This window comes from Salmo salar, chromosome ssa29, assembly GCF_905237065.1.
Source record: "Salmo salar chromosome ssa29, Ssal_v3.1, whole genome shotgun sequence".
Classification (NCBI taxonomy): domain Eukaryota; kingdom Metazoa; phylum Chordata; class Actinopteri; order Salmoniformes; family Salmonidae; genus Salmo; species Salmo salar.
In genome coordinates, this window is record NC_059470.1 from 13,956,214 (window position 1) to 14,018,297 (window position 62,084).

Genomic DNA, 62,084 nt, shown 5'->3' on the forward strand with positions numbered 1-62,084 from the left:
TAGTAAAGGGAATAAGTTGCCATTTCCCACAGTGCAGTAGTGGTAGTCTCCCAGTTAGTACCTGAGGGGCTCGAACACCAGACACAGGTGCTGCTTGTGGTAGAAGTGTCTGAAGAGGCGCAAGCAGTGGAACTTGTCATCTGGGTCGGCGTCGTTGAGCCTCTTGAGGAACTCCAGCTCCTTCAGGCCAGTCTTCTGCCTGGAGACCCAAAACACAAAATCAGCAAGGTCAGCATCTATTGGTTTATTTATCCAGGTAGGTTCTATTGAGGAAAATATATATTTTCCAAAAAAAGCCCTGGACGATCCACATAGACATAGCTAGAATACTTCTAATGAAAGGGCACATTCAAATGTATGGGTGGCGAAGGCAATATGTTCCCCTAACCATCAGTGAACCAGGATGCGTCCCAAATGGCTCCATTAGTCCTTTAACAGACACTCTTCTCCGCAGCGACTAATTAGCACGTTCACCTTACATACCTTCATAGTGCACTACTTTTGACCAGAGTCCTGGTCAAAAGTAGTGCACTATACAGGGAACGGGGTGCCATTTGAGTCCTGAGACTGCCTGCCCGAGGACCTACATGAGCTCGTTGTTGCGGATGATCTTGACGGCCACATCCTGTCCGGCGCGGGCCGTGTCCCTGCCCCTGATCACGTTGCTGAACATTCCCTGGCCTGTGTAGCCGTACACGTCGTAGCGCTTGTCCAGCGTCTCCCCGATGTTCACGCCTAACACACAGTAGGATAGACACGAGGGCATGTTTAGAAAGTCTGTTTAGAAAGGCTATTTCCTCAATGAGATTTCCAGTTACTAGGCCTCAAATAACACTATTAACCAATAGTTAAATCAAAAGGACTGCACTCATACACAGCGGAATACTAAGACTACATGGACTGTTTGTAAACATGGATAGTTGAGAGAGCGAAAAGCTCAGCAGCCTTTCTTTGATGAATTCGTGAATGGCAGTAACATTTGTAACAGTGTGTCCAGTCAAGGGCACTTACGGTAGTAACCCTCTGCGTCGGTCCAGTTGTCCCGGAGGTTGGGGTTCTCTTTGAAGTCCTTCCCCCCAACACCTGCTGCTCTCATCCTGGCACTCTGTGTAGACCAACATGACCAAACATTCAACCACACTCGCATAATGAACTACTGCCACAGACAGATCACTCAGAAGATGGGCTTGCATGTTTACTCCAGAGTAGCACTCTAAAGATCAGAGATATAAACATGGCTGGAGATCAGTGGAGGGGAGTGAGGCTCCTGTAAGACTTACATCAATGGCTGCTTCAAACATGACGTCCGACTCCGTAAACATATCAGGGGCCGAGGGCTTTTTGGGTCCTGACAGACAGAGGGAGGAAACGAGAGATTTAGTACACTTAAAGGAAACATGCTTCAACTGGCACATGTTATGGCCCAAAAATATGACATGAAATGAATGACCACTGGGGAACCAAAGACTAATTTACAACTCTGCATTTGGTCAATGTATGTCATATGTGTAACGTCACCACATTGCAACTTTCTCCCACACGAGACAAAGGTGTCAAACGAGAGAGCCATTGCGCTGTATCCCCTGTCAATGCCAGCACACCTTATAAGAGAGGGGCCCTGGAGTAAGGGAAGGGAAGAATCATGAGATTACACAGCCCAGTCTACCACAAAGGCGGTGTCTACGCTTGACACTTACCCCTTTTCGTTACAACCTTATTCTAAAATGGATTTGAAAAAATCCTCAATCTACACACAATACCCCATAATGGCAAAAAACAGGTTTGCCATTTTTGCTAATGATTACAAAATAAAAAAGGAGAAATAGCTTATTTACATATGTATTCAGACCCTTTGCTATGAGACTCAAAATTGAGATCAGGTGCATCCTGTTTCCATTGACCATCCTTGAGATGTTTCTACAACTTGAGTGGAGTCCACCTGTGGTAAATTCAAATGATTGGACATGATTTGGAAAGGCACACGTCTATGTAAGGTCCCACAGTTGACAGTGCATGTCAGAGCAAAAATCAAGCCACGAGATCAAAGGAATTGTCCGTAGAGCTCCGAAAACAGGATTATGTTGAGGCACAAAACATTTCTGCAACATTGATGGTCCCCAAGAACACAGTGGCCTCCATTCTTAAATGGATGAAGTTTGGAACCAACACTCTTCCTAGAGCTGGCCGCCCGGCCAAACGGAGCAATCGGGGCAGAAGAGCATGGTCAGGGAGGTGATCAAGAAACCGATGGTCACTCTGACAGAGCTCAAGAGTTCCTCTGAGGAGATGGGAGAACATCCAGGACACAAATCTCTGCAACACTCCACCAATCAGGCGTTTATGGTTGAGTAGCCAGACAGAAGCAACTCCTCAGTAAAAGGCACGACAGCCCGCTTGGAGTTTTCCAAAAGGCACCTAAAGGACTCAGACCATGAGAAACAAGATTCTCTGGTCTGAAGATACAAAGATTTAATTATTCAGCCTGAATGCCAAGCCTCACGTTTGGAGGAAACCTGGCATCATCCCTACGATGAAGCATGGTGGTGGTATCATGCTGTGGGGATGTTTTTCAGCGGCAGGGAGACTAGTCAGGATTGAGGGAAAGATGAACGGAGCAAAGTACAGAGATCCTTGATGAAAATCTGCTCCAGAGCGCTCAGGACCTCAGACTGGGGCAAAGGTTCACCTTCCAACAGGACAATGAACCTAAGCACACAGCCAAGACAACACAGGAGTGGCTTCAGGACAAGTCTCTGAATGTCCTTGAGTGGCCAAGCCAGAGCCTGGACTTGAACCTGATCGAACATCTCTGGAGAGACCTGAAAATAGCTGTGCAGCGACACTCATCTAACCTGACAGCTTGAGAGGATCTGCAGAGAATGGGAGAAAGTCCCAAAATACAGGTGTGCCAAGCTTGTACCGTATACCCAAGAAGACTCGAGGCTGTAATTGCTGCCAAAGATGCTTCGACAAAGTACTGAGTAAAGGGTCTGAATAGTTACACTACCATTAAAACGTTTGGGGTCACTTAGAAATGTCCTTGTTTTTGAAAAGCACATTTTTTGTCCATTAAAATAACATAAAATTGTTTAGAAATACAGTGTAGACATTGTTAAAGTTGTAAATTACTATTGTAGCTGGAAACGGCTCATTTTTTATGGAATATCTACATAGGCGTACAGAGGCCCATTATCAGCAACCATCACTCCTGTGTTCCAATGGCACGTTCTGTTAGCTAATCCAAGTTCATAATTTTAAAAGGCTAATTGATTATTAGAAAACCCTTTAGCAATTATGTTTGCACAGTTGAAAACTGTTGTTCTGATTAAAGAAGCAATAAAACTGGCCTTTAGACTAGTTGAGTATCTGGATCATCAGCATTTGTGGGTTCGATTACAGGGTCAAAATGACTAGAAACAAAGACCTTTCTTCTAAAACTCGTCAGTCTATTCTTGTTCTGAGAAATTAAGGCTATTCCATGCGAGAAATTACCAAGAAACTGAAGATCTCGTACAACGCTGTGTACTACTCCCTTCACAGAGCAGCACAAACTGGCTCTAACCAGAATAGAAAGTGGAGTGGGAGGCCCCGGTGCACAAATGAGCAAGAGGACAAGTACATTAGAGTGTCTAGTTTGAGAAACAGACGCCTCACAAGTCCTCAACTGGCAGCTTCATTAAATAGTACCAGCAAAACTGCAGTCTCAACGTCAACAGTGAAGAGGCGACTCCGGGATGCAGGCCTTCTAGGCAGAATTGCAAAGAAAAAGACATATCTCAGACTGGCCAATAAAAATAAAAGATTAAGATGGGCAAAAGAACACAGACACTGGGCAAAAGAACACAGACACTGGGCAAAAGAACACAGACACTGGGCAAAAGAACACAGACACTGGGCAAAAGAACACAGACACTGGGCAAAAGAACACAGACACTGGACATCATTGGCCAGTTTGAGATATGGCTTTTTCTTTGCAACTCTGCCTAGAAGGCCAGCCTCCCGGAGTCGCCTCTTCACTGTTGATGTTGAGACTGGTGTTTTGCGGGTCCGATTTTGTTCAGATCTGGCTGACCAGATGGTCAGGGAGGTGGTCTGGGATACATTGTGTGTGGATTTCTCCTCAGTCTATATGCAATCAGGCTATCGAAAGAGCATACAGTGGGCAACGTCATCAACAATCCTTCCACAAGTCTCCAGAAAACACAAGTTTTGGGACCGAGGCACCTTTTCATTACAAAGTTGGAGGAAATACGTTCCTAGTGTGAGAGGAATGCGTTAGCTACCTCATAAAGGCTAGCCAATAAATAAATACAAAAAGTTGGCTAAAGTTAAATCAACCCATTTGTAATCCCTTTAGCGTTGATTGCTAGCTAGCGAGAGGTTAGCTGGCTAGTTAGCTACTGTCATCAGTTTTTGTTGTGTTGTTATCGTATTTAGACTATTCCACCGTTCGTAGAATGCATACAGGAATTTGAATATACTGCGGGAAAAGGGAATCCAGATACACTGTGGACACGGTACGCACATTTAAAATATAGTTGAAGATGCATTCCATGATCAGAACTCTATGATCAGAATACTAAAGCTGTATGAACTGTCAAGTCTAGACACGGCCACAGTTACAGCTAATGCGGGCACATTCAGCAAACAACCTGTATTAATAAAGAACACCTGTAACCTTCAAAATAAACTAAAAACAAAGAGTTATCACCAAGATGACCCACCCAGATTGTACATTGCATATCAGCTATGGAATATCTTGAGACGACAATATAGAGCAGACCAAATGGCACCCTATTCCCTATATAGTGCACTACTTTCTTTTCTCCCAGCCTGAATCCCTTTACTCACCGTCCTTCTCCTGCGTGATGAGGCCTTGCTTGGCCTTGATGTTCTCCTCAAACGTGTCCAGGTTCTCCAGCTCGTACTCCTTGACGTCGGCCGCCACACGCTCCAGGATGTCGTCTGGCGAGGGCGAGCGGCTCCGCGTGCTGCTCTGCGGGCTGCTGGGCTCCGACGCCATGGACGCCATGCTGTCCTCGTTGCCACCACGGTACTTCTGCACAGGGAGAGAGAGAGAGGTAGTGCCAGGTATAGAGTGGTCACAACAATGGAATTAAGGAAAAAGAAGATATATTTCGACGTGGGTCAATTTCAATAATGAAAAGGCAACAGCAGATGTGATGATCAGGGCTCAAGACTTAACCATTTAGTCTCATTTTGCGACTTGTATTTGGCCGCATCTGTGCGAGCTGCCCATTCTACATGGTCACCTCACTCCAAAAGCAATTTTATTTTTAAGGCTCTAAAACCACGATTTCGTCAAACAATCAAACATTATCCTCATTCCTGTAAAGATTAGATTAATCAGGGTATCTGCAGGTTACATGAAGTCAAATATACAGCACTGTTACTGTATAAAACTCATCCTGTTGAGCAGTTGATTTGTAGAATCTGGTGTGTTAGAGTAGGGCTGGAACAGAAGCATATACACCCAGTAGCTCTCTTCGAGGTGCTATGCTATTACATTAGAACATTAGCCTACAACCAAAAAGTCTCAAAATATTTCCCTCATTCAGTAAATCAGGTATCAAATGACTATACTTTGACGCAAGTCAGCTAAACGGGAGGGCTCTAGACTGACTCTTTTCACTGCCAAGGCAGACATGAATGAAGTTAGCTATTTCATCCAACATGTTCAGAGAATGCATGATGGAAATTTTGATGTGTCATAATACGATCCAGAGTAATCAGATACATTTTTGGCTCTTTAGAGATTAATTTGCCTGCATGATTTTGTGAGTGCATATTGGCCTCGGCCCTTCAAACTCAACTCTGGACCTCGGAGCCAATTACATTGCGTTTTTTCAATGTTCCCTCTAATCAGGGACTGACTAAGACCTGGGACATCAGGTCGGTGCAATTAGTTGTCATGTAGAACAGAAAACCAGCAGGTTCCGGACTAGAGCTGGCTAGAGCTGCCGCTTTCAAGGAGCGGGATACAAATCCTGACACTTATAAAAAAAATTCTGCTACGCCATCCAACGAACCATCAATAGTGGACTAAGATCAAACCCTACTACACCGGTCTTGCAAACTATCATGGATTACAAAGGAGAACCCAGCCACGAGCAGCCCCGTGACGCAAGCCTACCAGATGAGCTAAATGCCTTCTATGCTCGCTTCGAGGCAAGCAACACTGAACCATGTATGAGAGCACCAGCTGTTCTGGACGACTGTGTAATCCCGCTGTCCATAGACCTTTAAACAGGTGAACATTCACAAGGCCGCAGGGCCAGGCGGCTTACCAGGATGTGTACTCATAGAATGCGCTGACCAGCTGGCAAGTGTCTTCACCAACATTTTCAACCTCTTCCTGACCCAGTCTGTAAAGCCTACATGTTTCAAGCAGACTACCATAGTCCCTGTGCCCAAGAACGCCAAGGTAAACTTTCTAAATGACTATCGCCCTGGACCCACTCCAATTCACATACTGCCCCAACAGACGACAATCTATTGCATTCCATACTGCCCTTTCCCACCTGGACAAAAAGGTACACCTACGTGAGAATGCTGTTCACTGATTACAGCTCAGTGTTAAACACCATTGTGCCCTCCAAGATCACTAAGCTAAGGACCCTGGAACTAAACACTTCCCTCTGCAACTGGATCCTGGCCTTCCTGACGGGCCGACCCCAGGTGGTGAGGGTAGGCAGCAACACATTCGCAACGCTGACCCTCAACATGGGGGACCTTCAGGGGTGTGTGCTAAGTCCCCTCCTGTACTCCGTTCACCCACAACTGCCTGGCCGCACACGACTACAACACCATCATTAAGTTTGCAGACCACATGACGGTGGTAGGCCTGATCACCAACGATGATGAGACAGTCTATAGGGAGGTCAGAGACCTCTCTCTCTCTCTCTCTCTCTCTCTCAACGTCAGCATGATAAAGGAGCTGATCGTGGACTACAGGAAACAGAGCCGAGCATGCCCCCATTCACATCAACTGGGCTGTAGTGGAGCAGGTCGAGAGCTTCAAGTTCCTCGATGTCCACATCACTAAGGAGCCATCATGGTCCAATCACACCAACACAGTCATGAAGAGGGCACGACAACACCTCTTCCCCTCAGGAGGCTGAAAATATTTGGAATTGGCCCTGAGATCCTCAAATAGCTCAACAGCTTCACCATTGAGAGCATCTTGACTGGCTGCATCACCGCTTGGTATGGCAACTGCTTAGCATCCGACCGTAAAACGCTAGAGGGTAGTGCGTACGGCCCAGTACCGTAATTTCCAGGACTATAAGCCGCAACTTTTTTCCCACGCTTTGAACCTCGCGGCTTAAACAATGACGCGGCTAATATATGGATTTTTCCCACTTTCAATTCCCCCCCCCCAAAAAAAACACATTCTGTTACGTGCTCAGTTTTTTGGCGGCATGAAGCTTTCATTAGACCAATGAAATTGCCGAACGGGTTTAAGGTCAAACAACTTTTCTGTTTACTGTTTAGATTAAATCGAGCGCTCTCAAACTTCCCATCATTCTGATTACGGTAGTCATTTTGTCACCCTCATCATGGCAAAGACACGGAGAAATGCATATGATGGAGCTTTCAAGTTGAAGGCGATTGATCTGGCTGTTGGAAAAGGAAATAGAGCTGCTGCACGGGAGCTTGGTCTTAATGAGTCGATGATAAGACGTTGGAAACAGCAGCGTGAGGAATTGACAACTAAAGCTTACTGCTAAATTTTTTCTTTTTTATTACAAGCCGTGCTTCGTTAAAGCCTATTTATTTTTGTTACAAGCCGTGTTTCGTTAAAGCCTATTTATTTTTGTTACAAGCCGTGTTTCGTTAAAGCCTGTGTAAAGTTCATTTGTTTCAATGTACCGGTAGGCACCTGCGGCTTATAGACATGTGCGGCTTATTTATGTTCAAAATAAATAAAACATTTAAATTCAGTGGGTGCGGCTTATATTCAGGTGCGCTCAATAGTCCGGAAATTACAGTACATCACTGGGGACAAGCTTCCTGTAATCCAGGACCTATATAATAGGCAGTGTCAGATGAAAGCCCATAAATTTCTCAGAGACTCGAGTCACCCAAGTCATAAGACTTTTCTCTGCTACTGCACGGCAAGCGGTACCAGAAGGCCAAGTCTAGGACCAAAAAGGCTCCTTAACAGCTTCTACCCCCAAGCCATAAGACTGCTGAACAATTACTCAAATGGCAACTGGACTATTACATTGACGACCCCCCCCATTTGTTTTGTACACTGCTGCTACTCGCTGTTTATTATCTATGTATAGTCACTTCACCCCTACTCTGTACTGGTACCCTGTACATAGCCACGTTATTGTGTTACTTTAGTTTATTTGGTAAATATTTTCTTAACTCTTCTTGAACTGCACTGTTGGATAAGGGCTTGTAAGTAAGCATTTCACAGTAAGGTCTACACTTGTTATGTTCGGCGCATGTGATAAATAAAGTTTGATTTGATTGAAAAATTAATCGGTACACCAACAGCCTAATCGACCAAACAGTCAACTAAATGGGGTCAGCCCTAATGTGCACATGGCTGGATAGCGCTCGAAAACCTAGAAAGTGGGTCTCAAGTATTATTTGATGTTTTTTCTGCCGTGGTGGAACAAATAAGCAGCACCGGCACAATATAACGGAAACACTGAAGTCATCTCCGTCACATTTTTTAAGACCTCTGCAAACTGAATTTAAGACATTTTAAAATTGAAGGCCTGTAAATGAGAAATTAGTTGACTACAAATTTTTATGGGCCCGTGGACACCAATTATGTTTAGAGTTAGCAATCTAGCTAATGCGTTTGAGTTTCCATTTATTAGGTGGTCATTTAGCACCAAATAAATGAGTCTACGTAGTCAAATACATCTCTGTTGAACAAAATCCAATTCTGGAGTTCTGTTTTAACAGTAAAATATAACTCATGAAAATCACTGGATTAGGTTGCACATCAAAATATCTCGATTCATGCATTCCTGCATGAATGCGTTAGATGAAACAACTTATTTCTCTAATACCATCTAAGTAGTCTATTAGACCTCTTAATAAAGCACTGTGAATTACTTTATAAGTTATTACTCTTATTTCAATTGCGTGACGCCACACCAAATCATGGGCTGGTGCCACAAACTGAAAAAGTTTCTGGCACCAGTGCCACCAGGGGGAAATGTTAGTCTGGAGCCCTGGATGAGGGACAGGGAACTGACCTGGACGATAGCCAGGCGCTGCTGCCGGCGCTGCTCTATGATCGCCTCTTCGTCCACCTCCTCACCGTCAAAGTCCTCAAGCCTGGTAACAAAATAAACCCACTTACAAAAACACACAATCAGCCAGAGAATTACCATATTGCAGAGTGTAGCATTTGTCTGTGTGTGTGGGTGTTCACCCTCTACTCACACTTCCTCCTCGGAGGACTCCTTGTCGGCCTTCATGCCCTCAGAGAGGCTGCCCTTGAACTTGTCCTCGTCCCGGCCATGTCTCCTCCTCCTGTCCCGGTCCCGGGAGTTAGAGCGCCGGCCGTACTGTCTGAGACGGCCGTATCTGTCTCTCTCCGGCGACCTGCAGCACACAACATAGGAAATATTTAAACAACCTTGGCCTATGAGCCTCATACTCTGTCATCACCAAAGCTTCATCACTAGAACCAGACAAACTGTAAGGAAACCATCTTACCACTACCATGACAGTGTTAACTCGAAATGACACAACGACAATGTTCTAGTTCAACAACGTTTACTAAACCGTATTAGCACACTACATGTTTGCCATTGCACTCAGGCCAGGTTCATCTACCCCGAGACTCCTGCGCAGGCGCACTAATAACAGAGTGATAGCCCCGTAATAACAAAAATATAGGGATACTTAAAAACATGAACTTCACAATCTCACACTTTTTTTTTTAAGACAAAACATCAACAACATAATTAAAATGTCCAAGTATTATTCAAGTCCCCCATTACAATTTGGTTGTGAGACAAAGTTTTTATTTGTATTACTCAAGCTGCCACTTTCCATTACTGTGAGCCTGTATGAGCACAAGACTGGATGCTCCCTTTTTAGTCAGACAGTCAGCAAGCTGTTCCTTTGTCGACCACAGAATCCGCTGGATTCTCTGTGTTTGAATAAGTTCCTTGATGCTGCTAATCTCAAGACGAAGTCTTTTCTCTGTGACAGACTTGGTTGACTTCACAGCATCAACTAAGAAGTAGTTGTCAGTGACACAAACTACAGGTAGAATGTGCCGTTTTGTCTCACCAGTGGTAAGCTCTGAGAACAGAGTTGCAAGAAAGATGGCATTGTCAATTCCATCCGCAAGAGCAAGTATTTCTCCAGCAAGTGTGCGTCGGACAACCCTTCTGATCCTTTTTGACTGCCAACAGATGAGAATCTTCCTCCTTCACCCCTTAACATGATTAGATGTCCACCTTGTGTGCCTCCATCTATTTGTAAGGTTCCCTAGGGAAGCATCACTGAAGACAACTAGTTTCAGAGAGTCATCTTTTCCAACATGCTGAAACTTTAGTCACTTGTTGCGATTTCAGTTTACGAACAACTTTGTTTGCCTCATGAATGGTTTGTACAGTGGCGTATTTTGTGTTGGATGCCAAGTTGCAGCCATCAAACATTAGATCAGGTCTACTCTGTCTAGCAACCCATAGAATTTGACCCATCTTTGACCTCAATTGATCAGCTTCAATTCCACAGAGGGGAATTCCTTTGTATGGCTCTTGAAGAATCCATGTGGATAGGTTGAAGATTCTTGATATAGGTCTCCTGTTGCATCAGTATTGTTCCATCAACTGTAATAAACTCTATGCCAACAAAAATGATCATGCTCCTCACGGCCGACCTGGAAAACAGCTTTGAGGTGTGGAATCACAGTTGTAGCAAAGGTCTGTGAGCCACCCCAGATGAAGTCATCAACATGACAGGCAAGTACTCCAGTCACATTGCAGTCTTGATCAAGCCAATAGAAGACTGCAGGATCCACTTGTGACATGTTTCCACCTATACTCAGCATTGTTGCCTTGACTTTGTTGTACCAGTAGAGTGATGCATCTGCCAGGCCATACACACACTTTTTTAGTTTCCACAGTGTTCCTTCGCTCTTAGCTTCAGGCGGAGGTCAGATGGAAATGTCCCTTGACAGCTCTGTTCCCTGCAAAAATGCAGATTTGATGTCTATGGAATGAAGGTTCCATTTTTTTCTGGCAGATCACTGTCATCCGCAATCTGAGTGACTCTGAGGCACATGTCGGCGAGTCTTTTGGGAGTTCTTTAGCAGCCAGCGCCCCAAAACCTCTAGCCACTAGACGTGCTTTTGGCACTATTCCAGTTGAGGATTCTTGGGTACACACCCACCTTGTTGAGACACATTTTGGCCAATGTCGTTGACTTCCTCAAACACTCCATTTTCCCTCCAATTACTGATCTCATCTAGCTTAGCTGAGTCAAATGACACGTCCTTTGTTTCAAGTACATCATCATTTTGAATGTCATTGTTTTTCTTGGTTTTCCATTGGTTCAATTCTGAGATTATCTACAAGTGACAGATCAGCTGACCCTGTTGTACCAGAAAGGGTAGCTGGTTCAGAGTACTGCAAGTTGTACCAGTTCTGGTGTTTTCCTTTGGCTTTTCCTGCTCGTCCAATGACGTTTGCTGTACGTGGAATACCACTCTCTCTGTCCATGTATTTAACAATACTTAGTTTTTCCTTTGTGTTCATGTTCTTCCTTTGTGTTCATGCTCTCTGTGACTGTCAGAATCTCATTTTTACATGGACTCTGTGTGATGTCTGTCTAAAATGTTTACACAATAGTGGCCTGAGGTAGTAAGTTCAAGGGTCACTGGTTGTTTAAACATCACTGCCTTGTCATTTTTTATGTCTAGTACAGCCCCTGCCTTCTTGAGGGAAGCTTTGCTTAATAGTAAGGGGATATCTGTAGGGACCACCTCTGTTTCAAGGTGACACTTAGTCTGACCGATTTTTGCTGGTATCTTAACTTTTGGTAGGTTGGACGATACTCCCATCTCCAAATTTGAAAGCTCTGTTGCTTGGTGTGTCAATCATATTTTGTACTTCTTTCATATTTAGTTCACTGACATAGGTATCAAGCCATTTTGCACCACACACTACGTGTACATGCAGTATCAATCACAATCCTAAGGATTTAACTATAAAGATCTCAGTATCAGAAGCAGATTCGTTTGAAAACAGTGTAATGTTACACTTCTCTCTGTTTACATTTCCCTCTGTTAGTTTAACTTGTTCATTTTTATAAGGACAGTCTTTAAGCCAATGGTAAGTGCTTTGACAAATAGCACATTTTGATGTCCTTCCATATTTGACTAGTGGATTTGTGCCGGGCAATGGCGTCCTCTTCTGGTTGTCTTGAGTATGTGACTTGTTGGCACCTTTTCTCTGCTGCTCAGTGTAATATGCTGCATCACTCACTTGCATTCCATCTGTTATTGGCGCGACAGACGTCTTTTCACCCCAAAACTTTTTTGTGCCGACCTCATTGATGCAAAAGTCAGCCTAGTACAAGCAGTCAAAGCCAACTGTTTCTCCCTACCATCCAGACAGTATCTAGAAACTTGAAAGCTAACACTGCATCTGGGAGAATCATGTCGTACTTGCGCATCCAATTGTACCTCTGTTCGAAATCAATTATGAAGTCCTTCATTGCAACCGAAATATCTTTCGTAACACCGTCAAAGTTTGAATATGCCTCGTAGGCACGGTCTTTCTCTTCTTTAACCTGTTGGGTCTAGGGGGCAGCATTTGCACGTCTGGATAAAAAAAATGTACCCGATTTAATCTGGTTACTAATCCTACCCAGTAACTAGAATATGCATATACTTATTATATATGGATAGAAAACACTCTAAAGTTTCCAAAACTGTTTGAATGGTGTCTGTGAGTATAACAGAACTCATTTGGCAGGCAAAACCCTGAGACATTTTCTGACAGGAAGTGGATACCTGATGTGTTGTATTGACTTTAAAGCTATCCCATTGAAAAACACAGGGGTTTAGGAATATTTTGGCACTTCCTATTGCTTCCACTAGATGTCACCAGCCTTTACAAAGTGTTTTGAGTCTTCTGGAGGGAGATCTGACCGAACAAGAGCCATGGAACGGTGATGTCCCATTAGACACCTGGCGCTACTTCATGTTGGGTACCCTCGTTCCAATACGTTATAAAAGGCTATGCATTCGTCCACCTTGAATATTATTCATGTTCTGGTTAAAAAAGGCCCTAATGATTTATGCTATACAACGTTTGACATGTTTGAACGAACGGAAATATATTTTTTCCCCTCGTTCATGACGAGAAGTCCGGCTGGCTTACATCATGTGCTAACGAGACGGAGATTTTTGGACATAAATGATGAGCTTTTTTGAACAAAACTACATTCGTTATGGACCTGTGATACCTGGAAGTGACATCTGATGAAGAGAATCAAAGGTAATGGATTATTTACATAGTATTTTCGATTTTAGATCTCCCCAACATGACGTCTAGTCTGTATCGCAACGCGTATTTTTCTGGGCACAGTGCTCAGATTATTGCAAAGTGTGATTTCCCAGTAAGGTTATTTTTAAATCTGGCAAGTTGATTGCGTTCAAAAGATGTAAATCTATAATTCTTTAAATGACAATATAATATTTTAACAATGTTTTCTAATTTTAATTATTTAATTTCTGACGCTGACTTGACTGCCGGTTATTGGAGGGAAACGATTTCCTCAACATCAATGCCATAGTAAAACGCTGTTTTTGTATATAAATATGAACTTGATAGAACTAAAAATGCATGCATTGTCTAACATAATGTCCTAGGAGTGTCATCTGATGGAGATTGTAAAAGGTTAGTGTATCATTTTAGCTGGTTTTATGGTTTTGGTGACCCTGTCTTTGACTTGACAAAACATTACACACAACTCTTGTAAATGTACTGTCCTAACATACTCTAAATTTATGCTTTCGCCGTAAAACCTTTTTGAAATCGTAAAACGTGGTTAGATTAAGGAGATGTTTATCTTTCAAATGGTGTAACATAGTTGTATTTTTGAAAAATTTGAATTTTGACATTTATTTGGATTCAAATTTGCCGCTCTTGAAATGCACCTGCTGTTGATGGAGTGCACCACAGGTGGCACGCTAGCGTCCCACCTAGCCCCAAGAGGTTAAGAAACAGTGCTCTAATCAAAGTTCCCATACTGTCATCCTTGTTCAAATCCTCAACGGATATTTCCAGTGTTGTATCTCTCGCTCTTCCCTCAAGCGATAATACCACCGCAAGTGCTTGCTTTTTCTCGTCCAGATTAGTAACCCGTGTCCAGATTCCAAGTTAATTTTTCCATCTTTCATACGACCTCTTCTCGTCGAACCGAGGTGGCACATTGTAGTTATTAGCCATCCTCTACTACCAATGTTAACTGGAAATGACACAAGGACATGGTCCCAGTTCAACAACGTTTACTAAACCGTAATAGCACACTACACAGTTGCCACTGCACTCAGGCAGGGTTCTCTATCCCGAGACACTTGCGCAGACTCCCTAATAACAGAGTCATAGCCCCGTAATAACAGAAAAATAGGGATATTCAAAACATTAACTTAACAGACAGCATTGCCTGCCTATTTGACGACAATAATTGTAACTAGCTACACAGATCCAGTATCTGTAAATGTAATGCAATATTAAACTATTAGTATTTTATTAGGATCCCCATTTGGCTACACCGTAGCCAAAACGAACGTGCGCAAATTGATTTTGTCCCCCCACACCAAACACAATCACGACACGCAGGTTGAAATATCAAGACAAACTCTGAACCAATTATATTAATTTGGGGACAGGTCGAAAAGCATTAAACATTTATGGCAATTTAGCTAGCTAGCTTGCAGTTACAAGCTAATTTGTCCTATTTCGCTAGCTTGCTGTTGCTAGCTAATTTGTCCTTGGATATAAACGTTGAATTATTTTACCTGAAATGCACAAGGTCCTCTACTCCAACAATTAATCCACACATACAGTTGACGTTTACATACACCTTAGCCAAATACATTTAAACTCAGTTTTTCACAATTCCTGACATTTAATTAGAGTAAAAAAATCCCTGTTTTAGGTCAGATAGGATCACCACTATTTTAAGAATGTGAAATGTCAGAATAATAGAAGAGAGAATGATTTATTTCAGCTTTTATTTCTTTCATCACATTCCCAGTGGGTCAGAAGTTTACATACACTCAATTAGTATTTGGTAGCATTGCCTTTCAATTGTTCAACTTGGGTCAAACGTTTTGGGTAGCCTTCCTCAAGCTTCCCACAATAACTAACTTTGGTGAATTTTGGCCCATTCCTCCTGACAGAGCTGGTGTAACTGAGTCAGGTTTATAGGCCTCCTTGCTCGCACACTTTTTCAGTTCTGCCCACATATTTTCTATAGGATGAGGTCAGGGTTTTGATGGCCACTCCAATACCTTGACTATGTTGTCCTTAAGCCATTTTACCACAACTTTGGAAGTATGCTTGGGGTCATTGTCCATTTGGAAGACCCATTTGCGACCAAGCTTTAACTTCCTGACTGATGTCTTGAGATGTTGCTTCAATATATCCACATAGTTTTCCCCACCTCATGATGCCATACTATTTTGTGAAGTGCACCACTCCCTCCCGCAGCAAAGCACCTCAACAACATGATGCTGCCACCCCCGTGCTTCACAGTTGGGATGGTGTTCTACGGCTTGCAAGCCTTCCCCTTTTTCCTCTAAACATAACGATGGTCATTATGACCAAACAGTTCCATTTTTGTTTCATCAGACCAGAGGACATTTCTCCAAAAAGTACGATCTTTGTCCCCATGTGCAGTTTCAAAGCGTAGTCTGGCTTTTTATGGCGGTTTTGGAGCAGTGGCTTCTTCCTTACTGAGCGGTCTTTCAGGTTGTCGATACAGGACTTGTTTTACTGTGGCTATAGATACTTTTGTACCTGTTTCCTCCAGCATCTTCACAAGGTCCTTTGCTGTTGTTCTGGGATTGATTTGCACTTTTCGCACCAAAGTACGTTCATCTCTAGGAGACAGAACGCGTCTCCTTCCTGAGCGGTATGGCGGCTGCGTGGTCCCATGGTGTTTATACTTGATTGTACAGAAAAACGTGGTACCTTCAGGCATTTGGAAATTGCCCCAAGGATGAACCAGACTTGTGGAAGTCTACAATATTTTTTCTGAGGTCTCGGTTGATTTCTTTTGATCTTCCCATGATGTCAAGCAAAGAGACACTGAGTTAAGGTAGGCCTTGAAATACATCCACAGGTACACCTCCAATTGACTCAAATGATGTCAATTAGCCTATCAGAAGCTTCTAAAGCCATGACAATTTTCAGGAATTTTCCAAGCTGTTTAAAGGCACAGTCAACTTAGTGTATGTAAACTTCTGACCCATTGGAATTGTGATACAGTGAATTAATTATAAGTGAAATAATGTCTGTAAACAATTGTTGGAAGAATTACTTGAGTCATGCACAAGGTAGATGTCCTAACCGACTTGCAAAATTAACAAGAAATTTGTGGAGTGGTTGAAAAATTTGTTTAGTGTATGTAAACTTCCGACTTCAACTGTAAAACAGTTAACCAAATCGTTTCTAGTCATCTCTCCTCCTTCCAGGCTTTTTCTTCTTTGGACTTTATATGGCGATTGGCATCTAACTTTCATAGGTGTATTACCACGACATACTGACCGAAGTTCATCTTGAAATCACCCATGCGTGTATAACCAATGACAAGATGACACGTAGGTATCTGCTTCTACAAACTAATGAGGAGATGGGAGAGGCAGGACTTGCACCGCGTTCAGCATCACAAATAGAACTGACTTCTATTTTAGCGCTCTGCAACGCAGACGCTCGTTGGCGCGCGCAAGCAGTGTGGGTGCAATGATTGAATAACATGTAAGTGTACATTTATTTTGCAGTGCATGCGACGCGAGCGGTGTGGTCAGCATGTTAGCTTTTGCAAAAGCAATTATTTACAGGCATCATCTTAATTTCTGGAGGCTTGAAGAAGCCCCTGCAGATTTCATTTGGCCCAGCACATCCACAAGTTTCAGCTTGTCCCATCTCACCTGCGTCTCATTGGAGACCTGCTCCGTCTCCGGAAGGGCGAGGGGGACCTTCTTCTGAAGGGTGAGCGGCTCATCCTGCGACGTTGGGGAGCACCTCTGGGGCTGGTCTCCCGTGACCTCGCTCTACCCCCTGGCCCTGCTTCTGGGCGTATTCGCTTTCTGTGGGAGAGAATATAAAGTTTAGAAGATCAGCGGTGGATAGCAGCACATTCTTAATGCCCCTTCATAAAACAGTATGTGCCCTCAAATAGTTGCCCATGCCATGTACAGACCACTACTGTTGTTTGGTATAGGACAATAAGGGGGTGGACTGCAGGTTAATCCATAGTAAACACACCGGAGTGGTGAGGAGCCCTGTCTGTCAGCATCCCTCCTCCTGGCATCTGGGGAGCGACTGCGGCCTCTCCTTGCTGGGGACCTGGCTGATCTAGAAGGAGAGCCCTGTTTGGAGGTGGAGGCTGAAGCGGATGCCTGCTGGGAGTCTCTGGTGGGGCGTGGGGAGGTGCTGCGTCTCCTCGAGGGGCTAATGGGCACTCCTCCTCCTCGCCTGTGGGGAGAGCGGTTCTCTTTCCCTGACGAAGCATCCTTGGAAGGTGACTTGGTCGGCCTCTTGTCTCGCTCTCTTTCTGACTCCGACCGCCCTGGACGCTCCCGTGATCTGGACCTCCGGCTGCCACGCTCCGTGTTTGGTCTGTCGTCAGGCTGGGGCGAAGAGCGTTTGTCTGAGCGGCCGCTTCTCTGCTCTGCTCTCCTGCTGGAGGGGGAAGGAGACTTCTTGTTTCTCTCTTTGGACCTGCCCCCGCTCTGGGAACGCTTCCTCTCTTTTGATTTGCTGCGGCCACGGCCTTTGGCGGCCACATCTTTGCTGCCTTTGGTTGTTTTGTCCGACTTGGATTCCTTGCCTGTCCTCTCCTTGGACTTGCTCCGACTGTGGCGCTTAGAGCTGGACTTGCTGGCTTCTGTGGAGTCCCGTCTGGCTTTACCACTCCTACCCCTGGGGGAGGGGGGTTTCCCCATGCTGCCCTTCTGACGCTGCTCCCCGTTCCGGACCCTGCCCTCTCCGTCTCCCTCCTCAGAGCCAGAGTTATAACCCTGTAGGATGAGGCCCATGCCTGACTGCACCTTACCCCCCTCCATCACCTGGCTGTCCAGCTCAGCTTTAATCATGGCCCTCTGTTTCTCCAACTCCTCCAATAAGGCCTTGTCGTCAGATGAAGGGGAGATGTGAGTCTTTCTCTGGCTGGAGGCGCTGTTGATGCCAGGGGCGGATGAAGAGGAGCCATCTTTACGTTTGTGTTTCTTGTGTTTGTGTCGATGTTTGCGCTTTCGGTCCTTGTCCTCTTCGGACGTGTGCTTGTGTTTTTTGTGCTTGCTGCGGTGTTTGTGTTTCTTCTTCTTGTGTTTGCTGCCACTGCTGTGATGTTTGGACAGCTTCGCTGTCTTTTCTCCGTTAGTTTCAGCTTCCCCCTCTCCGACCTCTTTCTCCTCCCGCTCTTCTTCTTCTGAATTCTCACCACTCTCCTCCTCACTCCCACTCTTGTCATGGCTCTCCAAATCTTCTTTCCTAAGGTACAAAGATTGGTCAAATTTATCATTTAAACCAAACAATTTTTTTTGTAACTTGGCTAGCTACAACATGAATTGTCCAAAACATGACTTAACACAGCAAACAAAATCTGTAACTGCTAGCTATCCTTGCTTCCCGACTTGACCGCCAAGTCAGCTAGCTAGCTGACCGCTAGCTAACGCGCTAGCAAGCTACTGTAGCAAACAATGGCTAGCTTGCTACGTTAGCTTCTTAGCTACGTATGCAATAAGCAATGCTAGCCAGATAGTTAGCGACTTTACTACAATGTTAAGTTGCATGTTAGGACACTCGGGTTTGATTGGTTTATAGTATGGTTTCGCTATAGAAAACATTTAAACATGTCAGCAAACCCTTTCGAACACTGGGCTAGCTAAGAGTTAACAGGCTAGCTCTATTTAGCTAGCCCGATACTGTTTCAACGCTGCAGAAAACAGATACACCTACGACAACGTCGACTTGCCAAAAGCACTGAATCGGGTGAAAGTACTACAAATAAGTTGCATTGTCGTCTAATCTTCTAAAATGTCTTACACGTGCTCGTTTCCGTTATTCATTCTGCTAGACGCGATATCCATCTCTACATCGGCCATTTTCCTCAGCCGGAGTGTTTCTTCCTTCAATGCATTGTACACAGTACACACAACTGCAAAAAAAACGGTACTTCTGCCCTCTACAGCAGCCGCGACGTACTGGGTTGACTGAAAACGCTAAAATTATACTTTTATCCACTAGGAGACAGTGATGTTTGAGAGAATGCTGACAGTGGCAAGGGGAAAGTGGCTGGTAAATTTCTCGACAAGTGTTGGTCTATTTCCAGCTAAAGTTATTCATAGTTTAAAAGCAAAACCTAAAACCAGGTTATTCTCAGGCACTCCCTCCACTGGGGTTTCTGTCACTCACAATCACCTTGGAAAGTTCCTTCTCCCTTACAGCCTCTCTGAAAAAATACAAATGTATGTTTTACAGCCTCTCTGATCTAATATCACCCTAAAAGAGCAGAACATGATTACCATAAAGGAGCGTTTTCATTACCTCATCACATTACAGTTACAGTCTGTAGAGATTATAGACCTGTATACCCATCAGCACCCTCTGAAAAATTAGAATAAAAAATAGATATAATTTTATTTAGGGAATTTCCCCCCCACGAAAGTAGTGCGATGGGCCTTTACTTGTCCTGTATTAGAGGACCGATATAGCCGTCTGTAGCGCATGCGTAAATCCCCTCTCCCGGAAGTATCATAGATGAGGAAAATATCATAGAGCTGTTCCTCCCAAAAAGTCCCAAGATGATCTCAAGATGACCTCCACCCCCACCATCCTAAGCTTCTTCCACTTTTTCAATGGATTTGTGCAACATTTGTATTTATAGTCTAAATAAATAGAGTGCATTGTTTCAATGTATCTACATAGGCAAAAGTCCAACTGTAAAAATTGACATGTTATCCCTAGCTATGTAAAATCAAATCAAAATGTATTTTCCACATGCGCCTAATACAAGTGTAGACTTTACCGTGAAATGCTTACTTACAAGCCCTTAACCTACAGTGCAGTTCAAGAAGAAGAAAATATTTCAAGTAGACTAAAATGAAAAGTAATAATAAAAAAGAACACAATAAGAATAACTAGATTTTTTTTTAAATTGTACCTTTATTTAGCTAGGCAAGTCAGTTAAGAACAAATTCTTATTTTCCATGACAGCCTAGGAACAGTGGGTTAACTGCCTTGTTCAGGGGCAGAATGACAGATTTGTACCTTGTCAGGTCGGGGATTTGTTCTTGCAACCTTTCAGTTACTAGTCCAACGCTCTAACCACTAGGCTATGCTGTCGGGAATCTTGTTGTGATTTGTACTGTATAAGACAGTTTTAATTTACACTGTATTCATAATGAGAAGAGCACCCCATTACACCTTGGTCGTATGGGCCAGAAGGCAGTCTAAGCCCTATTTACTTCACAGTCGCAAATAGAAAGTGAAGATGGCACATTCAGTTGAACATGGGTAATGGCATTTCGTGCTGTCATGAAACCTATTTCACTCCATCCCATTTTCAATGAGAACCGTCATGTCAGACATTTCGGTCATAAAGCTGCTGTACTAGAGAAAGACAGGCAGTCATTGGCTCTGTGAAGGGAAAGTACAGACCAAGGAAACCACATTTTAGCATAACACATTTTATAAAGATATTTTTGCAGCACCAGATTGATAGATACACTAAATATACAAAAGTATGCAGACACCCATTCAAATTAGTGGATTTGGCTATTTCAGCCACACTGTTTTAATTTTTTTAACCTTTATTTAACTAGGCAAGTCAGTTAAGAACAAATTCTTATTTTCAATGACGGCCTAGGAACAGTGGGTTAACTGCCTTGTTCAGAACAACAGATTTTTACCTTGTCAACTCAGGATTCGATCTTGCAACCTTTCGGTTACTAGTCCAACGCTCTAACCACTAGGCTACCTGCCACCCCATTGCTGACAACTGTATAAAATCGAGAACACAGCCATGCAATCTCCATAGACAAACATTTGCAGTAGAATGGCCTTACTGAAGAGCTCATTGACTTTCAATGTGGCACCATCATTGCATGCCACCTTTCCAACAAGTCAGTTCGTCTAATTTCTGCCCTGCTGGAGCAGCCTCGGTCAACTGTAAGGATTGTTATTGTTATTGTGAAGTGGAAATGTCTAGGAGCAACAACGGCTCGGCCGCGAAGTTGTAGGCCACACAAGCTCACAGAACGGGACCGCCAATTGCTGAAGCGTGTAGCGCATAAAAATCGTCTGTCCTCGGTTGCAACCTCTGGAAGCAAAGTCAGCACAAGAACTGTTCGTCGGGATCTTCATGAAATGGGTTTCAATGGCCGAGCAGCCTCACACAAGCCTAAGATCACCATGCACAATGCCAAGCGTTGGATGGAGTGGTTTTTCGAAATTAGTGTGGAAGGATTGACTGGCCTGCACAGAGCCCTGACTTCAACCCCATCAAACACTTTTGGGATGAATTGGAACGCCGACTGCGATCCAGGCCTAATCAGTGCCCGACCTCACTAATGCTCTTGTGGAATTGTGGCTGAATGGAAGCAAGTCCCCGCAGCAATGTTCCAACGTCTAGTGGAAAGCCTTCCCAGAAGAGTGGAGGCTGTTATAGCAGCAAAGGGCAGACCAACTCCATATTAATGCCCATGATTTTGGAATGAGATGTTCGACGAGCAGTTGTCCACATACTTTTGGTCATTTAGTGTAGCTTGCTTCCAGCACATGAACATTGGTAGATAAGACTGGAGAGTAACTAAAGACATTCAAAAAGTAGCCTGCAAGATTTGTCTACACGTGGCAGTTTAGTTTGTAGCCATAAATTTTGTTATTTTGGAAGCATCCTTGAGTTGTTCTGCATTGCAACATGGAAGTCCCTTGCAGAGTGGTAACACAGAAACATAAAAGTTCACAACCTGGCAAATGGAAGATGTTTCCATTTGTAATGTTTCCAGAGTTCTGCCACTTATACAGTGCATTTGGAAAGGATTCAGACCCCTTCTCTTTTTCCACATTTCCTCATCAATCTACACACAATACCCCAAAATGACAAAGCAAAAAATAGGTTTTTAGAAAAGTTTGCAAATGTATTAAAAATACAAAACAGAAATACCTTATTTACATAAGTATTCAGACCCTTTGCTATGAGACTTGAAATTTAGCTCAGGTGCATCCTGTTTCCATTGATCATCCTTGAGATGTTTTTACAGCTTGATTGGGGTCCACCTGTGGTAAATTCAATTGATTGGACATGATTTGGAAAGGCACACACCTGTCTATAGAACAGGGGTGGGAAACTCCATTCCATGAGGGCCTGATTGGTATCATATATCCTCTCTCTGAATATTTACTCTTGATCACATATCTGGTTCAATGTGACCTGGCAGAACTGAATGGGAGGATCTTTGTGAGTGCAGGCACACTGATTGGCTTATGGAACTTTGTTTTCTGTTTTGCTGGAGTCTTGTTTGTTTGTGAATTTTGTCTTGTAACCACCGGGAACAAAGAGGTTAGAGCCTGAGTCCCAAATGGCACCCAATTCTCTATAGGGCTCTGGTCAAAAGTAGGGCAGCACTGTAGGAATAGGATTCCATTTGGGACTCAGCCAGAGATTGCACCTGTGCAGCATGACTGCCTATTACTGTCTCCCTCAAAACCAGTAAACAAAGTATATGTGGAAAAGGTCTCTTTCTTCTGACTGTCTAGTGTCTCCCTTCACTATTCCAACAGGAGGATAGCAGAATGTCTGCTGGATCCTGGCCTGTCTCAGCTCAGACAACCTCAATGGTTCCCTCCACTGTATACCCCCCTGTGATGCATCACAGCCAAGTCTAAGGAGCATCCAAAATGGCACCCTATTTGCTAAGTAGTGCACTACCTTTGACCAGAGTTCTATGAGCCTTGGTCAAAAGTAGTGCACTATATAGGGAATAGGGTGCCATTTGGGACGCAGAGGATTCCTCCAGTGTTTTTCTTGGAAGAGAGGTTGCGGGTCGTAACTTACGGCCGGCGCGGGTTTACTCTGAGCTCCCCGTTGTCTCTGATTTATACAGTAAATGTGCGGACCTCCGGTCTCACCAGAGATTAAAGTGTCGGCCGTGCAGACATTAGATATTCCATTAGTGGAGGCCCCTTTCCCACCATGCCCACTAAATCACAGACCCGGGCCTACGTGGTGTAGGCTGTATGCTGTCTGCCCTCCCCTACGGCCCAGTGTGGACTCAGAGCAGACTGGAGTATCTGTTATTGGAGGTGGCTGTATATGACTTACAGTAAGGCTGTGAATGAGTCTATGTGGTCCTCATCCTCCATATTTGATTTTGACTTTGGAGTTGTTTCCATTGTCTCAATTAAAGAGAGTTTTCTTTATGCGTCCCCCGACCCTTTCCTATTAGGTTATGAGTGCGGTTAATTTTTATTGCGAAATGGACACGTGATAACACATTTATGTCACTCATACTGTATGTGAAATCAGCATATGTATGATCTGTGGATATGGAGATATACTCAACCTGATATAAAAATAATTGTCAGCTAGCTTATTCCACCGCCTTCTTACCTAACATCCTTAATGAAAATGTGTAAGTAATAGCTCGTCTTTACAATGAAGAGGATCGTCCTCCACCTGCGGGCCACACGTCCCACAAACAACCCACACTACAAACCCTCCTCTCTGCTATGTTGGTCGCCCTCACAAGATCTATCAGTACAGGCCCAGGTTTGAAACCAACAAGACCTGCCACAGCCATACAGTAACACTTTATTTTACTATGGTCCATGGTGGGTAGACAATCATATCAGTATTCTTGTGTAAAAGAAAGTTGTGGGTCAGAGAGAGAAGTGAAGCAGTTGGCCGCCACAATCAGCTCTGGGGCCTTTCGAAGTTGGTTTGTCATTGAGCTGAAATATCGCAAGCAGACTTCAGGGCTCCTCCTTTTACAGGAGTCAGGAGCCTTTACTCTCTCTGCTTCAGCGGAGACACAATATGACCATAAAACATGGACTCCAACAGATGCTCCTTGATGGCGACCACAGTCCATTACCGGGTCAGTTAAAAACACTCAGGCCCTTTAGCTAGCGTACTGTCTCCCCTGCCCCTCTGCTTTTCACTGGGCTTTGTCTGGGAGTGTGGATGGGTCAAGAGTTATGGCTCCAGCTCCAGATGACTTCCTCCTGGTGAACGAGTTTGTGAGGAGGTAATGGCTCTGGCCCACTAGGGCCACATCGTCTCTCATTGAGTGACTCCAGCGACGCAGATGTTCTTTGTTCCCTGACAGATGCCTCTGTCCCTTTGTCTTTTATCTTTTCGTTTGTTTTTTCACTCCTTTTTCCCCCATTGTAGTTTTATGGCATTCCGCTGTTTGGTTTGCACGAGGGGAGGGGTCGGTGGAGGATTTGCAGTGGTCTGGGGGACAGGGGGAGCAGTTTTGGAAACACGCCCCAAGCATATGGCCTTGTCGGAGGCTGGGATTTATGTTTGAACCCGAGGGAAGATGTGGGAAAGCAGATTCAGATTCATATGCCAGCCCGGTTTGCTGTGGAGGTTGGACACCCTTAATGACTTAGGGGGGCAATTCTCTAGGTTTATTGCTAGTGTTATCAGTAAAGAATTGCAATACTTTATCATGTTAAACATCACCAGCCAGGCAGTTTGCTCCGGTGGGACGCATATTGACGCAAACACACAAACTTGCATGGCATCGCATCCTTGCACAGACACACTAACATCTGCGTTCTTGCGGAAGAGTTACAGCATGCTCAAAGTGAATGTTAGGCCCGAGACAAAGTGAAATATAGTTTGATTAAAGGGGAGAAGAGCAGCCCATTCCGATGGCATTTTACCCTATGCACTGACAGAGGTGCTCAAATAATAAGATTCCTAACCATACGGGTCTGAGCAGAAGTTGATCAACCATCATTTATCTAAAATACCTAACGGTTGTTATTTTACTGTCAATTAGAAAAATGTAGAAAGACAATACACATCTAGACAGACTGATTAAAGATACCGCACACATGAAGTTGTCCGCATGCAAAAGGGTAGTAGGTCAGTCTGTGTTTGACTAGAGGCCACTCTGTTCACACCCACCCAGAATTCTCACCCAGAATTCTCCAGGCTGTGGCTGCTGTTTAAAATCCTGGGCGGTAGTGTGTGAAGGATGAGAGAACAGGGGTAGCTGCAGATGTCTTCATTTTGTATGGGTCTGCACTTTTGTAGGAGTCGTAAAAAAGGCCTAAACTGTATTGAAGCCGAGTCCTGCTGGGTGCTGCAAACAAGAGGATAATGTCCACCACCACCTGAGCTGTGCTGAATACCATTTTACTTTTGGTAGATCTAGGTCTGAAGAAAAAGGACAGAAGTAGACTGAAATTGGATTGGCTGTTTCACTTTTTTTTTAAACATGGAGCTCCAATGAATACATTGTGGCTAAAACTTGATTTGAGATTTGAAACTATTTGAAACTGTTGGTAGTGGCCGTGCTGTGTTCATTCTGCTAAGACCACACCGTCACACTTGACAAATCATCCATGTGACTAGCAGAACTTTGTGGTTTGTGGGAAATCTCAAATATTATTTCAAGGGGCTTTGGCAAAGGATCATAGAATCCTCCCATCCTCCCCCTCTTTGGTGGTGGAGCAGGCATTCATCTCTTCCCCTGCCGCCAAAACCCCTCACCAAACTTCAAGCCATGCACCCCCTTTCCAAACAAACGCACGCACGCATGCTCGCACACACGCGCACGCACACACGCACGCACGCACACACACACACACACACACGCACACACACACAGGTTTGGCACTGGTTGTGTTGTAATAGGAGACAAATGTGCTTAGAACATAAACATTGTTCTGTCTTGATACTACCATCGCTGGATGAGTAGTGGGATCTCTTTTTCAATGTGATGTTTTCTTTTTCAAAGGAATTACACCTAAGTGAGAAGAGGATATTTGCTGACACTGTCAACGCAGCGCAACGACAGAGCAAGGCCTTGCTCCAAACAGAGTGACCCTATTATTGTATAAGAAAAAGGGTATTTATTGGGAAATGTGTGTGTGTGTGTGAGTGTGATATGCTGTTACTGGAAGCGTATGGCTTGAGCACAGAAAAACAGTAGACATCACAGCACTGCAAATAACAATTACTCAGCATAGATCCCTACCACTGGATGATGATTCAACGTATTGGTCAAAGCAGTTGTACTCCCAACTGTTTCTCACAGCTATTTTCCTCCCGTTGAAAATCCCTATAGTAATGATGCCGGTGTTTTAGAAGGGTTAGGACCATAGACTGACATACATCAGTGGTTATGACTCATGAAAAGCTATATAGTAAACAACAGAATGTATCAGTGAGGCTGATGGTTGGAGACCAGTTGGCTAACCAATGTCTCTGTGCAGGAGTGAATAGGTAGCTGTTGGCAAATTTATTATCCCACCTGAGCTCCCATAAAACGTTCCACTCGGCCGAAAAACAACAGGATAAATCAAGTATCTCTCTGAAACACACCTGTGTCACCTAGTTTAAGGGACACGAAACCTTGCCTTATGGGCTCTGGTCAAAAGTAGTGCACTATAGGGAATAGGGTGCATGCCATTTGGCACTCGACCATGGACTGTGTGTCCTGAGGTATTGTCGTATACTCAAGGAATTTGCATCTCGTGGTAGCATGGAAGCAGAGGCACACCAGAGTATCTGTACTGTAGTTGCTGCTTCTGTATTCTACCACTGCATAATATCAATCAAATGTAAACTCATTTGTAAACTCGCAAAAAAAGAAATGTCCTCTCACTGTCATCTGCATTTATTTTCAGCAAACTTAACATGTGTATATATTTGTATGAACATAACAAGATTCAACAACTGAGACATAAACTGAACAAGTTCCACAGACATGTGACTAACAGAAATGGAATAATGTGTAACAGTCAGTATCTGGTGTGGCCACCAGCTGCATTAAGTACTGCAGTGCATGGACTGCACCAGATTTGCCAGTTCTTGCTGTGAGATGTTACCCCACTCTTCCACCAAGGCACCTGCAAGTTCCCGGACATTTCTGGGGGGAATGGCCCTAGCCCTCACCCCCCGATCCAACAGGTCCCAGACATGGTCAATGGGATTGAGATCTGGGCTCTTCGCTGGCCATGGCAGAACACTGACATTCCTGTCTTGCAGGAAATCACGCACAGAACGAGCAGTATGGCTGGTGGCATTGTCATGCAGGAGGGTCATGTCAGGATGAGCCTGCAGGAAGGGTACCACATGAGGGAAGAGGATGTCTTCCCTGTAATGCACAGTGTTGAGATTGGCTGCAATGACAACAAGCTCAGTCCAATGATGCTGTGACACACCGCCCCAGACCATGATGGACCCTCCACCTCCAAATCGATCCCGCTCCAGAGTACAGGCCTCGGTGTAACGCTCATTCCTTCGACGATAAACGCGAATCTGACCATCACCCCTGGTGAGACAAAACCGCGACCCGGCAGAGAAGAGCACTTTTTGCCAGTCCTGTCTGGTCCAGCGACGGTGGGTTTGTGCCCATAGGCAACGTTGTTGCCAGTGATGTCTGGTGAGGACTTGTCTTACAACAGGCCTACAATCCCTCAGTCCAGCCTCTCTCAGCCTTTTGCGGACAGTCTGAGCACTAATGGAGGGATTGTGCGTTCCTGGTGTAACTCGGGCAGTTGTTGTTGCCATCCTGTACCTGTCCCGCAGGTGTGATGTTCGGATGTACCGATCCTGTGCAGGTGTTGTTACACGTGGTCTGCCACTGCGAGGACGATCAGCTGTCCGTCCTGTCTCCCTGTAGCTCTGTCTTAGGCGTCTCACAGTACGGAAAATTGCAATTTATTGCCCTGGCCACATCTGCAGTCCTCATGCCTCCTTGCAGCATGTCTAAGGCACATTCACACAGATGAGCAGGGACCCTGGGCATCTTTCTTTTGGTGTTTTTCAGAGTCAGTAGAAAGGCCTCTTTAGTGTCCTAAGTTTTCATAACTGTGACCTTAATTGCCTAGCGTCTGTAAGCTGTTAGTGTCTTAACGACCGTTCCACAGGTGCATGTTCATTAATTGTTTATGGTTCATTGAATAAGCATGGGGAACAGTGTTTAGACCCTTTACAATGAAGATCTGTGAAGTTATTTGGATTTTTAGGAATTATCTTTGAAAGACAGGGTCCTGAAAAAGGGACGTTTCTTTTTTTGCTGAGTTTATTTCCATCAGCAGATGTCACAAAGTGTTATCCGTAATATGAAGGATATCCCCATGATCATTTTGCCTCAGCACAATGCTGTGCTATAACTCAGTTTTAACACACATCAGCACAGCAGTAGAGGTCTCAGGAACCCACCTTCTCCTATTAGATATACATCACATCACCACAAGTACCTGTTAGTATTCCGTGAGCAGGCTACCATGGATATAATTTATCTCATGTAAGCGCAAGTTTAGGATTTATAATTCACATCAGATCCCCTGTGAGAGAAAGGGTCTATTTTGAGATGCTGCAAGGACTGATTACAAATCTGTAATATTCCACCAGTGGGTTTCATGGAGGATTACTCCTTGTTAATATAACATGGGAAAGAAAAGCTTAGATAGGCAATGGCTTTTCAATTTGGTATGGGTTGCCATATTGTAACAGACACGTCTCCATTCATTCACAGGCTACTGGAAAACATTGGCATCCATTTGACCCAATAGAGAGGACTGTCACGTTCTGACCAGTAAAGGGGTCATTTGTTATTGTAGTTTGGTCAGGACGTGGCAGGGGGGTATTTGTTTTATGTAGAGGGGTGTTTGTTTAGAGTTTCCGTGGTTTTGGTCTATGTTAGTGTATTTCTATGTCTGATCTGGGGTGTTTAGTTCTATGTTTAGTTTATTGGGATTGGGCCTTCAATTGGAGGCAGCTGTTTCTCGTTGCCTCTGATTGAAGATCCTATATATAGGGGTGTGTTTGTTATGGGTATTGTGGGAGGTTGTTTGTGCGGTTTCTTGTTTTGTATTTTCAGTGTTCTTTATTAAAAGTGTGACTAAACAACACTCATGTGTTAGATGTTTATACAATACAAGAGAGCATATGACAACATTTTGTCCAATCAAGTTATCAAATTATTAGTTAGTGGAGTTTACACTTCATAAAACACGAAAGCAGAAGCAACTCCCACAATCACTGAGTCTTTCTCTTCCAGAACCTTTCCTCCTGTTTTAAAGGACATATTAATATGACAGTGTTATCCTTTATGTGTCCCCCACCTATAAAAGAGAATGTAGAAAATCCATTGAGGAACAGTTGGATATAAAGATGCCTTATGTTAAAGAGGGCCTCCTTGTGTTAATTTGAATGATAAAGTCATTACGATAGAAGATTTTATGTGGCGCTTGGCACACTGGAACATTACACTACATTATACTCACCTGACTGGACCCATTTCCTCTCTTCCAGTGCCAAATGGCACCCTATACCCTACAGTATGTAGTGACTCATTTTGATCAGGGCCCATATGGTAGTAGTGCATTATATAGGGAAAAGGGTGCCATTTGGGATGTACTTGACATCCATGGTGATGGTGAAATAACCACAGAGGTGCAATTGAGTGCCCCTCCGAGGGAAGTTGTGAGCATGCGAACGTGCACTTTTACACCCCACATCTGTTCTGTTTCATGAGATTCTACATGCACATTAGATGGGAGTTGCTTTTTTCAATGTTCTCTAGCTCTGTTTTAAATGCGTATGTTCTTCTACATTTATAATCATACATATACTTGTTCTCACTAAAGCATGGCATCTTGTATTGTGTGTGTGTGTGTGTCTGTTACTATGTGACCAATAGAGTAAGCATATATTTTACAACTTGTTTTCACTTGCAATTAACTCGTAATTTCTTGTATAATCAATTGTCATTAATAGCGTTTACCAGCAGTGATAGCCTGGAGACAGTCATTGAGAATACAGCTCAATCCTCATTACGGTGAATGGTTATGGGTTTTTCTCTGAACCAGTAGACTGGACCCAGCCAGCCACTCCTTAAAGCACTCAGTAATAAAACATTACCGGGCTGTATAGTATAGTGGTTAATGGGCCATGGAAGAGGGGATAACTAGCTTACTGTAGAACAGTTCCTTTCTTCTCTTGGACTGTAGGTGGGCATTCATTTGTATTCTGGTTGTATTCTAGAGTTGCAAAATAAAGCACGTTTCTATTACTGTATGAATACTGACGAAAAACAAACTGGGTGTCAAACTAGCCTGATCAAGCAGAGCAATTGTGAGATCAGGCTGGTTTCAGAAGGCTAGGGTCAAAGTGGACACAGCCACAACTTTTGAGTCAACTCTTGCAGAGGTAACTTGATGAAATCGCCCAGCTGAGAATCCCTAAAACGTGGGAATTTAGCTGCTCCATTCTTGACAACCGATTTCGAATGCATGGCCTCTTTGTAAACCTTATGACAAAGCACTTCTACAGTCTCCGTTTTCTACTGCCAAGTGATATCCTTTGGTTAAAGAAAACAGCATTTGCCAAAGTTCGAACACCATCACATACAACGAAAGGTCTGCGGATAGCACTGTATCTGAGCACTTTATTCATTTGTCATGTACTGGGCCATTATCACCACCGCCAACTGATGTTGCAGAGACAGAGATCATGTTCTATTACAGAATATTCCATGTCTGATCACCTTATCATCTCAGACTTTTTGGGGGGTTAGTTGTCTCAGTTCTGTTGACACTTTTTTGTTGTTGTCTGGTGGGTTAAAAGCTGTGATGGGTTTAAACCTGAAAATACATCAACAGACTAGCAAGGAACAGCATTATGCAACAAATTGGAGGGGGAAGTCGATATGAAAAATAAAAAGGGATGTTTGCATGTCATGAGATGTGTCAGAAAAGGGAACATTTGACACGCATACCCAGCCTGGACTCATTGTCTAGATGTAACATAGTAAACGTAAATCCGGGAACTGAAATTAGTATGATATGTTACGTTTGGTATGGTTAGGCCTACATAAGACAGAAGGTTAGGGACTGTACATTATTTATAATGAGAGATACCTGAAAGAAACGGATCTCTGAAATTGAAACGGCTGGCCCTCCCCTATACCCAAAATACCCCAAGTGACCCTCCCCTATACCCAAAATAATAATTAAAACATAAAGTGGATAGCAGAGAGCATGCATACTGTTTACCCTCACTCCTAGGACAAACCAGAGCCTTAGATATGCTGTTTTAGAAACGGTTCGTTTTGTAAGCATTACACGGCAGAAGGTTGTGGATTCGCAGACCATTGCGGACACAGGTAGGGCTGAAAAGATCTCCATTATAAGAAAAGCTTATTTACGGTCCGATAAAGTTTATAAACGCATTACATGCATTTCTAAAAAATAATGTAATACCACAACAGAGCAACAACGAATGAGCGCATACTGCAGCACTGGAGACGTTTTCATTTCTATACAGGCTATTGTTAAAAAAAGGGAAAGGAAAGGGATGATACCTAGTTAGTTGTACAACTGAATGCCTTCAACTGAAATGTGTCTTCTGCATTTAACCCAACCCCTCTGAATCAGAGAAGAGGATAGTCTGAGTTTGGAACAGTGATAAAGTTGTCTATCAACTGTAAACATTGACCGCAATATAACCAGTTACAACCGAAGTATGTGATCATCAATGAATTTTAGAAAAAGCCATTTGGTTTTTAACACAGCAGCCACATATCATCCGGCAGGCCTATATGCTCTTATTTATTCTATTTAATTCCATGATATTGTTTTTACAAAATAGATTCGTGTTGACTGTGATTAGGGCATGGAATATAAAAGCATCTGCTAGGGTAAATGAACAAACTAGGCATACATAGCTCACCGCATGATCCTCAGACCAGGCTGGCCAAACTCACATTTCTAAAAGTAAATTCAAAGGCACTGTATCACGTTTCAGGTAAGACCCAGATGCAGACAACGTCGAAGTAACAGCGGTTTATTAATCCAACAGGGGCAGGCAAAAGACAGGTCAAGGGCAGGCAGGGGTCAGTAATCCAGATAGATGGGGCAAATGTACAGGACATTAGGCAGGCTCAGGGTAGGCAGAGGACAGTAATTCAGATAGGTGGGGCAAAGGTACAGGACATTAGGCAGGCTCAGGGTAGGCAGAGGACAGTAATTCAGATAGGTGGGGCAAAGGTACAGGAGGGCAGGCAGAAAAGGTCAACACTGGGAAACCTAGAAACCATCGCGAGCCAGGAACAGAGGGGAAACCACTGGTAGGCTTGACGAAACAAAACGAACTGGCAACAGACAAACAGAGAACACAGGTATAAATACACAGAGGATGATGGGGAAGATGGGCAACACCTGGAGGGGGGTGGAGACAAATCACAAAGACAGGTGAAACAGATCAGGGTGTGAGAAGAATGACTGTTTCATTAGGCTATTATTTAATTCTAAGTATTATTATTGTTTTTGTTAATTTTAATGTGAAATGTATAGGCATGTTGTTGAAGTGCTGTTGTTGATGTGTTGTTGAAATGCTGAATGCGCTTGCCATCCTGTAGCAAAGGATCCCCCAACTGGCGGCCCGTGGGCCGAATTTGGCCCGCGGGTGGTTTTATTTGCCCCCCCCAATTTTTTTAAAAATCTCATTATTGAACATTAAAGACTGTGTAAACACCAGGAAAAGAGCTCCAAGTGATTTTAATGCAATAATTCTTATTCCCACGCACAGAGAGACACATTATCATATATTTTTTAATTTAACCTTTATTTAACTAGATAAGTCAGTTAAGAACAAATTCTTATTCACAATGACTGCCTACGGAAAAGCAAAAGGACTCCTGCGTGGACGGGGGTTGGGATATAGGACAAAACATACATCACGACAAGAGAGACAACACAAAACTACATAAGGAGAGACCTAAGACAACAACAAAGCATGGCAGCAACACATGAAAACACAGAAGGTAGAAACACAACATGACAACAACATGGTAGCAACACAACATGGCAGCAGCACAACATGGTAGCAGCACAAAACATGATACGAACTTTATTGGGCGCAGACAAAAGCCCAAAGGGCAAGAAGATAGAGACAACAATACATCACGCGAAGCAGCCACAACTGTCAGTAAGAGTGTCCATGATTGAGTCTTTGAATGAAGAGATGGAGATAAAACGGTCCAGTTTGAGTGTTTTTTGCAGCTCATTCCAGTCACTTGCTGGAGGAGCGACCCAGGGATGCGTATACTTTGGGGACCTTTAACAGAATGTGACGGGAAGAACGGGTGATGTATGTGGAGGATGAGGGCTGCAGTAGGTATCTCAGATAGGGGGGATTGAGACCTAAGAGGGTTTACAAATGTAAGTAAGTTTTGAAATGATTATGTTTTAGTCAAAACATTATATCTGTTTGGGCTTCTTGCAGTCAACCAATTATTTGTAATTATAAACTGGGTGTTTCGAACCCTGAATGCTGATTGGCTGACAGCCGTGGTATATAAGACCATATCCCACGTGTATGACAAAATTATTTATTTATTTTTACTGTTCTAATTACGTTGGTAACCAGTTTATAATAGCAATAAGGCACCTCGGAGGTTTGTGGTATATGGCCAATATACCACGGCTAAGGGCTGTACCCAGGCACTCCGCGTTGCGTCGTGCGTAAGAACAGCCCTTAGCTGTGGTATATTGGCCATATAACACACCCCCTCAGGCCTTATGTTCCGGCCCCTCGACCATCTGATCAATAATAAATCGGGTCATGGCTGAATCTAGTTGATGATCCCTGCTGTAGCATGTCAAAAATGCTTCACAATTTACTTCTTAAAATGGCAGGCTGTAGCCTTGAAATAATATAGGCTAAATAATACATTTTTGTTCCTTCTTAGGCTACCTGACTGATTTAGAGTTAGTATGTTGTTTAATAGCCTGTTGAAATGTTGAATGTCAATTGATAGTGACAGAATCACACATTACTTCCCAAGCAAAGTACATTTTTTGTCTCCTCGGCTATATAAGGTTGTAGTGCAGCCTCAATGTCATATAGACAAACCAAATATATATATATATATATTTTTATCTTAAGCTATCAAGGGGTAGGCCTATGCTTTTAGCCATTTTCTTTAACAAAAGCCACACTACCCTTACATACCCCCTCAATTCAAGCCCTGGTTTTAACTTAACACACCATGCCTATCACTGACATGTAGATATTTAAGGAGTGCATGGTGACTGAAGGAATTGGCTGACAAAATCTAGGGATAGTAGACTATAATTTTGTCTGTCAAACAGGTAGGCCTACATCTTATTTCTTGAATAGGAAGAAATAGGCTCCATCACAACGCCCTCTTACTGTTAGTATCCTAAAGTAAAATTGAAATGAAGACTTTTTAAATGAATTAGCCTACTTTCAGCGCCCATGCGCTGTCCATCTCCGCAGCTGCCGCTTCATAGTAATGTATGTAAATTACATGAATATGCTTTTTCCGAGGTTAATAACTTTGATAAATAGCTTCATTATGGGCCACAAAACATATTGTTTTTATTATAATCAATTATAGCAATAGCAAGCTTACCTCTGGTCCTCCATCTCATCTTTGCATTCTCCCTCTCAAACTAAACAGAACATATAGGCCTTTTCCACACGCCTCCTGAAGTGCTACATACACAGCAGTCATTGGTTAGGCAGCACAAAAGGGTTTACATCAGCAAGAGCAGGGCAGGCCAGGGCTCATGACTGGGAATGCCTATCCACTGCAGTGTGTAATGCAGTGTAGTGTAATTTTATATACAGGTACACCATCCCAGCAGGTAAAAACTTGGGAAGGAAGTACATTCTCTCGGAAATATGTCTTTGCCCTGTGTTTCTCCGAGCATGCTCTTCGTATAGCTTAGGCCTACTGTATAGGCTATGGATCATTTGATTGAGACCACACTAGGCGCACTTGATATTGCTCGCCCAGAAGAGAATCAGGGATGAGGGGCATCATCGGGCACACGTCAAGATATAATAAGCAACTAATTCTCAAACCTTGAGCAATATGACATTTAAAATCGATAAAAAATGACATGACCCTCCTCTGGACTAAATTCAAAATACTAAACCCTCCTTCTGACTGAAATTGAAAAAGCATGACCCTCCCCCATTTTCCTCCCAGGGTAACAATTGTGTAAATTTCCACTGGTCCCTTACTTAAGGCAAAAACAAAAGGAGGGTGGTAGGTCGGGGTGGATGGGTGAGCATATAGCGCGAACATCTAGCAACCCCAAGGTTTGTGTTCGAATCTCTTTATGGACAACATGTCATGGACAACAATGTCATTGTATCCTGTAGCGTTAATATTTCCCTTCATTTGAACTAAGGGGCCTAGCCCGAAGCATGAAAAACAACCCCAGACCATTATTCCTCCTCCGCCAAACTTTACTGTTGGCACAATGCATTCGGGCAGGTAGTGTTTTCCTGGCATCCGCCAAACCTAGATTCGTCCATCGGAAGCGTGATTCCTCACTCCAGAGAACGCGTTTCCACTGCTCCAGAGTCCAATGATGGCGAGCTTTACACCACTCCAGCCGACGCTTGGCATTGCGCATGGTGATCTTAAGACTTGTGTGTGGCTGCTCGGCCATGGAAACCCATTTCATGAACTCCCGACGAGCAGATGTTGTGCTGACGTTGCTTCCAGAGGCAGTTTGGAATTTGGTAGTGAGTGTTGCAGTAGAGGACAGACTATTTTTACACACTTCAGCACTAGGTGGCCCCGTTCTGTGAGCTTGTGTGGCATACCACTTCATGGCTGACCCGTTGTTGCTCCTAGATGTTTCCACTTCACAATAACAGCACTTACAGTTGACCGGGGCAGCTCTAGCAGGGGAGAAATTTTACAAACTGACTTGTTGGAAAGGTGGCATCCTATGACAGTGCCATGTTGAAAGTCACTGAGCTTTTCAGTACGAGCCATTCTACTGTCAATGTTTGTCTATTGAGATTGCACGGCTGTGTGCTCGATTTTATACACCTGTCAGCAACTGGTGTGGCTGAAATAGCCAAATCCACTAATTTGAAGGGGTGTCCTCATACTTTTGTATATATAGTGTATCATACTAAATGGAGGGATAAATGTACGTTTCATATGTTCCCTCATGACAAAGTACTACTGAATTACTACACAAAACCTATGTGTGCAGTAGTGACTATGAAGAAAGTTGTAGGGTTTGTGTAGTGAATGTCTAGTTTATGCACTACTCAATATACACAAGTAGAGTTTTGTAGTGTTCTGTAGGAAAACAGTAGTGTAGAGGTTTTTACTACTTTATGTTGGTAATAAATACATAGTCAAAACTCTACAGCCAGACTACACCGGCTTTTGTAATCATCTGCCATCCTTCATCGTCCTGTCTTTCGTAGCCCTTGTGCTGACACTGCACCATCTGTAAGTTCAACTTTCCTTTATGTTTTATGGATACTTTCATGTCGTTGTTTAGCCGTTTGTATACAGTACCAGTCAAAAGTTTGGACACACCTACTCATTCCAGGATTTTTCTTTATTTTTACTATTTTCTACATTGTAGAATAATATTAAAGACATCAAAACTATGAAATAACACATATGGAATCATGTAGTAACCAAAAAAGTCTTAAACAAAATAAAACAATTTTTTTAGATTCTTCAAAGTAGCCACACTTTGCCTTTGACAGCTTCAAATCAAATCCGATTTTATTGGTCACACACGTGATTAGCAGATGTTATTGTGGGTGTAGCGAAATGCTTGTGCTTCTAGCTCCGACAGTGCAGTAATATCTAAAAAGTAATATCTAATAAATTACACAACATATACCCAATACACACAAATCTAAGTAGGAATGAATTAAGACTATATACATATGGACGAGTGATGTCAGAGCGGAACAGACTAAGATACAGTTGAATAGTTTCTAAGTGCTTCGACACCTGGATTGTGAAACATTTGGAGGAGACAAACATTATTTTCAAAATTCTTCAAGCTCTGTAATATTGGTTGTTGATCATTACTAGACAACCATTTTTAGGTCTTGCCATAGATTTTCAAAAGTCAAAACTAACTTGGCCAGTCAGAAACATTCACTGTCTTCTTGGTAAACAACTCCAGTGTAGCTTTGGCTTTCTGTTTTAGGTTTTGTCCTGCTGAAATGTGAATTAATCTCCCAGTGTCTGGTGGAAAAGCAGACTGAACCAGGTTTTCCTCTAGGATTTTCACTGTGCTTAGCTCCATTCTGTTTCTTTTTTATCTTGTAAAACTCCCCAGTCCTTAACGATTACAAGCATACCCATAACATGATGCAGCCACCACTATGCTTGAAAATATGGAGAGTGGTACTCAGTAATGTGTTGCATTGGATTTGCCCTAAACATAACACTTTGTATTCAGGACAAAAAGTTAATTGCTTTGCCAACATTTTTGCAGTATTACTTTAGTGCCTTGTCGCAAACAGGATGTTTGTTTTGGAAGATTCATATTCTGTACATGCTTCCTTTTCACTCTGTCAATTAGGTTAGTATTGTGGAGTAACTACAGTACAATGTTGTTGATCCATCCTCAGTTTTCTCATACCACAGCCATTAAACTCTGTTTTAAAGTCATCAGTGTCCTCATGGTTAAATACCTAAACGGTTTCCTTCCTCTCCAGCAACTGCGTTAGGAAGGATGCCTGTATCTTTGTAGTGACTGGGTGTATTGATACACCATCCAAAGTGTAATTAATAACTTCACCATGTTCAAAGGGATATTCAATGGCTTTTATTTTTTTTCCCCCCATCTACCAATAGGTGCCCTTCTTTGTGAGGCATGGAAAACCTCCCTGGTCTTTGTGGTTGAATCTGTTTGAAATTCACTGCTCGACTGAGGGACCTTACAGATAATTGTATGTCTGGGGTACAGAGATGAGGTAGTCATTCAAAAATCATGTTAAACACTATTATTGCACACAGAGTCCATGCAACTTATGTGACGAAGTTAAACACATGTTCACTTCTGAACTTATTTAGGCTTCCCATAATACTTATTGACTCAAGACATTTCAGCTTTTCATTTTGAATTAATTTGCCAAAATGTCTAAACATAATTCCACTTTTACATTATGAGGTAGTGTATAGGCCAGTGACAGAAAAAGGCTGTAACATAACATTTGGAAAAAGTCAAGGGGTGTAAAGTATCAGTTGTGCAGAGGTGAGGACGGAGTCAGGCGCAGGACACAGAACTGAGTAAAATAATGTACTTTACTCTGAAAAATAATCAGCCAATAAATCCACGCAGGGATAAACCCTAACACAAAAGACTAACACAAAAACCAGGAAACAATCACACACAGAACACAATGAGAACCAGAGGGTTAAATAGGGAAATAATAATAACGTAATGGGAACCAGGTGTGAACAATCAAGACATAACAAATGGAAAAAGAAACGTGGATCGGTGGCAGCTAGAAAGCCGGCGACGACGACCGCCGCCCGAACAAAGAGAGGCACCAACTTCGACGGAAGTCGTGACAAGGGGTGGGAATACTTTCTGAAGGGACTGTATGTGTGCTAGTTTGCAAATGTACAGTAGTATGTTCATTTTGGTATACTTACCTCTTTTGACCCGTTGCCAAGGAGGCCCTCAACATAAGACTGGAGGACATTGTTGGTAAGATTAACATTTTATCAAATGTTTTTCTGTGTTTTATGTGACCTCTGTTAGCAGATGATTGATAATGGATTATAATTGGTTGTCTCTTGTGCTTGTTTTTATTTTCTAAAAGGTTACGTGGTGGAGAAATGTGGCTGCAACACAAAAAAGGATCTGAAGATGTCACGGATTTCGTTCGTCAGACGATATAGCGAAATCATCATCGGAAAAGGAGGACCAATATGCAGCAGGATTGACAATGCTCATCTTGAAGTGTATTAACTCAAAAGTGAACACAAAATAATAAACAGCGTACTCACGATCTACTAGACAGTCCTGTTAGGCTCACACGCTAAACAAGAAACAATCTCCCACCAATGACAAACACACCCTAATATATGGGACTCTCAATCAAAGGCAAAGAGAAAACACCTGCCTTCAATTGAGAGTCCCAACCCCAATTAATCAACCATAGAAACACACTCACTAGACTCCACATAGAAATACAAACATAGACCATAAACCAAAAACCCGGAAATACTAAATCAAACGCCCTTTTACCAAAACACCACCCCGAACCACATAAAACAAATACCCTCTGCCACGTCCTGACCAAACTACAATGACAATTAACCCGTATACTGGCCAGGACGTGACAGAAGATAGTTAAGTAAAAGCTGAAAATAGACAAGGCCTCAAAGTGATAAACAAAAAAGTGCAAATATGTAATTCATTTGAATTAAAACTAATTCAATTGCATGTGTATATGTTTATTATTGATTGTTTGATTACTACAGTTAGAAACTTTAGGAAATAACAGGTGCACTCGTCTAGTAGTGGCACAGTAGGGAAACAAGATGTCAATTGTGATTTCGAATAGGCAAACGGTAGTAAATGTGTCCGTTTTCAATAGTAATTCAAAAGGGTTTATGTAGGAAATGAAAAAGGATAAGGAGCAATTCAGTAGTGACAACACTACACAGACAAATGGCAGTAGTAATTCAAGAGGGATTGAGTTGGCATACAGCAGTAATGTGTAGGCATTACGTGGTAATTCTACATTCAACATGTAGAAATTGTGTAGGTATGTGTAGGTTTTAAGTAGTAGATACCCAACAGCTCAGTAGTTACACAGTAGTCATTAAGGGAGAATTATGTGGAGATTTGAATAAGAAATATGTAGTGTTCACCAGTAGTGAAACGTCCCAATTTATCACTCATTACTACTGAAATTACTACATAACTCACTACTCGTTTACTACACATCTCAATAGCAAATAAGTAGTAATACCAGTTGGTTTTGTGTAGTAGTGAGTAGTAATTCAGTAGTACTTTTTCATGAGGGTTATTACATCTACCCCTGAGTCCAGGTTGACATACTATAACTGCTGAACATAACTGTACATCAGAAAGAAAAGTCATGCAAGTTTTGAAGTAGCCTAGGCAGCTTACATGGACAATTCGGTCTCTCTTTGAGCAGTTGCATTCCTTGCATAGTATCCACACTGACAAGGAGGGAGGAAGAAGAAGAGGGGAGGGAGAGAGGAGTCAACTTCTGCGAGGGGAGGAAACCGACGGATATTTTTCGCCTGAGCGACAAAAGCCGTCAACACTGGAATCAGTGTGCACGATGCATCCTCTAAAGGCAAACCTCGACAAACTGTCAGGGGAGTAAAGCCTTGAAGAACAGCACATCGAATATGCAACTCTTTTGCATTCACTTCTACGCATGAAGTTAATCAGAAGACTCGTAGAAGAACAGTAAGACGATAAAAGAACAATACTAACATAATTTTGGGAAGGGCAACTAACTGTTTTAAGGCGTCATCATCTGTGACCCTGAACATAAAGTGGACTAGTAAATAAATCATTGTAATTGAACAACAGCTAAGTAGCTATTTTCGAGTCCATTTGAATTCTGGGAGGATTATCAAGTAAAAACGTATGATTTTCTTACCCTGTGATGACTAATGACTATGAAGGCGGTGACAGTGCCACGTTTAAGACTGCGTCTGTGATGGGCTGAGCAAGCGAAACTGAAATAATTTTGTTGGTTTTCTACATTGTAACGGTTTTAGAATTATGTCGGAGGTTTCCCCCCATATGCCTACAAGTTAATGATTTATTTGAAATAGTTATTTTACCCGGTTCAGGGTGGGCAATGTTATTCCAAAGTCCATGACTTCATTCCAAAGTCCATGACTTCACTCCAACGTCCCACTCCTTCTCAGAATGCTGGACTGACTGCTGAGGAATGGCATCGGCGATATTCGAGGGGACGTCTCTGGTCAACATGTTTGTCAAGGATTGCTGGGTGAACGGGATCCGGAGACTGATCATAAGTCAGCGAGGAGAGGAAGAAGAATTCTACGAGATCAGAACCGAGTGGTCAGACAGAAACGTTTTGTATTTGCACAGGAGTTATTCAGATTTTGGGAGATTGTTCAAAAGACTGGTTGAATCATTCCCTGAGGACAGAAGAGCTCTCTCCAAGTCCCCGCTTATAGAAGGTTGGTATAGTGTACACCATGCCACTGGACATTGGGTTTAATCAATTGATAAATTAAGTAATTAATGAATAAATTATATGGTCATTTGAAGACAATAGCCACAATACAATTCTGATGTTTTTTTCTACTAATTGGCCTTTTGACCAATCACATAAGATCTTTTCACATCAGCTCTTTTTCATAGCTGATGTGATTGGTCAAAAGACCAATTAGTTAAAAAAAAAAGATCTGCCAATGTTTTGAAGCGTTGAGAACTTTGTCATCCATTATTGTATTCAAATGGGCATTTTTGACAGGTGGGAATTATATGGGCACATCTGATATAGATAGATCAGTTGATACAGTGGCTGTATTATTTACAGTGGATAAATAATGACTAATTGTTGTTTTCATGACCCAGGTAGACACTGTCTGTTTTATAATTGATTGGGTCCACTGTGGAGTGACACATAATATCAGACCTATCAAATAGCTGCTCTTTGGTCTACATGATTCTGGATACTGTTTTAGGTTCTCTGGGAACTCCCTAACATGATTGACTGGAACTTAAGTCAAGAGCAATAGGACTGATTTAACTGGTTATCACTAGGCTATCCTTTATCACTTATCAGCAGCACCTTTTTGGTTGTTTGGTTTTCAGAGCTGGAGGCTATGGGTTAGGTTTATAATAGCACAGGCTAACTGCCAACATTAAAATCATATTGGAAAAGGTTAATGTGTGGATTTGTCAGTGAACGTTTTGGATAAATTAGGTGGTGGTCTATCCATTGCATATTGGCTTTAATAATGTTGAGGTAACGCTGAAAGGCTCAGTTACTCCCCCTATCGAGTGTTTGTGGACCATTTCAATACTGCATTAAATGTTATCAAATGTTTAGGTTGTGATTAGGCTAATCTACTGTATGTCCTGTGTGATTGAATTGCTGACCAGCTTGTTCTGCAATAGAAGCAGATCCTATCCCGTAGTAATGGGTAAAGATAAACAGAACCCTCAGACAGTTGGAAAGGATTGTGACACATGAAAGCCAAACGCACGGCCCTGGGTTGTGTACCTCTTGCTGCCCTGTCTGTCACGATGGTGCCCTGACATTGCCCAGACTGGGTGCTGTCTGGCAGGATGCCCAGTGCATGCCACGTCTATGCCCAGCTAGCACATAATGTTCTGAGAACCATATGTTTCTTAGAGCTTGGTGAGAGCGTGGATCTTCAGCATAACACTTTCTGCAGGTTTCCACATGGTTCTGTTTAAAGTCAAAGTTCAGAGAATGTTAAGAAACAACGTTCTTCTGTGTGAATTTCAGTACTTCAGTCTAACATTTTCTGCAGGTCTGTTGGCCACGCCCCCTTATTGGCCACACCTGATCTTAATGAGTGCTTATTTCCTTTGAAAGGAAGCAGAGCCTGTTTGAATAGACTAAAATGAACAGCTTCGTATGAGTTTAAAAAAAACTAAACATGGCAGGCTAGCTCCATCCTGGTGGCGCAGTGGGCTAATTCCTTGGATAGAGAACAGGATATCATATGTTTGAATCTCACTGATGCCATGCCACAATAAAAAAAATACATGTGTTTGCATGTTTAAAGCATAAGCAAATAAATGTTTATCTGTGCTTGGAGTTGAAAACAGTTATCCAAACTAAGCTAGCAGTGTTATTAAAACTCTTATTGAAACATTCAGTGAAAGGAACCTCCCTGCTATACCTAAAAATGTACATTCCCAGAACAGGCCCCAAAAAATATTTTGTTCTCAGAACGTTTAATGAAACGTTCAGTTTTATCGGTCAGGAACCTTATGGCTTCGTTCCCAGAACCAATGGGAAACCAAAAACATATGTTCCCACAACTTCCAAGGAACCAAATTTGATAGCTGGGTGTTCACCCTGCACAGCCTCTCTGGTACTTCTATTTTGTCTGTGTTCGCTCAGCCTACAGTAAGTGTGTTTTGTAAACTGTCCCCCCACGCCAGCCTTTTTGTGGTGACTGGAAGGCTCTGCTTCCTTCCCATACACCGAAAATAGCTGTCACTGCTGAGGATTGGCTCTTCTCCTTTCTCGGCTGTGTGTGATGCATGATGGGACGAGAGAAACATGGGGCAAAAAAACGACTCACTTTGCACTTCTTCTTTTCCTGGTGTCTCATCGTCCATTCTCATGTCTTGTTGGTTGAGAGACGAATAGAGGGAGATGGGTATTGAAATAGGGACTTCATCCAAGTGTTAGTCCAGTAGTGGTGTCGGTAGAGTTGAATCATGTCAGTGATGGATAGTTGGCCACAGATTAATCCCATTCCATTTCCCCATGCCCTTCTTTTAATTTCCACCCCGGCTCGATATTTTATTTAGATCCGTCTTCTAATTGGCACTCAGATGAAAAGTGGACATAGCTCTAGCTGTCCTTGCTTCCCCTATGCTGTGTTCTTTATTCACACTGTTTCTGGCCCTACTCTTGTTTCTGTGCTGTACCCAGGCAACAAGAGAGGCGTGCAGAACATCTAGGGAACTTTCAGGCTGAGGTCATTGTGGTGAGAGGGTGATACACAGGCCTGGCTGAAGGAGTGGGCCTCCTATATTTAGGCTAGCCCCTACTGTGGTCTGCTTAGGCCTTCATCATCAGTCACCTGACATGTGACCCTGGAGTGGGCATCACAGACAGGAAGTGACGTGCTGGTTCTGCTGGCATGAGAGCCAGTCATGAGGGCACCGCCCAAACATAACTGACTCACACTACACTGGTGACGGAGAGGACAGCCGAGAACTCTGTTTAAAGGTTTAACCAAAGACTTATAATGGAATTTGGTGCTCTGTATCTAATGATCAAACGGCAACACCTTAGGGAACATACTAATCTAACCAGGGAGATGGTGGTTAGATAATGTTGCAGTACGTGACACTACCAAAGGCTATAATGTTGTAGTATCATGCTGACATGGGCTGGTCTGATGTGCTGTAGGATGTTGTTGTGAAATAGCTGTTGATAATGTCTAATAAATGTTGAAATATCATGTGTAAGGATGACGCGGAGGGTCATGCTTCCTGTCATGTTGTCTGTCCTCCTGCCATGGTTGATATGCAAATGACAGCACAAACAGGTATCACATGAAGTAGTTAATTGTGTAACTACACTTTTTCATTACATTGTAAGCCTGTTTAATTACAAAATCTACCACCATAAATGGTTGTAGCTACACTTAAAAAAGCGAGAAAGTAATAATATGCTCGCTACAATGGGCAGGAAAACATGATTTTTGTTGGTAAAGATACTAGCAGTATCTATGCAGTGTTCTTCATTCAACTAAATGTAGGCTATGAACTACTGTTGGCCTATTTCTTGGCTACAGGCAATTCTTTGATGTGCACATGGGAACAGTTTGAATGGCCAGAATGCTGGTAAAGAGGACAATTATTAGACCAATTTGGCCCCATACTTATAGTGTTACACAAGGAGAACAGAAAACACAAGTTTAGTGATTCCCTCTTCAACGAGATTCCAGGAAGTGGAGACAGGAAAAGGACTCTGCCACAGGAAGTGAGGACATGCACTCAGGGAGCCTGGTCGGAACAAACACAGCTGGTTTTAGTTTCAAAATATTTCGTGGCTTATTTTCAGACGACCACCATTTCTATATATTTAGCTTCAACTTCGAAATATAATTCATTGGGAGAGGAATATGTTTAGTGGTTGTGTTCCATTTTTAAATCTGCAACTTTATTTTGGCATTCCACGCCAGCGCTCATGTTGCTCACGTTTCCATATCAAAGGTGAAATCCTGTGGACAGATTTCCAAACATCTGTTTACACAGAAAACAGCGAGGCGGTTTCGAGTTTTGTCTGAGGACCGTTATCTTCATGTTTGTTGCATTTGAGCAACCGCCATGTGTGGCGTAGATTTGTTGCTTTTTCCTTGAGGCTATGCTCCCTGGGTTATTAGGCATGTCTTTCAAATGAAACATCCAATAAAGAAGAGAAGACCATATAATATTCAAAATGGCACACTGTAACTCTACCATGACATAACCAAGAATACTAATCATACGTCTAAGCCTATAATAAAAAATACAATAAACCTCTTATTTGCAGACAAACAAGCACTTATTGGTCGTTATATCTTTTTTTTATAGACTCTTGCTGGTTTGGACAAACCGAGCAGTTTATCTCTTAAAAAGAAGAATAGGATCCTGGAACCTTGTGAGGTACAGCCCTGGGTGGGGGATTCTATGGGTGCCTCTCAAATGGCATCATATTCCCTATACAGTGTGCACTCCTTTTTTTTTTTTTAAACTAAAAACAGCCATTTCATGACCTAATCACTCCTCAAACCCTGAGGCATAATGTCATGACTATGGGCCATTAGAAATGAATGAGATTGTTACATCAGCAGAGCGCTGCCTCACATCCTCTTACGCAGCCCTCTGTCTATCCGAAGGGAGCAGCTCTGTGGCTGCATCGTGCGTACTAGTCACATCACCTCAGTAAGACCTCATCAGTAGTTTTCTGGAGGATCGTCATCATCAACCTCACTATCGTAGTCATCATGACTATGAATGGCCGTACATGATATTTTGGGACTAGTTGGAACTGGAAGGCAGAACTAATGACTAATGCGTCATAGTCACTAGTTTTCACTCGGCATCATTGGATTGTAAAGGCTTAAGTACATATTCACTCACACACCCCCCTGTTTATTATAGGTCCAAACCAACTAAGCGGGCTACTTTCCACTCTTTTTTTTGGACATGTGTTCAGATGTATCCCTTGTACATCTCATACTTTGCCAATGTTAAAGTCCTCATTGCTAGTGCTTATTCCCAAAGTGAAACTCTCCACCCAGCTTCTAAATCTTAAACCTCTCTTATACCTTGCATTGTTAATCCATGTGTCATGCTGCTAAGGTAGATAGGTGTACTGTACGTCTATACTGCAGTTCCCCTATATTCTGCTGTTACCACTTTCAGATTCTGTGCTGCCTATTACCTAGCATTTACTGAAACCATGTTGGCGTTCTTGCTGGTTACCCTATTTGTGACACGTGCAGTTGCATGCTCTTAAAACTGTCCACTTAACTTAAAGAAGTCTATTTGTGTTTCTCTGCACTTGCCATGCCCAGAACAAATATCACAGGAGCATTGTGATTGTGAATATAAAGGTTATCTCATTTAACTGATTGCCACCTTTTTCAACTATATATATTTTTTGGCGACCTTTTTTACATGAGTAAAGTTGAATTGGGCCCTCCTCCCATTTAACCTTTGTTGTGTGTTCTGGCCTGTGGATAGATAATATGCTAGTTGACACAAAGGTCAAAGTAGCTGCCCTATTGTTATGGTGGATGCACAGATAGGATTTACCTCATGTTCTCTCAGTAGGAGAGTTATTTTGGTCTGAAAGCTCAGGCTGTCTCGAAATGATGGCGTGTGGTTTGTCTTGGGAATCAAATCGATTTTAAATGTGTACCTTGTTTGTTACCTGAGAATTTACTTCAGACCTAAGCTTTTCAGTTTTGTGAGATTAATACAATAAAAAAAGTGGTAATAACCTTTGATTCTGCGTTATGTTTGTGTCATTTTGTGTTTAGGTCTGGTTAAGATTAAAGAGGCCAATGACATTGAGCTGAAACTAAATGAGGTGGAGAAGCTACTGAAGAATGCCATCAACATGCCATGGAAGGTGGGTCACTACAAGTCTAGTACTGCCCTCTGTACACATTGGATTTGATTAACATGTATGCAAACCTATTCATTTATACACCTTACAACATTTGACTCAGATTAATTATAATGCATTGTGTATGGTTCTCATAAATAGAGCCCATGCTCATACTATCTGTACTGTCTGTCTCCACAGTATTCTAGGTCAGAGGTGGTGTTGACATTCTTTGAGCGATCACCGCTGGACCAAGTGCTGAAGAATGACAACGTCCACAAGATCCAGCCATGCTTCCAGAGTCCATACAAGATATCAGGTATTGATTCGTGGTGAAACACAGGGAAAACACTCTGCTTTCTTCCCAGTATTAACTGGGGCTCCCGAGTGGCGCAGCTGTCTAAGGCACTGCATCTCAGTGCTAGAGGCGTCACTACAGACCCAGGTTTGATTCCAGGCTGTATCACAACCGGCCATGACGGGTAGGCTGTCATTGTAAATAAGAATTTGTTCTTAACTGACTTGCCTAGTTAAATAAAATAAAAAATGAAGTAACTTTCCTTTTAACCACCCAAACAACCTATGCAATTCGACAACTACAGCATGCCCCACTTGACATCCGAACCAGGAAACCTCTGAGTAATGGTTAATATAGGATCAGATAAGCTGGAATTGTATTGTCATTTTTCACAGAAATGTGTCTTGCGTTATAAAGAATTCCTTACAGAACATATAAACAACAGACAAAACATGGGGTAGACTGTTCATGTCCTAAATTGTAGAATGTGTTATGTGCCCTACAGAGATCATGCGTTCCAATGGCTTCTGTCTGGCCAACACTGAGACAATCGTGTTTGATGAGAGTCTGCCACAAGACGAAGAGAGACCCTCATCCACTGACTCTGCTGCTGGCTCTGCAGAACACCTGTAAGTAACACATGACTTTACGACTTCTTTTACCTGTTAGAATCACCTTACCAGTCAGTATCAATGTCATTGTGTATTGAGACAAATGGGCATTTCTTCAACCTCATAACAAAGGTGAAATTGTGTGTGCGGGAGTTATTTTTATATTTGTAATATAATGTTGACTTTGGACTGTAACTCCCTGCACCACAAAACCAGAGAAGCATGGCAGTATCACGCGTTTTCTTCTTCAACCTCAGTCATTCTGGTTTTCTCCTGAATTTAGGCCTATTTTATTATACAAACATGATATATCCTGTTACTTTTTGTACAGTTCACATTCTCTTTACTACACAAACACTTACAGGGACACACACACCGACAGGGACCTTTTTAGGATCACAAGCGTTTGTGTGTGCCCTTTTGAGTATGTGAGTACCATGCATTCCTTGAATTTCAAAGCGGTTCCAGGGTCCCCCTCCTCAGGAAGTGTCTCAGTGCACCTCTTCCTTCCCTGGGTGGGGTTTGAGGAGGGAAGCTAGGGAGGGGCCTTTACTCAGTCTCCACAACAAAATACTTTTCACCAAATATTACAATGCGGAAATGTCATATTGCTCAAGTGATACCAAGATGGCGTAGCAGTCAGACTTCTGTTGTCTTGTCCCGTCCCATGTACGAACTGTTAATTGTGAATTGACTGTGCCTTTAAACAGCTTGGAAAATTCCAGAAAATTATGTCATGGCTTTAGAAGCTTCTGTTAGGCTAATTGACATCATTTGATTCAATTGGAGGTGTACCTGTGGATTTATTTCAAGGCCTACCTTCAAACTCAGTGCCTCTTTGCTTGACATCATGGGAAAATCAAAAGAAATCAGGCAAGACCTCCACAAGTCTGGTTCATCCTTGGGAGCAATTTCCAAACGCCTGAAGGTACCGCGTTCATCTGTACAAACAATAGTACACAAGTATTAACACCATGGGACCACGCAGCCGTGATACCGCTCAGGAAGGAGACGCGTTCTGTCTCCTAGAGATGAACATACTTTGGTGCGAAAAGTGCAAATCAATCCCAGAACAACAGCAAAGGACCTTGTGAAGATGCTGGGGGAACAGGTACAAAAGTATCTATATCCACAGTAAAACAAGTCCTATATTGACAACCTGAAAGACCGCTCAGCAAGGAAGAAGCCACTGCTCCAAAACCGCCATAAAAAAAACAGACTACGGTTTGCAGCTGCACATGGGGACAAAGATTGTACTTTTTGGAGAAATGTCCTCTGGTCTGATGAAACAAAAATAGAACTGTTTGGCCATAATGACCATCGTTATGTTTGGAGGAAAAAGGGGGAGGCTAGCAAGCCAAAGAACACCATCCCAACCGTGAAGCACAGGAGTGGCAGCATCATGTTGTGGGGGTGCTTTGCTGCAGGAGGGACTGGTGCACTTCACAAAATAGATGGCATCATGAGGACGGAAAATTACGTGGATACATTGAAGCAACATCTCAAGACATCAGTCAGGAAGTTAACACTTGGTCGCAAATGGGTCTTCCAAATGTTCAATGACCCCAAGCATACTTCCAAAGTTATGGCTTAAGGACATCAAAGTCAAGGTATTGGAGGGGCCATCACACCTGACCTCATCCTATAGAAAATTTGTGGGTAGAATTGAAAAAGCGTGTGCGAGCAAGGAGGCCTACAAACCTGACTCAGTTACACCAGCTCTGTCAGGAGGAATGGGCCAAAATTCACCCAACTTATTGTGGGAAGCTTGTGGAAGGCTACCCGAAATGTTTGACCCAAGTTAAACAATTTAAAGGCATTGCTACTGAATACGAATTGAGTGACTGTAAACTTCTGACCCACTGGGAATGTGATGAAAGAAATAAAAGCTGAAATAAATAATTCTCTCTACTATTATTCTGACATTTCACATTCTTAAAATAAAGTGGTGATCCTAGCTGACCTAAGACAGGGATTTTGTTACATGGATTAAATGTCAGGAATTGTGAAACTGAGTTTAAATGTATTTGGCTAAGGTGTATGTAAACTTCAGACTTTAACTGAACCTTCTCACTTGGAACCTTCTCACCTGGGTCATCGTAGCTAGCTAGCTGCAATCCGAGTGACTACTTCTGGCTAACATCTCTGTCCCGAAGCAAGCACCAATTAGCCTGGAGCTAGGCCAATCTCCCGGCTAGCTGAAGAGGTCCATCAGCCACTCCTGACCCCCTTTTACTGCTGCTACAGGGTACGGAACCCCGCCGATTCTTCACGACTGGACTACCGACGTAATCTGCTCGAGGGGGTGACTCAACTGGCTCCTAAGTCGTGACGTCCCCTGAATGCCATCTGCTAGCCTGCTATCCGCGGCCCGCTAGCTGTCTAGACCATATTGGACTGTTGGCTAATAGGTACATCGGCCAATTTCTTGTACCACTATTCCTATTTTGCCAATCGGCCTGGGCCCCTTTTACCACACGAAGCCCTGCTTATCCATCACGACTGGACTACCGACGTAATCTGCCCGAGGGTCTTTTTTCCAACGGGCCCCTTCGTCGCGACGTCCCCTGAATGCCCATCTGCTAGCCGTGGCCCACTAGCTGTCTAGAGCATATTGCACTGTTAGCTGAATAGATCCATTTGCCAATTGGACTAGACCCCTCTGATACACGGAACCCTACTAATCCATCACGACTGGTCTATCGATGGAACCGCACGAGGAGGCTAAAACAGACTTTCCTCCGTCGCGACGTCCCTCTAAGACCCTTCGGCTAGCTTGCTAGCCCCGGCCTACTAGCAGTCTGAATCGCCGTGTCTCCAGCCAGCCCAACCAGTCACTGGACCCTTAAGATCACTCGGCTATGCATGCCTCTCCCTAATATCAATATGATATGCCTTGTCCATCACTGTTCTGGTTAGCGATTATTGTTTTATTTCACTGTAGAGCCTCTAGCCCTGCTCAATATGCCTTAACCAACCATTTAGTTCCATCTCCCACATATGCAATGACATCACCTGGTTTAAATGTTTCTAGAGACAATATCTGTCTCATCACTCAATGCCTAGGTTTACCTCCAATGTACTCACATCCTACCAAACCTTTGTCTGTACATTATGCCTTGAATCTATTCTATCGCACCCAGAAACCTACTCCTTTAACTCTCTGTTCCGAACGTACGAGACGACCAGTTCTTATAGCCTTTAGCCGTACCCTTAGCCTACTTCTCCTTTGTTCCTCTGGTGACGTAGAGGTTAATCCAGGACCTGCAGTGCCTAGCTCCACTCCTATTCCCCAGGTGCTCTCATTTATTGACTTATGTAACCGTAAAAGCCTTGGTTTCATGCATGTTAACATTAGAAGCCTCCTCCCTAAGTTTATTTTATTCACTGCTTTAGCACACTCTGCCAACCCAGATGTCTTAGCCATGTCTGAATCCTGGCTTAGGAAGACCACCAAAAACCCTAAAACTTCCATCCCAAACTATAATATTTTCCGCCAAGATAGAACTGCCAAAGGGGGCAGAGTTGCAATCTACTGCAGAGATACCCTGCAGAGTTCTGTCTTTTAAAAATCCACCTTTCCAGAAACAAGTCTCTCACCCTTGCAGCTTGCTATAGACCCCCCTCTGCCCCCAGCTGTGACCTGGACACCATATGTGAATTGATTGCCCCCCCATCTATCTTCAGAGCTCATGCTGTTAGGTGACCTAAACTGGGACATGCTTAACACCCAGGCCATCCTACAATCTAAGCTTGATGCCCTCAATCTCACACAAATTATCAATGAACCTACCAGGTACAACCCCAAATCCGTAAACATGGGCACCCTCATAGATATAATCCTAACCAACCTGCCCTCCAAATACACCTCTGCTGTTTTCAACCAAGATCTCAGCGAACTGCCTCATTGCCTGCATCCGTAATGGGTCTGTGGTCAAATGACCACCCCTCACTGTAGAAAGCTCCCTAAAACACTTCAGCGAGCAGGCCTTTATAATCGACCTGGCCGGGGTATCCTGGAATGATACTGACCTCATCCCGTCAGTAGAGGATGCCTGGTTATTCTTTAAAAGTGCCCCCCTCACCATCTTAAATTAGCATGCTCCATTAAAAAAATTGGAACCAGGAACAGATATAGCCCATGGTTCACTCCAGACCCGACTGCCCTTGACCAGCACAAAAACATCCTGTGGCATACTGCATTAGCATCGAATAGCCCCCGTGATATGCAACTTTTCAGGGAAGTTAGGAACCAATATACGCAGGCAGTTAGGAAAGCTAAGGCTAGCTTTTTCAAACAGAAATTTGCATCCTGTAGCACAAACTCAAAAAGGTTCTGGGACACTGTAAAGTCCATGCAGAATAAGAGCACCTCCTCCCAGCTGCCCACTGCACTGAGGCTATGAAACACTGTCACCACCGATAAATCCACTATAATTGAGAATTTCAATAAGCATTTTTCTACGGCTGGCCATGCTTTCCACCTGGCTACCCCTATCCCGGTCAACTGCCCGGCACCCCCCACAGCAACTCGCCCAAGCCTCCCCCATTTCTCCTTCACCCAAATCCAGATAGCTGATGTTCTGAAAGAGTTGCAAAATCTGGACCCCCTACAAATCAGCTGGGCTAGACAATCTCTACCCTCTCTTTCTAAAATGATCTGCCGAAATTGTTGCAACCCCTATTACTAGCCTGTTCAACCTCTCTTTCGTATCGTCTGAGATTCCCAAAGATTGGAAAGCTGTCGCGATCATCTCCCTCTTCAAAGGGAGAGACACTCTAGACTCATACTGCTACAGACCTATATCTATCCTACCCTGCCTTTCTAAGGTCTTTGAAAGCAAAGTTAACAAACAGATTACCAACCATGTCGAATCTTGCCGTACCTTCTCCACTATGCAATCTGGTTTCAGAGCTGGTCATGGGTGCACCTCAGCCACGCTCAAGGTCCTAAACGATATCATAACCGCCATCGATAAGAGACATTACTGTGCAGACGTATTCATCGACCTGGCCAAGGCTTTCGACTCTGTCAGTCACCACATTCTTATCGGCAGACTAAACAGCCTTGGTTTCTCAAATGACTGCCTCGCCTGGTTCACCAACTACTTCTCAGATAGAGTTCAGTGTGTCAAATCGGAGGGCCTGTTGTCTGGACCTCTGGCAGTCTCTATGGGGGTGCCACAGGGTTCAATTCTCGGGCCGAATCTCTTCTCTGTATACATCAATAATGTCGCTCTTGCTGCTGATGATTCTCTGATACACCTCTACGCAGACGACACCATTCTAGCCCTTCTTTAGACACTGTGTTAACTAACCTCCAGACGAGCTTCAATGCCATTACAACTCTCCTTCCATTGCCTCCAACTGCTCTTAAATGACTTCGGCGATATCATTTACAAAATAGCATCCAACACTCTACTCAACCAATTGGATGCAGTCTATCACAGTGCCATCCATTTTGTCACCAAAGCCCCATATACTACCCACCATTGCGACCTGTACACTCTCGTTGGCTGGCCCTCGCTTCATACTCATCGCCAAACCCACTGGCTCCAGGTCATTTACCGGTCTCTGCTAGGTAAAGCCCTGCCTTATCTTAGCTCACTGGCTACCATAGCTACACCCACCCGTAGCCCGCACTCCAGCAGGTATATTTCACTGGTCATCCCCAAAGCCAACACTTCCTTTGGCCTCCTTTCCTTCCAGTTCTCTGCTGCCAATGACTGGAACGAATTGCAAAAATCACTGAAGCTGGAGTCTTATATCTCCCTCTCTGAGTTTAAGCATCAGCTGTCTGAGCAGCTTACCGATCGATCACTGTACATGTACACAGCCAATCTGTAAATAGCACACACAACTACCTCATCCCCATATTGTTACTTATCCTCTTGCACTTTTATACCCCAGTATCTCTATTCTCTACTTGCACATCTGTCACTCCAGTGTTAATGCTAAATTGTAATTATTTGGCCGCTATGGCCTATTTATTGCCTTACCTCCCTACTCTTCTACATTTGCACACACTGTACATTGATTTTTCTATTGTGTTATTGACTCTACGTTGTTTATGTGTAACTCTGTTGTTTTTGTCGCACTGCTTTGCTTTATCTTGGCCAGCTCGCAGATGTAAATGAGAACTTTTTCTCAACTGGCCTACCTGGTTAAATAAATAAAAAAGTGAATGTTACACAAGTGCATGATCATATCATACAAGACAATCTTACCTATAGTTAGAATTCATCACAGCAGTGGGATGGTGATGCTATTCTAAATAAAGGAATGTAGGCAGGATTGGAAGATAATTTCATGATGTTGTATAGTGCTTTGCTGTTTGGATTCAGTATATTGAACATATGTTTTAGTAAATTCTGTGTCTTAGTATGGGTTGACCACTTGGTCCATTCCTACTGGGCACGGACATCAATTCAACATCTATTCCACATTGATTTAACGTAATTGAATTAATAGGACGTGGAAACAACTATGATTCAACCAGTGTGTGCCCAGTGAGTTGAGTGATACCCATGTCTGGCGTTTTCCTCTCTTAGGTACGAGGATGGCAGGGAGTTCCTGACGGTGGAACCAGACATCAGTGATGATGACTCAGATGCCTACGTCACAAACCTGTCTTACTACCATCTGGTCCCCTTTGAGACGGACATCCTGGAATGAGGAGCCAAAATGGCTGACGGTTAACATCACTGCCTGCTCAGATGCTGTCAGAAACCAACCCACATCACGTGACCTAGCTGTGGACAGCTCTGTCCAGCATGTTGGCCACAAATGTTTCAGTAGCTGTACAACTGCACCGATTAACTTTGCTACTGCTGCTTATAGGCCAACGTTTGTCATGGCAGCTTTCTCTGTCGAATCGGAGAGCAGATCCTGGGGTTCAGTGGCTGTATGGACAGACAGACTGTAGTATTACTCACAGAAAGATTGTATAGAGAGAGATTTAATATCACTGGCTTACAAAGTCCAATGTCTGTGATATCACCAGTGTGCCTCATCCTCTATCCTCAAGTTGATGTCTCAAGATGGGGTTATAAGGAGATTGCCCATTTCTTGCTCATCAAACTGCTTCCTGTGTCTCTCCTCTACAATGGTGCGTTATGGTTTTCTGTGGGATTGAACTTGGTGTACTCCATAGAACTGTGTTCAGTATCAGCCTTAAACGGCAGTGTTGTCATTACAACCAGTATTATGAAAGATTGTTGTTTTATGTGGAGTGATAGCTTGATTTTTCTAATTGGGATTGAATGGGAAATTAACTTTCTTTTGGTTCAATGTGACTTTTCCTCACCAAACCTATTGTTAGGACGACAGGTTAGGGGTGTTATTGTATTCAAAACATCAAATCGGAACACTACATCACTGTATGAATGACAGTACCAGATTGGTTTGAGTAGCAAAAATGTAACAGTTGAGTAATCATCTAGGGGATTTGTTATCATGTGCATTGTGTACGCAAGCAGTGTTTTGCTGGTTCAAGCAAGGCCATGTCAGACCCTGTATTATGCTGTATAGGCTACTGTAGTTCCACAACTCAGTCCAACAGCTGACTATAGTCTCTGTGTGGGAGTTGGCAGCGTAGCCAGCCACTGGAGGAACAAATCTTCTCTGTTTCTAAAGAAAACAAATGACAATGTTGTGTGGAAAACCACTATAAGGGAATTTAGGCCAACACTGGATTTTCCTCTTCCTGTTGTTCGACAAATAAACACCAGTTTAACCACAGCCACAACGTGATTTTTCCCAATATCACTAAATAAGACATCATTTGACACCAAACATGTGGGAATGGCACATTTGAAAATATGGCATGCCCCAACATTGTTTCTGTCCACATTTCAAGTCAAATTAAAGATTAAAAAAACAAAATAATTGACTCCGCATTTGTTTCCATTGAAGGTTTTCCAGCTGTCTGCACATTCAGCAGTCCTGTAGTGGTAACTTGTTTAGTCGCTCACACGTGTCCCTGTCTCCCTACAGAAGTGAGTCTAGTTTTTCTCTATGTGTGAAGCTGCAGCAGCATTGAGCCCTCTGGCTACTGGGTAGGTAGCTACGTAGCTAGCTAGCTGTCTGTCTTCCTCTGCTCTGTATTGTTCTGTAGCCACAGGGGTTTGCCCTCCCCTGAATCCACAGGCGCTGAACATTCTGAAACTTGGCACATGGGGCCTTTACCCAACCCTAAACTCCCCTCCCCTAGTTAGCAACACAGTCATGCCCATTGCTCAGCCCGTGAGAAAAACCCAGGTCTTAATCAACATGTGAAACTATCCCACTTTTTTTCTCTTCCTGCTTTCTTCTCTATTTTCCCAGAGGCAGAGAGCCTAAAGAGGAGGAAAAAGCACATATTTTTGGGCACTGGAGGTGGTTTTGTTGACTGGCTGCATTGGAGAAATGGCACCACATCCTTCTTAATGCTCCCATGGGAGAGAAGGAAAATCCCACCACTAGCAACTCTATGCTGAAATAAGGAACTGGACTATTTAAAAGGAAAATTATGTATGGAACAGTTGATTGTATTCATTTCTGTTCCGAGTCAGTCTAGACAGTAGACATTGATTCGTGAAGGACCTTGTGCAGTGTGCATGCATCCATCAGTCATGGCTAAACGGTACTCAACCAATCCTGCGTGTTCTCAGGATTACCCAACCAAACTCCAGTACTCTGGTCTCTCCGCCACACTCTTTGAACACACCAGTATGACAAGTTCAATGTCAGACATCGGTGTGATCATTTCGAAGATGATGCTTTTTGTTTTGTTTTATGACAATGATATTAGAATTTAATATAATGTTAAAGAGGTTATTTATTTTTATAGTCCAAATGTTTGACAGACTGGCTGTCATATCGCTAAGCTAACCGTGACCCGCCTTGAAAACCTTGTTGATATGCTTACGGCCAGTGAGACATATCTTGAAACATACTGTATCTGCTCAGTATTAATTATATTAATCTAGAGTCTAAATCCTGTCTGGAGGGGGGCTCTAAACTAACATATGGAATTGTTATAAGATGGTCATAACAAGGATTATTAGCTATTTAACCCCCCCCCCCCCCCAAAAAAAAATATTGGATGAAACATTGAATTTGGCATTAGGCCTACTGTTATTAACCAATAGAAACGTGTTGAATAACAGTTCATTATGAAGTGTCTGTCCAATATCTGAGAGATATAAGAAAGACCAGGGAACTATTTTTAAAAAAAGTGTTTATCCCCTTATTTTAGGCACTAAACTATCTCCATATATACTTCAATATACACTGCTCAAAAAAATAAAGGGAACACTTAAACAACACAATGTAACTCCAAGTCAATCACACTTCTGTGAAATCAAACTGTCCACTTAGGAAGCAACACTGATTGACAAATTTCACATGCTGTTGTGCAAATGGAATAGACAACAGGTGGAAATTATAGGCAATTAGCAAGACACTCCCAATAAAGGAGTGGTTCTGCAGGTGGGGACCACAGACCACTTCTCAGTTCCTATGCTTCCTGGCTGATGTTTTGGTCACGTTTGAATGCTGGCGGTGCTTTCACTCTAGTGGTAGCATGAGACGGAGTCTACAACCCACACAAGTGGCTCAGGTAGTGCAGCTCATCCAGGATGGCACATCAATGCGAGCTGTGGCAAGAAGGTTTGCTGTGTCTGTCAGCGTAGTGTCCAGAGCATGGAGGCGCTACCAGGAGACAGGCCAGTACATCAGGAGACGTGGAGGAGGCCGTAGGAGGGCAACAACCCAGCAGCAGGACCGCTACCTCCGCCTTTGTGCAAGGAGGAGCAGGAGAAGCACTGCCAGAGCCCTGCAAAATGACCTCCAGCAGGCCACAAATGTGCATGTGTCTGCTCAAACGGTCAGAAACAGACTCCATGAGGGTGGTATGAGGGCCCGACGTCCACAGGTGGGGGTTGTGCTTACAGCCCAACACCGTGCAGGACGTTTGGCATTTGCCAGAGAACACCAAGATTGGCAAATTCGCCACTGGCGCCCTGTGCTCTTCACAGATGAAAGCAGGTTCACACTGAGCACGTGACAGAGTCTGGAGACGCCGAGGAGAACGTTCTGCTGCCTGCAACATCCTCCAGCATGACCGGTTTGGCGGTGGGTCAGTCATGGTGTGGGGTGGCATTTCTTTGGGGGGCCGCACAGCCCTCCATGTGCTCGCCAGAGGTAGCCTGACTGACATTAGGTACCGAGATGAGATCCTCAGACCCCTTGTGAGACCATATGCTGGTGCGGTTGGCCCTGGGTTCTTCCTAATGCAAGACAATGCTAGACCTCATGTGGCTGGAGTGTGTCAGCAGTTCCTGCAAGAGGAAGGCATTGATGCTATGGACCGGCCCGCCCGTTCCCCAGACCTGAATTCAATTGAGCACATCTGGGACATCATGTCTCGCTCCATCCACCAACGCCACGTTGCACCACAGACTGTCCAGGAGTTGGCGGATGCTTTAGTCCAGATCTGGGAGGAGATCCCTCAGGAGACCATCCGCCACCTCTTCAGGAGCATGCCCAGGCGTTGTAGGGAGGTCATACAGGCACGTGGAGGTCACACACACTACTGAGCCTCATTTTGACTTGTTTTAAGGACATTACATCAAAGTTGGATCAGCCTGTAGTGTGGTTTTCCACTTTAATTTTGAGTGTGACTCCAAATCCAGACCTCCATGGGTTAATAAATTGGATTTCCATTGATTATTTTTGTGTGATTTTTTTTGTCAGCACATTCAACTATGTAAAGAAAAAAGAATTTAATAAGATTATTTATTTCATTCAGATCTAGGATGTGTTGTTTAAGTGTTCCCTTTATTTTTTTGAGCAGTATATTATTTTAACTGGTACCGGGACCTTCAGATGAGTCTTGTGAGGCTTGTTGGCGTCCTAGAGCAAAACGGAGAACATAGTCATGTTTGTGAGAGCCTCAGCTTTCCACAGAGGGACGACCGTTCCGGACGCTACAGACAGAAGTTGGCATGAGAGGCTATACTGACTTCAGACGAGTCTTGTGAGGCTGGTGGGAATGGTAGAGCAAAACAGAGAACATTGTCGTGTTCGTAAGAGTCATCTTTCAATAGTTTGTAGGCCAAACGGTTCGGACGCTACAGATGTTTTCGTGAGGAGACCGATTTTCGGGATGTCTCATGGTTTGACAAACACTGTGCTAGCTCTGCCACCTTTTACCACAGATGCGGATGGGTGATATCGGCAGATACGATGGATTGAGATGCAGCCCACGCAAAAAAAATATCTCTAGCTTAAACAGACAGATTTTTTATTTTTTTTGTATAATGTTAATTAGATTTCCGCAGGAGTGCGGACATATTAAACCAAGGGTTAATACTTATTTATAATCATTCATTCTGCCTATGATTGGTAGGCTATGTAACAATTATATTACATTTTTATAATAAAAATGTTTATAATAAAAATTACCTTGACAGTTACTGTTTCATAATTGATCATTGTGGCAATATCTGAGAGTTATACCTCAATGGAAGAATGGAAAAGCAACAGATACTGCAAATCAAGGCGTACATCTTCAGGATGTGTGAAACAGAGCCATCTTGTGGTAGGTATCAGAATTACACACACAATCAGAATCTATTTAATTCCATGGATGTACATTGTTTGTCTACAAAGACTCCTATGACAACAAAACATAAATAATGGAGTAATAAAACCTTATATTTTAGGTTATATGATACAACCATAGAGAATGATAGAGGTACCTAGTGGCCAAAAGGCTGTATTAGCATGGGCAGTGCCATTGAGGGCTTCCATAATTTTAATGTAAACTGTCTGGGGCTTCCAACTTCATTGGCTGATCGCTCCTGGTGAACCTGTTGGCGTCATGTCCAACCGAGTCATCAGGAGGGATCAGCCAATCGTGAAGAAGAAAATTGATTACTTCAAAATGGAGATAGCCTGTCACAGATACAAAGATGAGTCCTCTCTCTCTGGGTAAAACAGTTATAAACTCTCAGGAGCCGATTCCGATTTCTTAAATGCATGCCTTTCCTACACACTTCTCAGTAGTTGGTATGCAGACTTACCTCATGCAGGTGCATGGTTTCATTGCATGCACTGAATTCATTTAATTCAATGGTGGAAACCCTCCCACTTGCTGGCCAACAGATTTTCTTGTAGATTTTTCCTTCAATAGGGTTTTCAGTACATTTATCTTAAGCCAACCCTTTATATACGGTGTACCTTTAAACCTTTAATTACAATTTTGTCAACCGACTTGGGTTCAGAATATAGGTCCAATGAAAGAAAGCCATTAAATATGTGTCCCAGTTTCAGCAGCAACTGGTGGATAAAAAAATATTCTGATCTTGTAGATAATATAGACACATTAAGGTTTGGAAAGTATGTATGAATCATTCAGAATGCCTTTATGCACAAAATATATTGCTGAATCAGAAATAAAGTGGTTTGATTCATCCTGAATGTTGTCATATTCAAGTTCAATCCATAAAATATTGGAAGGTGGAATAAAGTGTACAATAGGGGTTGAACAATAGTCCTATAAATCTACTCTAATCTTCACTAATCATGGAACTGTATGACAATGGTCCAGTCGTCGTGAACCGTACGGCAGGCTCCAAGTTTAACCTGCTACATGTGGTCTGAGTTCCATAGTGATTCAAATAGGCTACATGTCCCAAATGATTGCACAACGTTAGCCTAATATGTTCCACTAATGCTAACGACCCTCAGAACAACTTCACGGACATGACAGAGGAAAGAAACACAAATGAAATGGACTGATTCAAAATGTATGCTACAAATTTAAGAAAACAAACACTAAAGTAACAGATATAAATGTATGTGGGTATTACTGGCGATGGCTCCCAACAGTGGTTAATATTTTACATGATGCAAATTGTCAAATAAAAAGGAGAAAAGCCTGGGCATATAATTAAAACGTTCTAAAGCTCAGCATGTTCAGCCCTAAAGAAGCCTATAGCTTGTGTCTCAATATTTCATCTAAGCAAATTATGAGGGCACACAATTAAAATCCAGAATAATGGGACAGCTATTTATAGCCTAGGCTACTTCACTGTGGAAAAGGGGCTGCAATACATGTCAAGGTTGATATGATTTTTCAGGTTGCTTTCATGACTGGTTTCACATTGGTCTATAGGACTCATAAAAATATATTATCTAAAGCAATTGCTATGTGTATTTATAATCCCCTTCTCCAAATGGATTACAAATTTATTTCGCTCTTATCAATAGCCAGTGGCGATTTTAACATGTAAATCTTGGTTGGGCAAAAAAAAAAGTGGATGCATGCCAGCCAGCAAAGCCACTACACTAAACAATACATGAATTGCACTATAATGGTGACAAACGGTGCCCACAAACTGTTAGGGCCTACATAAAGCTGTCCCAGCAGCAGTCCCAACATCTTACCACTGCTACACCTGGCTATCAGCGAAACAGTTCATTCAGCCTCATTTACTGCCTTTTAAAAAAAACATAGCTTGTCACGGGTGTCGTAGGGATTGGACCAAAACGCAGCGGGAACGTGTAAACTCATCTTCTAAAAGAAGGAAACCACGTATACAAAAACAACACTAAACAGTCCCATCAGGTGCACAAACACAAAACAAGACACAACTACCCACAAATCCCATAGAAAAAAAACACCCCTCTTAAATAGGACCTTCAATTAGAAGCAACGAGGAGCAGCTGCTTCCAATTGAAGGTCAACCCAATAAACACTACATAGAAATAGATATACTAGAACTAACATAGAAATAGATTAACAAGGACATAGCCCAACAAACCCCGAAACACTCTAAACAAACACCCCCTGCCACGCCCTGACCAAACTACAATAACAAACAACCTCTTTTACTGGTCAGGACGTGACATAGCTGATAGGGCTGACTTGCTGAAACAAATGTGGTTTCTAATGAGAATTGACATGTACAAACTATGGCATAAGGGGACGACAAGCGGATAAGAGGAAATCCATAATTTCGATTAAGATATTAATGAGCGAGCTAGGACGGACGTAGTCAATATAACTATTTGTTTAACACTTTTGAAATATA

The 62,084-nt window shown here is 43.0% G+C and overlaps 2 protein-coding genes and 1 pseudogene across 2 annotated transcripts in view; 1 reads left to right on the forward strand and 2 right to left on the reverse strand.

The window, feature by feature from the left end:
• The window catches only part of LOC106590191 (serine/threonine-protein kinase PRP4 homolog), a 23,078-nt gene extending 3,615 nt beyond the window's left edge, over nucleotides 1-19,463 (reverse strand). The window contains exons 1-10 of the mRNA XM_014180929.2: nucleotides 19,293-19,463; nucleotides 17,511-18,737; nucleotides 17,174-17,332; nucleotides 9,436-9,597; nucleotides 9,246-9,327; nucleotides 4,852-5,059; nucleotides 1,281-1,348; nucleotides 1,012-1,105; nucleotides 588-735; nucleotides 62-199 (exon numbers count right to left, since the gene is read on the reverse strand). Coding sequence (XP_014036404.1) covers nucleotides 62-199; nucleotides 588-735; nucleotides 1,012-1,105; nucleotides 1,281-1,348; nucleotides 4,852-5,059; nucleotides 9,246-9,327; nucleotides 9,436-9,597; nucleotides 17,174-17,332; nucleotides 17,511-18,737; nucleotides 19,293-19,351 — 2,345 coding nt within the window. The 5' untranslated portion in view covers nucleotides 19,352-19,463. The remainder of the gene's footprint in view (nucleotides 1-61; nucleotides 200-587; nucleotides 736-1,011; nucleotides 1,106-1,280; nucleotides 1,349-4,851; nucleotides 5,060-9,245; nucleotides 9,328-9,435; nucleotides 9,598-17,173; nucleotides 17,333-17,510; nucleotides 18,738-19,292) is intronic.
• LOC123731568 (uncharacterized) lies at nucleotides 1,550-1,638 on the reverse strand (annotated as a pseudogene).
• Nucleotides 19,464-40,498: 21,035 nt separating the features above from the next.
• Nucleotides 40,499-55,894, forward strand: pxdc1b (PX domain containing 1b). The gene is made up of 6 exons (XM_014180930.2): nucleotides 40,499-40,706; nucleotides 41,177-41,455; nucleotides 47,027-47,118; nucleotides 47,296-47,413; nucleotides 47,898-48,021; nucleotides 54,555-55,894. The coding sequence occupies exons 2-6, from the start codon at nucleotides 41,200-41,202 to the stop codon at nucleotides 54,676-54,678; spliced, it is 714 nt and encodes a 237-aa protein (XP_014036405.1). The 5' UTR covers nucleotides 40,499-40,706; nucleotides 41,177-41,199; the 3' UTR covers nucleotides 54,679-55,894.
• Nucleotides 55,895-62,084: the final 6,190 nt, after the last annotated feature.

Excerpts from the sequence above, each read along its gene's own strand:
- pxdc1b (XM_014180930.2), top strand. The coding sequence starts at position 41,200 with ATGGCATCGGCGATATTCGAGGGGACGTCTCTGGTCAACATGTTTGTC. Across the intron at positions 47,119-47,295 it reads CCATCAACATGCCATGGAAG|TATTCTAGGTCAGAGGTGGT; the intron begins GTGGGTCACTAC and ends CTGTCTCCACAG. Across the intron at positions 47,414-47,897 it reads GAGTCCATACAAGATATCAG|AGATCATGCGTTCCAATGGC; the intron begins GTATTGATTCGT and ends TGTGCCCTACAG.